This window comes from Lemur catta, chromosome 7, assembly GCF_020740605.2.
Source record: "Lemur catta isolate mLemCat1 chromosome 7, mLemCat1.pri, whole genome shotgun sequence".
Lineage (NCBI taxonomy): Eukaryota > Metazoa > Chordata > Mammalia > Primates > Lemuridae > Lemur > Lemur catta.
The window spans coordinates 35,372,712-35,426,308 of NC_059134.1; the positions used below are offsets into that span (position 1 = coordinate 35,372,712).

A 53,597-nucleotide genomic window follows, 5' to 3' on the forward strand; every position below is an offset into this window, starting at 1 on the left:
AGCTCTTGTATTAGCTGTGGGACTGCTGCAGTTTTAATCTATTATATGATAAAAAGCTTACAATTACTTTCAGAACATTATTTTTTTATTGAGAATTTTAAGTAGAATAAACGAAGCAAAAGGATTGTTAGGCTTTCCCCAGCTCTAGAGATATAAACCCTTATACAGTGAAGAAATGTTATTAAATGAAACAGGTCAAATAAACTAACAATTCATATTAATGACCAGTGGTAGAGATGTTTAGTTTTCTGCTACAATTTCAATCCAGAATTCATTAGCTTCTAAAATAAAATACGTGGAAAATTGAGGACTTACTTAAATTTTAACACAACAAATATGAACTAGATTTTTAGTTCATTGTAACTTTCTTTAAAAATTCCACAACTTTTTTGGTATAGATTTTATTAGAGATGAAATTTGATTCCTGGTTAGTATTCCAGACAAATTGAAAGAAAGGCATCTTGGTATTTGCTTTCTTCTGCTCTAAGTAGGCTCTTCACATTTTTTTTAAATTAATTTGCAAAGTAAATATTTATATATAAATTAGTATTACAATAGAAAAATGATAAATAAAAAATAGTAAATACAGTAGATAATCTAAAAGAGCATTAAGACATTTCCCCCACGCCGTAACAGTGGTATAAAACATGAATGTGACGCCTGATGGGATCCACAATAAAATAAGAAAATGTTTGTTCATGATTCTTTGTTGAAGGGTAGCACATACCAGCAGAATCCTGAAAAAGATAAACCTAAGTTATTTAGTATACAACTACTATTTTATTTTTTATTTTTTTAGAGATGGGGTCTCACTCTGTCACCCAAGCTGGAGTGCAGCAGTCTGATCAGAGCTCACTAAATCCTCAAACTCCTGGGCTCAAGTGATCTTCCTGCCTCCCAATGTGCTAGGATTACAGGTAGGCTTGAGCCACTGTACCTGGCCTTACAATTACATTTAAGTGATAAGCAACATATTGTACTATTATATACTTTCTGTCAAAATATCATAAAACATACATAAAATCTTTGACAAAAATTGGCAGTTAGCTAATAATTTAAAATATTTATTGACAGTACAGTCTACTATGATAGGAACACATATGTTCTGTATATATACATGCATAATTTTTGTCCTTAAGGAACTTTATAGGCCGGGTATAGTGGCTCACGCCTATAATCCTAGCACTCTGGGAGGCTGAGGTGGGTGGATTGTTGGAGCTCAGGAGTTCGAGACCAGCCTGAGCAAGAGCGAGACCCCGTCTCTACTAAAAATAGAAAGAAATTATATGAACAGCTAAAAATATATATAGAAAAATTAGCCGGGCATGGTGGCGCATGCTTGTAGTCCCAGCTACTCGGGAGGCTGAGGCAGAAGGACTGCTTGAGCCCAGAAGTTTGAGGTTGCTGTGAGCTAGGCTGATGCCACGGCACTCTAACCCAGGAAACAGAGTGAGACTCTCCCTCAAAAAAAAAAAAAAAAAAGGAACTTTATAGTCCAAAGGGAAATCCTATCATTTTAAAAAAGTGCTTTTAAAATGCTAATATTATAAAATTTCTATTTAGCAATTTTCTTCTATCTTGTTTTCTTTTAGAACACGGTCCCTATGTACCATGAGGGCAGGGATTGTTTCTTTTGTTTATCACTGTGACCTAGCTGATACACAGTAGATATTTAATAAACATTTGTTAAGTGATTGAATGAAGATACTTCAAAACTGCTTCCTAAGTAATAATGTCTTTTGTATGATACTAAAATTCAAGTATCAGATTCTGTGATATAAAGACATTTATGGCATTCTTACTTATTTTCCCTATAAACTATGATTTGACAGACTAGAGAACTGTGTTCTACTCCATTGGAGTCACAGATTTAGCTCTAAAATAAGTCGGAATATTATTAGATACAGATGACAGAAAGGAAGCCAAAGAAAAAAGTTCAAACTGTTCTCCAAACAAAAGCATACTCTATCAACTTTTAATTTTAACAAAACTCTACATACCAAAGTCTTTTCTCCTAGGCATAACATTGTCCTAATTGTTAATTCCAATTGTAACGTCTTTACTAACAAGCAATTAAATTATTTGGTTGCAAATTTTCCCTCACACTTACATAGGCTGTAACTTTAAAGACAAAAGAGGTAATTTCTATCTTCTTGGTTTGAGGATGCTTTCGAACACTAAAAAAAAAATGGAAAAAAGGTACATTTAACATATAATAAGCATTGATATAATACATTTTAAGTAATGATCCCTTTTAGTATTTAAGTGTTCTTATTCATATAAAACATGGAAATACACAATATCCAATTAAAGTGTTTTGAAACAATGGCATCTGATGCTTCATCCGAGGATGGGCAAGGTCAACTGAACTGAAATAGCAGAAAATTGAATTTTATCAGTCTGAGACTCAGATGATGAAATGACCCTCCCAGGCCACAGAGACAATTATTGAATAAGTACGGATTTATAAAAGTCAGACTGAAGTGTAGACAGCTGTAATGCATAGATAAAAGCATACTAAACTGAAGAATTTAAAAACCTAAATACAAATGTCAGTTCTGTCACTGCTCTGTTTTCACCTGGGGCAAGATTAATCTCTCTGAACCTCAGTTTTCTTATATGTAAGCTGGGCATAATGTGGTTCCTTCTAGTTTTTGAAAATTAATTGAGATAATCTATATGAAAACTATTTGTTAAATTATATGTTGCTAAATTTATCATATTAAACATAATTGTCTCTCAGTAGCTTTCCTTCAGTTACTCTCCCCACAAAGATTACCTGTGCAATATATAGTGAGGAAGTAAACTGAGGATTGAAGAAATAAGCTACAGATATACATTTATATATTTGTTACCTATATATAAGTATTTTATATTTATAATGCTTTACAGTTGGTAAAATATCTCCATATACCTCATTTAAAGATCACACAACCAAGTGAGATAAGCATTATTTTGTCAATTTTACAGAAAATAGAACTAGAGCAGCTATGTGATATAATTAAGACAATAAAAATAAAAATGATATTTCTGGAATAGACTCCAGATGACTCAGAGTCCAGTCCTCTTTCCCCTACACATCAGCTGTTTATCCCATACCTGCACATTCTATAAATACAAATGGATCAAAGGTATCATACATGTGTGACATGTATAGGTAAAATTTAAGGGAAAATACACTCTTCTCCACTTTATTAGGTGAAAGTATTACTTCTCTACTACATATGTAAAAGTAAGGGGGAGAGAGAAAAGACAGAAATGAAGAAGATGGACTCTGTGGAAGGGGTGTGTGCGTGTGTGTGTGTGTGTGTGTGTGTATGTTTGAGCTCATGTACCTTTTAGGGGTGGGAGTTCAAGATTTTTACGTGTTTTTCAACTCTACTAGACATTTCATTCAGACTTAAATCCAGGTACCACATGACTAAATTGGTTTCCAAATACTTCTATGACATAGGTTAAGTTCATTTTCTTTTCTTTTTCTAATGCCTAAAATATACTGCTTAAAAGTTCAAGACTATATTTAAAATTTTGTGTTTATCCAAGGGATGACTATAACTACTACATATAAAACATTCGTATACACCTATATAACCAGCTAGATCAAAATAAAGAACATGTCTATAGTTATATCCAACTTTAAATCTTGGTCTGGGCCAGTTATATGGTGTAGACCTATGTAAAAATTCACTGAGTTGTATGTACATTTATGATTGGTCCGTTTTACTCTAGGTAAATTATCTCCCAGTTAAAAAAAACTAAGAAAAAAAAAAAGCTCCTGTAAAAGTTCGTGTTTATCAAATCAGCTTAGAGGAAAATTTAGTATTTGATGCTTGAATAATCACTTAACACATATTAACATGTACCATATGTATAATATTTAAAAAAGAAACTACCATTCGTACATTATTACAAGTTGGTTACTAATAGAAATAAATCATATTATTCCATTCTATTACCTCTAATCCTATATTAGTATTATTTAAAATATCTCTAAAATAATTTGTCTAATTTTTTATAGGCCAAACAAAGTACTGTATCACCTGTCCTATATTTCTTAAGAATAAAAAGGAAATGTAAGGTGATATTCATTACTGCCCTATGGTAGTCAACTAATAATTGCTTTTATCAGATCTTTGGCCATCATTAACACCATCCTCAGATAACTAGTTTTAAAGTTTGCTAGAATATAATTTCCATATAATACTTTTAAAAAGTATAATTATATTAATGATTTGGAAATAAAAGAATAAAATTGTGTTTTATCAATATCATTTGTGGTAATTGCTGAGTATCAGTCCCACATTGACTCTAATCTTCAGGGTACAGACCATTCTAAGTAACTCTGCTCGTTTTAAAAAACAAGGGCCCCATTGCTTAACTAGAATCTGAAGGCCATAATCTAAGCTTCTCAGCTCAAATAATAAAATTTCACATCTGGGATGGGTATGTAGCTTGAGGGAACTTTCCAGAAACTTTGACAAGAGTATGTGTTGGATATCTAAAGCACAAAAGACACAGGCACCATTAGTAACTATGGAATTGTTTCTGCCTATACATTTTTGAAATGTAAGAAAACAATTGATCATTTACTCTTAACAAAATGGTTCTAAAGTATTACCTACTTGACTTAAGGAAACTTAATCTTTGTAAAGAAAACATTTTTCAAAACATTTAAAAGGTATATTTCATAGGACCTATAATAATGGATGAGGAAGAATATATTTTAATAACATTTTTACCCTTTTGTTTGAGCCAGGCTTCTAAAATTACACTCTGTAGTGTGCCCCCAACATCTATCAACATAAAAGATGAAATTTACTAGAATGGATTAGTGATGATGTTTATTTGCAAGCACAGGTTAGACACTGTAAATTACCTAAAATATGTACAATTTAAAAGGTAGCAGATGTTTTTGTAAAGCATATAAAAACACCTAATATTCAAGTAAAGAAATAGGAAATAATACCCTTCTTGGTTAAATTGGCTTATACAAATGACTTAATTGAACATGTGGCTCAAGATTCTGAAAAATTACTAAATATATTCAAGTTCTACCTATGCTTCCACTACTTAAATATTCCTTGACAACTGCTATATTGATCCAGTCTATATCTTTACCACTAAATGCCACGGCTTTAATCAGATAACACAGCATCTGACCCAAATCAGCGTTACCAATATTAGAAAAGCCACAACTAGTACATATGATAAGCAAGCCAACATAGCTCTTAAGGAACTCCAAAATCATTTAATCCATTCAATTTCTTTGTGTTGGCACATAAGCCATCTTCAATAAGTAAATATTTATTTTGATCATAATTTTCTACTGAAGTTGCTTTGGGAAGATAATTTCATATCCCCTCCTCCTTCAGCAAAGAAATTCATAAGCATACTTAAACTTAGATCATCAGAGAAATATTTAATGATTCTCAAAGAGATGTACTGCTGTGATTGGGCTGGTCTCCTTCCCAGCCTCCCCAGAATGACAGACTGGTGATGCATCTCCTTTAAAGTGGGAACAAACTACTCTCCTCCTTGTTGGTCTTCATGGGCTCTATTCCATCAAGACTTCCCTGACTGCTCACACCTACATTGACAACTTCCTCTTTTGAACTCCTGGGATATTAATTACAGTATAAAGAGCTGCAAACATAACTGAACATTTGATTATATAAAAAATTTTACTTTAAAAAATGTTATATATAAAAAATTAGTTACTTTACATCTATTTATTTATTCATTCATTTATTTATTTAGAGAAAGGGTCTGTCTTGCTCTGTTTCCCAGACTGGAGTGCACAACCTTAAATGTCTGAGCTCAGTCGATCCTCCTGCCTCAGCCTCCTGAGTAACTGGAACTACAGGTGCACTACAGCCACCATGCCTGGCTAATTATTTTTTTTATATTTTGTAAAAATGGGGTCTCGATATGTTGCTCAGGCTGGTTTCGAACTCTTGGCCTCAAGTAATCCTCCCACCTCGGCCTCCCAAAGTGTTGGAATTACATGTGTGAGCCACTGTGCCTAGCTGATTATTTAATATGTTAGCTTGTTGTAATTTCCTTGAGGCCAAGGACTGTCTGATACTCCTCTTGTAGCCTCTTTAGAGTTCTGTGCACAGTATTAACACTTGCTTGTTGCCTGATTAAATGATTCCATGGACAATTCCTTTTCTTCTTGTAAGATGTCATGTATTTTGGCTATTCATTTTATAAGTGTCCATTACTCTTCGAGTCATACTTTTTCTTAGCACCCAAAAAATGTAGAAGAGAATCACAAATGAGAATCTGGGGAAGGGAATATTGGGAAAAACAGTTTCTGCAATGTTTAGGTTCTGAAGTTGTTTCTCTTTCAAACATCTCCAGTAGAATCTCCTCCTCCGCAGCACATGGTAATGAGGAATTCCACAGGCTCATGTGGCTGATGGGGCACAACACACTGCAGTGGTAGTATGTGTGTGTGTATGTCTAGGGAGTGCTAGAAGTGGTCTAGCAAGTTCACATGAGCTGCAAATGATTATGACAGGATATATCTGTTATAGGTATGTGTATGCTTTTTCTGAAATTCTGTTTCTAACATATCTCTTCCAATAATCTTTAAGTATTCACAGAATAACTTTTTCATTAAAATCAGAGACAGATTATAAAAATATTTTGTTTTTAAAATCATATCAGAAATAAATTGAACAAAATAACTAAATTATGCAGTTTGTTTTATAGCTACATGACACATGGAATGGATATGAGAACTAAAGTGCTCAGTATAAGTAAAGTAACAATTACTGATGAGAAGCTAATACTATTGTTTTCTCATTAAAGTAAAATTATGTAACTGAGCTCCAGGACCTTTCCTTTCTCTTCTTTCTATCCTATTTTCCTATAAAGATAATCTAATATCTTCATAATTTAAGAATCCAACCAAAGAATATTTACTTCAGTTAAAATAAAAGTATAAATAAGAAATTTTTGCCAGGCTCAATGGCTCATACCTGTAATCCTACCACTTTGGCAGGCCGAGGAGGGAGGATTGCTTAAGGCTGGGAGTTCAAGACTAGCCTGAGCAAGAATGAGACCCTGTCTCCACAAAAAATAGAAAAATTAGCAGGGCAGGGTGGCATGTGCCTGTATTCCCAGCTATGTGGGAGGCTGAAGCAAGAGGATTGCTTGAGCCCAGGAGTCTGAGGTTACAGTGAGCTATGATTGTGCCACAGCACTCCAGCCAGGGTGACAGAGTGAGACCCTGTCTCAAAAAAAAACCAAAACTTTTTGTTAAGGTTTTAATCCTCATTTGATCTTCAAAAACAAAAAAGAAAAAAAAAAAAACTCTACTAGAATACCTGAAACAAACTATATAGCTTTGGGATTAATTTGAAAGGTAAAGATTACACCTAGATGAAAATTCTTCCACCTCTTTGGAACAAAGGTAATAATTTTTACTATTAGTTGAGCAAACTCAAACATCCTGAGGAATCTCTTGTGTTCCTTTGAGATTTAAAAGGAGTCCTGGTAAGAAAAATAAAGGAGGCTGGGAAAGATGGCAATTGCTAATAAGAGATAAAGTGGGTGACAGGTGTGAATGAAGAAACAAAGAGAGAAGAGGTAGATGAACAATGAGAAGACTGAGAACTAAAATAGAGGCAGGGAAATCTATAAATCTTTCTAGCCTGAAACAGGGCGAGGAGGTTATAAGAGGGGTCAGGGTAGTGCTATTTTTTTTACAATTGGTTTTTTTTTTTTCTTTTTTTCAGACAGAGTCTTGCTTTGTGGCCCAGGCTAGAGTGAGTGCTGCGGCATCAGCCCAGCTCACAGCAACTTCAAACTCCTGGGCTTAAGCGATCCTACTGCTTCAGCTTCCCGAGTAGCTGGGATCACAGGCATGTGCCACCATGCCCAGCTAATTTTTTTCTATATATATTTTTTTTAGTTGGCCAGATAATTTCTTTCTATTTTTTAGTAGAGACGGGGTCTCGCTCTTGCTCAGGCTGGTCTCAAACTCCTGACCTTGAGCGATCCACCTGCCTCGGCCTCCCAGAGTGCTAGGATTACAGGAGTGAGCCACTGCGCCCGGCCCAAACTTTGGTTTTTAATATGACCACAAAGAGATGCTGCATAATCTTATCAAACAAATAACTTATTCTCTTAATTAGAGATTTACATATTGTGATCTAGAACTTTACCTCACTAGATCCTTATAGATACGCTTTGCTGTTTCCAGATAGGGGTTAACCACATCTTCATATTGACAAAGGGCTCCACCAAGGCAAAGATGTTTGAAAAGACAAAACAGGAACTCTTCTCTATCTGGTTGGCTGAATACTTCATATTTTTCTGAATCTTCCATTAGCAAAACCTAAGATAATAAAATTCATCTAAATGTAACATAACTCAAGGTTCCAATTTTTATGTTTTCAAAAGTATCAATTTATACATTAAAAAATAATCTTACACCTATTTTAAGAACCAATCCTGAAGCAACAGGAAAGAGTAATCAGTAATCTGTACTTATTTGTTTCCATTTTATCATTAGGTACTGACGTGCATGGAAAGGAACAAATGAAATTTTAAAATAAAGCAACTAAGTCTCCCCATCTTCCACTTTATTTTTTTATTCTAGCTCATATGTTTAGTAATTGTTTTAGTGCAAGTGCATTTTTAGTGTTAAGTCACCTCAAATCTTATTTGAAAATAAATGAGAGCATAAATAAATATCCAAACTTCTCTATCCCATAGGTTTCTCATCTTTGCTTCTATCCAGAGGCTAACCACAAATGGTCATTTTCTAAGCCCTCTCACTTAACAGAGTTTGGGTCACTACTCTCCTTACCCGACAAGTACTCTATTTTGAACCATTTGGGTGCTGAAGCCTCATATCCACCTCTCCTTTTCCTGATCTCCTCTAATAAGATCACTTCACACATCACCTACCTACATTGAATCTTGTTCTCCTGAGATCTTGCTACCTCCTTCAGAAAGCAGAAAACTAGATCTGATGTGGGAGATTTTCTTATACCTTTCATAAATTGAGATATAAAATCTTTCTCAAACAAGCAAAAACTGAAGTAATTCATCACTACTAGACTAGCTGTATAAGAAATGCTTAAGGGAGTCCTACATCTGGAAGTGAAAGAATGATATCTACCCTTATGAAAACATATAAAAGTATAAATCTCACTGGTAGAGCAAACATACAAATGAGGTAGAGAAAGGACTGAAATGCTATCACTATAGAAAACCACCAAATTGCAAAGATAAACAGTAAAAGAGAAAAAAAGGTAAAAAGAATATACAAAACAACCAGAAAATAATTAATAAAAAGACAAGAAAAGTCTTCACATATCAGTAAAAACCCTGAACGTAAACAGATTAAATTTTCCACTTAAAAGATACAGACTGGCTGAATGGATTAAAAAACATGACCCAACTAACAATATGCTGCCTAAAGAAACTCACTTCACCTATAAAGACACATATAGACTGAAAGTAAAAAGATGGAAAAAGATATTCCACGCACTCAGAAACCAAAAGTGAGCGGGTATAGCTATACTTACATCAGGTAAAACAGACTTTAAGTCAAAGACAGTAAAAAGAGACAAAGAAGGTCATTATATAATGATGAAGGGATCAATTCAGCAAGAGGATATAATAATTGTAAATACATATGCATCCAATGCTAGGGCACTGAGATATATAAAGCAAATATTTTTAGATCTAAGGGAAGAGATAGACTCAAGGACAGTAATAGAGACAATACCCCACTCTCTGCATTAGACAGATCATCTAGACTGTCAAAGAAACACTGGATTTAAACTGCACTTTAGACCAAATGGACCTAACAGACTTGTAAAGAACATTTTATCCAACAGCTACAGAATACATATTCTTCTCATCAGCACATGGAATATTCGCCAGGATAGACCATATGTTGGGCCACAAAACAAGTCTCAACAAATTTTAAAAAACTGAAATCCTACCAAGTATCTTCTTAGACCACAATGGAATAAAACTAAAAATCAGTAACAAGAACAACTTTGGAAACTGTACAAATACATGGTAATTAAACAGCATGCTCCTGAATGACCAATGGGTCAATGAAGAAATTAAGGAAATAAAAAAATTTCTTGAAAGAAATGAAAATTGAAACACAACATATCAAAACCTATGGGATACAGCAAAAAACATATTAAGAGGGCAGTTTATAGCAATAAACATCTACATCAAAAAAAGTAGAAAGATTTCAAATAAATAATCTAATGTTACACCTCAAGAAAACAGAAAAGAATAAACCAAAACAAAAATTAGTAGAAGGAAATAAATAATAAAGATCAGAGCAGAACTATGTGAAATACAGATTAAAAAATAATACAAAGGATCAGTAGAATGAAAAGCTAGTTTTTTCAAAATGTAAACAAAATAAAAAAACCACTAGCTAGATAACCAAGAAAATAAGAAAGTAGATCCAAATAAAATCAGAAACAAAAAAGGAGACATTATAACTGATACCACAGAAATACAAAAGATCATCAGAGACTGTTATGAACAAATATATATTAACAAACTGGAAAACCCAGAGGAAATGGATAAATTCCTGGACACATATCACCTACCAAGACTGAATGAGAAAGAAACAGAAAACCTGAACAGACCAATAATGACTAAAGAGATTGAATCAGTAATAGTCTCCCAACAAAGAAAAGCCCAGGATCAGACGGCTTCACTGACAAATTCTACCAAGTCTATAAACAAGGACAAACACTAATTTTCCCCAAACTATCCCAAAAAATTAAAGAGCAGGGAATTCTCCCTAACTCATTCTGTGAGGTCAGTATTACCCTGATAACAAAGCCAAAAGAAGACACAACAAAAAATACAACTACAGTAAATATCCCTGATGAACATAAATGCAAAAAAACTTCAACAAAATACTAACAAACCGAATCCAACGGCACCTCAAAAAGGTAATACACCATGATCAAGTGGGATTTATCTTAGGGATGAAAGGATGGTTCAACATATGCAAATCAATAAACATCATACATCACATTAATAGAATGAAGGACAAAAACAATATGATTATCTCAAGAAACTCAGAAAGAGCATTTTATAAAATTCAACATCCTATCATGACAAAAACTCAACAAACTAGGCATAGAAGGAGCATACCTCAACACAATAAAGGCCATATATAACAAATCCACAGCTAACATCATACTGAATGAGGAAAAGCTAAAAGCCTTTCCTCTAAGAACTGGAATAAGACAAGGCTGCCCACTTTCACTACTCCTATTCAACAGGGTACTACCAGTCCCAGCCAGAGCAATCAGGCGAGAGAAAGAAACAAAAGTCATCCAAATTGAAAAAGAAGTCAAATTGACCCTGTTTGCAGATGACATGATCTTATATTTAGAAAAACCTAAAGATACCACCAAAAAACTCTTAGATCTGATAAATTCAATAAGGTTGCATGATAAAAAGGTAACATGCAAAAATCAGTAGCATTTCTAAAGAGTGAAAAAAGAAATCAAGAAGGCAATCTCATTTATAATAGCTACAAAAAAGTAATAAAAATGCCTGGCAATAAAAAAGTAACCAAGCAGGTAAAAGACCACTACAAGAAAAACCACAAAACCCTGTTGAAAGAAATTGAAGAGGACACAAACAAATGGGAAGACATCCCATGCTCATGGATCAGGAGAATATTATTAAAATGACCACATGACCCAATATAATCTATAGATTTAATGTAATCCCTATCAAAATACCAATGTCACTTTTCATAGAAATATTAAAAAACAATCCTAAAATTTATATGGAACCAAGGAAGTGCCTGAATAGCCAAAGCAATTTTGAGCAAAAAGAACAAAGCTGGAAGCATCATACTATTAGGTTATTAAGTATGAAATGTCTGATTTCCTTAAGTACTAAGTTTGACAGTTAATATCTCTGACATTTCACTTTGACACTGCTTGTTTTATTTTTATTGTGAAGGTACATCCTTACTTTTTCAAATACATGGTTTGGTTTGTGATTATCTTTCAAATTTTTTTAGGGAAATTTTTGTGAAAACATGGATAAGTAAAAAATTCAAGTTATTTTCAAACATGAGTTCCATCTTGGAAACAATGCAGTGCAGACAGTTCAAAATATCAATGAAGTGTGTGGGAAGGATGTGACTGATAAACACATAGTATGTCGATGGTTTGAAAAGTTCCATTTTGGTGACTTTAATCCTGAAAATGAACCATGTGGGTGATCTAAGACCAAAGTGGATAATGATGAGCTGAAAGCTGTAGTGGAAGTGAATCCATCTCAACCTAAGTGTGAATTAGCAGCAAGGTTTGACATTACTATTCCAATAATAGTTTGAAACAAATGGGCAAGGTAAAGAAGCTGGATAGATGGGTACTGCATGAATTAAACGAGTGTCAGCGGGGAAATCTTCTTGAAGCTTGACTTTCTTTGCTGTCATGATATAAAGGTGAACGATTTCTACACGGTATTGTTATGTGTGCTGAAAAATGTATTCCCAAGCATTCAGCACAATGATTGGATAAACATGAAGTGCCGAAACACATTCTAAAACCGAATAATCATCAAAAAAAGCTAATGGCATCTGTTTGGTGGTCCAATCTGCTGGTATTATCCACTACAGCCTCATGAAACCTGGTCTGTCGATTACAGATGTCTACTGCAACCAACTGGACAAAATGATGAAGATGTTTGCAATTAAGCAGCCAAGACTGGTCAACAGAGACAGGCCAATCCTCTTGCAAGACAATGCTCGACCACGTCACACAAATGACGCTGCTCAAAGTACAGCAGCTGGACATGGAAACTCTCTGTCATCCACCATATTCACCAGACCTTGCACCAACTGACTTCCCCTTCTGCCAAGTCCTCGACCACTGCTTGCAAGGAAAAATATCCAATTCTCAACAAGCTATGGAAAACGCCTTGCACGATTTCATTGCCACTTGCTCTCCAGGCTTCTCTGCTGCTGGCATAAACAAGCTACCATTAAGATGGCAAAACTGTGTTGATAGTTTAGGCACATACTTTGATTAATTGTACTGCTTCTTGTTTGATACACAATAAACTGAACTTTTAATTTGAAATTGGACATTTCATATTTAATGACCTAAATACCTGACTTTACATTATAGTACAAGGCTATAGTAACGGAAACAGCATAATATTGGTATAAAAATAGACACATAGACCAATGGAACTGAATAAAGAACTCAGAAATAGGTCCACATATTTATAGCCAACTGATTTTTGACAAAAGCACCAAGAACATATATTGGGGAAAGGACATCTTCTTGAGTAAATGATGCTAGGAAAATGGAATATCCAAATGCAGAAGAATGAAACAAGATCCCTCTCACCATATATAAAAATCAATTCAAAATGGATCAGATCTAACCATAATTCCTGAAACTGTAAAACTACTACAAGAAAACATAGGGAAAACACTTCAGGATATTGGTCTAGGCAATGACTATATGGCTAAGACCTCAAAAGCACATGCAACACACACACACAAATAGACAAATGTGTCTATATTAAACTAAAAAGGAAACAATCAACAGAGTGAATAGACATCCTGCTGAATGAGAGAAAATATTTATAAACTATTAATCTGACAAGGGACTAATATCCAGACTATAAAGGGAACTCAACTCAACAGCAAAAAACTGATTAATCCCATTAAAAAGTGGGTAAAACTTTACAGAGTATTCTGTTGGGAAACAAACACTCTTTTTAAAAATAAATTGAAGAGGCTCTCTCTGTAGAAGGGATGGTGAATTATCTGAAATTAAAGGTAAAGGTCTTCAGACCCTTATGCCAGAGCAGAACAGTGAGAGAGAGAGAGAAGAGCTGACATTACCAATACCCAAAAGGAGGGAAACCTAGACCAAACATTTCCTGAGTGGTAATTTCTTATTCTTGGTAAGGAGGAGTAGAAATTAGTATCAGATCCCCACTGTATAGCATGTATATTATCTCATGTTAGATACAAATATACCTCCTTTAATTCAAGAGCAAACTATATGTAGTCTCATTCAATTGTGTGTGTCTGGTTATTCTCAGTAAGTTAATCTTACTTTCTTCTTAAACTAATTTAAAGCATACTTTTAGATATTGCCCTACTGTAGATCAATGGATAAACTGGCTGGATATCTCCCTTTCTCCTACAGACAGGATTCCTGTGCCCAGAATGGTAGATCAGCAGCTTTCCTAGTTCATTCCTATCTAGATTTGCAATATATTAGACTTGTACTTCTCTCTTCTCTTCTAATGGAGGAGAATAATAGTAACAGTAGTTAGTAGTAGTTGTTAATACTATGGAAAGCTTACTAAGTGCAAGGCACTGTGCTAAGCACTTTAAATGCATTATTTCATGTAATTCTCACATTATGGTTATTTTATAGATGAAGAAACGGATGCTTAGAGAGCTTAAGTATCATAGTTGTTAAGTGAGAAAGCCTGGATTTGAACCTATGTTTATTTGATGCCAAAGCACAAATTTTTAACCACTTTTAATACTCTCAATAACTATAATAATCACATTAATAATACATTCCAACAACATTTCATATTTTCTAAAAAGTGCACTTAAGCGTTTCAACTCATTTTCTCAATGATTTTCGGAAAAAGGTAGAATGGGCATTTTCATCTCCATGTTGTACAGATAACATCCTGAGGCTCAAGAGACTGAATGATTTGCCCAAGGTTATTATCTTGTAAATCATAAATTAGGAATAAGGTAATAATATCCACACTTTCTGATTCTAAGTTCAGCATACTTTTCATTAAAACAAAATTTAATTTAGCTAATCAAATGGCTTTGTTGATTTCAGCAATGATATAAAAGGATTATTTAACTCCAAGGATGTTTACAATATTCATTTGAATATGTAAATAACCCACTTTCCATCCACCATGGTGGGCAAAAGCAATAGTATTAATCTAGTGCCACATTTTCCAAGATCATGTGAGTGAGATTAACTCTGGTTTGAGTTTGCTTTTTTGGGGGACATTTCTGGTACTCAACCTTGTCATTCAGGCACATACTTGAAACACATTAAAAATAAATTAATACATATAAAAATATTCATTTTATATGTTAAGAGCCCCATACTGAAGAAAAATAGCCATTAATTACATAAGCTAGGATTTCTCTACCTCTGCACTGTAGACATTCGGGCCAGATAACTTTGTTGTGAGGGACTGCCCTCTGAGTTTAGCAGCATCTCTACCCATCAGATGTTAGTAGCACCTGGTTGAGAACTTACTGGCCTCTACCCATCAGATGTTAGCAGCACCCATTTGAGAACTAGAGAACTACTGAAATACACAAATAATTGATAGTAAAAGTGCTAAGACGCAATCTACCAATGTAATGATTAATACTGATCATTATTTATTAACAAGAGATATTTTACAGGCTTTAGGCAGACAAAAGTTTTTGATATTCTGCATTTTCTGAAATAAAATTCCACTGTGAAATTTTAAAATTCTGTACTTACTTTTCGTAACTCATCAGAAATGAGAAATGGATCACAAAAAGAATCTAAACACTTAACAATATGTCCACTGTCTCGTACAATATCTTCATCATATAACCGGTTAAAAAATGACATTGAAAGCTGTGTACAAGGAACATTTATAGCTTCAATTTTTTTCACTTCAGTTCCTGAAAAAGGATATTTTATAAAGAACAGAGATTGAAAATTAACTTAGTATTCTCAATCATTTCCAAAATAAATCACTATGCAGAGATTCTAAGAAGCGGCCAATTATTACATATTTTTATATATTTAAAAGATATACTAGCTTATGGATTTTATTTATTTTAATCATTAAAAGTTTATAACAAAATCTCACCATTTCAGGACTAGATGAATGAAAATTAGGAATACTTAAAAGTGAAATACATTTTTCTGCATAGCAGAGGGTTCTCAGACTACCTTTAATGCATAGCACAGGATTGCATTATATGAATTTGGATTAGTATTAACGCTTACTGCCCTATAATTCATATTATAAAAATTTGAATTCATGGGTGTTTGTAAAATCCTTGAGGGTATCTTGAAAATATTTTCTCTCCATTTAAACATTTCTCCCTTACAGCTGACTATGCTAATAAAATAGGAAAAACTAAAAAAAATAAATAAAAAGAAAAGTAAACATTTCTCATTTACAGTGCTTACTATAAAAAACAGTTTTCCAAGTCAAGGTACATTTCAAACCAGGCCCTAATCAAGTTATCACAAGTTCAGAATTACAGAAATTTGAAATAATGGCATTTTGTCTATTTTTTTCTTGTAGCTTTAGTTCTTTCCCCCACCCACCTTCCCCATCCCCACACTTATTTCCTGAATATATCTTTCAGGAATGAATTTTCTGCTACTAATGGTTCTATTAAATTATAGAAAGCCACAAAAATTAAAGTGATTATTTTTATTATTACCTCAATCAATCACTGAATCTGTCTCTTATGTACACACATATACATATGTACTCACTCAGATATAAGGGGAGTGGTGTTCTTTTGCTCAAACTTCTAAGGAAATTGTAAATCTAGGTGTGGTGGCCGTTGGTGTATCCCCTCCAGGGATACATTTGCTGGACCTTTGACCTAAAAGCAGCTTGTGTTTAGAGGAGTAATGCTGGCAATTGTTTGCATTTCTGTTTTGGCTGTCTACCTAGAGTCATGCTGGGACCTGTTGTTCTACGTTCTGACCCAGAACTGGACTAGTGTGGAGGCAAGAGAGATGCCAAAGCCAGGAAATGTGTATGCCTCAGTAATTTCAAAAGCTATGCTGCTAAGAGAAGCTCCTTTTGTTTCAGAGGAAAAATTCTCCCCAGGGGATTAGATAAAGTGAAAAGAAGACCATAGAAAATGATAGAGTAGTTCTGAGTAATGTAGAAAGACCAAAGAACAAGAGCAGTGTAGAGCCTGACAGTTTCTGAAAATCGGTTGGTGGACACAGGATGAGGGACTGACATTGGGCACAATATTTTAGTTAATCTGCCCTAGCTCTGATTTGGGGAATGGCAAGAGGGTTTGGCAAGAGTAATTAAATTCAAACCACTTAATTTGACACACAAAGATAGCATTTGCTATAGACTGAACTGTTTGCCCTCAGAATTCACATACTGAAACTCTAACTACCAATGTGATGGTATTTGGAGATGGGGCCTTTGGAAAGTAATTAGGGTTTGATGGGGGAGGGGATCGTCATGGGGCTTCAAAATATGAATTTTGGGGGCATAGTTCAGTCCATAGCATTTTACCCCAGACCCCCAAATTCATGTTCTTCTCACATGCAAAATATATTCATTCCATTCCAACAGCCCCAAAAGCTTTAACTCATTCTAACATCAACTCTAAAGTCTCATCTAAATATATAAATCAGATATGGATGAGACTTGAGGTATGATTCATCCTGAGGCAAAACTCCTCTCCAGCTGTAAATCTAAGAAATCAGAGAAGTTATGTGCTTCCAAAATGCATTGGTGGGACAGGCATAGGATAGTCATTTCCATTATAAAAGGGAGAAATAGGAAATAAGGAAAGACGGGTGTCAAGAAAGCCCATAACTCAGCAAGGTAAATTCCCTTAGATCTTAAATCTCAAGAATAATCTTGTTTGATTTGATATTTTGCCTTCTGGACCCACTGGGATGGTGGTCTTTCCTCAACCCAGGTAGAGGTCTTTCCTCAACCCAGTAGAACCCTATAGGATCTGGGTGGCCCAACTCCCAAGTTTCCACATCGGACTTGGCCCCCAGGTTCTGCAGGGTTGCCCTGCCTCCAAGGCTTTGGCTGGAGGCTATCTGGCCTGTTGAAATGGAGGTAGTGGCCCTCATGGCCCTGATGATCTTTGAACTGCCTTAAATAGCTCTATGGTCTGGTCCTGTAGGATCTAAGAAGTCAGACAGCCTGCCTTCATCTCATCTTGTTTTTTCTGGCCCCTTTAGTTCAAAGTGACAGTGTCTTTGCTGGTAGAATTCCCTCTGTATTCCTGGCTTCTCTTGAAATGGGTAATTTTGTCTATGACTTGCACTCATGATCTCTTTACCAAATGGCTGTTTATCCATACCCTTGGTGTTTTCTTCAGAACAAGTACTCTCATTTTTACAATATGGATAGGTTTAGAACTTTCTACATCTTCAAGTTCTGGTTCTTTTTTGCTTAACGATTCTTTCTTCAGTTCACCTCCCTTTTACATTTTACTATAAGCAAGCCACTATACTTCAATACTTCACTTAGAAATCTCCTCAGCTAAATCTCCAACTTCATTGCTTGCAAGTTCTACATTCCACAAAACACTGGAACATGGTTTGTCCAAGTTCTTTGCCACTTTATGACAAAGTTCATCTTTCCTCCAGTTTCCAATAACATGTTCCTTATTTCTTTGGGAGCTCTCACCAGAATTGCCCTAACATCCATATTTCTAGCATGCACCTCAAGCCTCTACTCTTTATTCAGTTCCAAAGCCAATTCCACATTTTCAAGTATTTGTTATGGCAGCACCTCACTTCTCTGTACCGAAATCTGTATTAGTCTGCTTAGGCTGCTATAACAAAATACCATAATCTGGGTAGCTTAAACAACAGACATTTATTTCTCAAAGTTCTGGAGGCTGGGAAGTCCAAGATCAAGATGCCAGATGATTTGGTTCCTGGTGAAAGCCTTCTTTTTGGCTTGCAGAAAGCTGCCTTCTCTCTGTGTTCTTAGATGGCAGAGTGAGCTCTGGTGTTTCTTCCTCTTATTATAAGGGCATTAATCCCATCATGAAGGACACAGCGTTGGGTCCTCATCTAAACCTAATTATCTCCCAAAGGCTCCATTTTCAAATATCATCACATTGAGGGGTTAGGGCTTAAAACATATGAATTTGGGGTGGAGGCACAATTCATTCCATAGCATATGTTAACTTGTTACTTAGGAATTTCATTAAATTATGTCTCCAGTATTTGTAAGATATGTGATGAATCACCATGACCCCATACAGAAAGTTAAGAATTACATTGTTTTTTTCCCCCTTAATACTAGCATTATAAAACAGTAGGTATCTCCTTTTTATTTGATGTCTTAAGTTAGTACTTTTCTAGCAACCTCATCAACGTGGAAATGGCAGAGGCAGAACAGTGAAAATGATCAATGTCTTCAATTCTGGAGCCTGGATATGAATCTTAAACCCGACTTGGACAGCTGCACAAAGCTGCACAACTTAGTTAATGTCTCTGACCCCTCATTTGTAAAACTGGGATATATAATAATACCTCTCTTCGAGTTATTTTGGGAATTAAAGGAAGTAATGTATATGATGTCCTTAGCTGAGCACATAGAAAACATCTATTACATGCTATCAAAAAAAGACAAAGTATGTCACAACAAAGGGGGCAATGGCAGCCGGGTGAGAGAATGAAACAGCATCAACAACTGCCAATCCAGGCAGTGCAGCTAATAATGAAGGAGGCTCCATCATCACTTTCTTTAGAACTGATACACTTGCCAAAGGAATGTCTTTCCTCCTATTTTAAAAAGCTGTTTCTTTTGCTTATAGAGGCCCCCAGAGGAAAAGTAGAGGGAAGAAGACTGATATACTAGAAAAAGAAAGTAAGTAACAGATAACAATGAGCTAATGGAAGAGTACTAGCAATCTACTAAAACTTCTACTTCTGAAATGGAGTGCTACCCTTCTGCTCTACTTTTCAAAGTACTTGGAATTCATCCTATCAGGCACATGTGGAATTTAGAACCTCTCTTTTTGCAATGCTTTCTTCAAATATTAGAAAAAAGTCAGTGCCATTTTGTGTATGTACCAATATGGGGGAAGGTTGAAAACTTACTTGAGTGAACCTTATTTTTTCAAATGAATTAACTGAGGATACTGTAAACATGTTTTATAAACACTGTGATACATGGCTCTGATTATTTCCTTTCAAAAATTTTCAGATGAATAAATATATTTGCTCAGATATTCAGTTTAACGTTGCAAGCAGCCTGAAGATCATGCTGTACCAACTTTTTGTTCTTAAATTTTGCAATAGTCTTTAGCCAAAAGCAATAAAATCTGACCTACTAAGTCTAACTGTTATGAACTGTCTGTAATCTTGTTCTCAACTAATAATATAAGAAAAGTTACTTTCTTTTCTTGGGCATGGTGGCTCGTGAACTTTGGGAGGCCAAGGTGGAAAGATCACTTGAGCCCAGGAATTCAAGACCAGACTGGGCAACACAGTGAGAACTCATCTTTATAAAAAATTTAAAAATTAGCTGGGCATGGTGGTACATGCCTATAGTCCTAGCTACTGGGGAGGCTGAGGTAGGAGGATAGCTTGACCCCAAGAGTTTGAGGTTGCAGTGAGCTATGATCACGCCACTGCACTCCAGCCTGGATGACAAAGCAAGACCCTGTCTCTGAACATAAAAAATAAAATAAAATAAATTTGCATTTTTTTTGAGACAGGTCTTGATCTGTCTCCTGGGCCAGAGTGCAGTGGCATGATCACCGCTCACTGCAACCTCAAACTCCTGGGCTCCAGTGGTCCTCCCGCCTCAGCCTCCTAAGTAGCTGAGACTATAGGCATGCACCACTACACCCAGCTAATTTTTGTATTTTTTGTAGAGACAGGGTCTCATTCTTGCTCAGGCTGGTATCAAACTCCTGGCCTTAAGCAATCCTTCTGCCTTGGCCTCCCAAAGTGCTAGGATTACAGGCGTGAGCCGCCATGCTCGGCCAATTTGCATTTTTTTGAGTACAAATCCATATTACCAACCAGAGTCTCCTTCTAAATGGAATGTTGCTTTTATTTATTCTATTGTTAAGAGACCTCAACCTAAAATTTAAAATATAGTGCTCATGTTTTTGTTTTCAAAATAGTCTTTTATTAACTCTCTGATTTTTTTCCTTGATCTGAGACTTATTTAAGAGATTTAAGTGAGTGTTGTGTTTGGGTAATTTTCTTTAAAAATTTCTAGCTGTTTCAATGTATTATAAAAATATTACTATTAAAAAGTTTGCCTTTGAGAACTTAAGACTCTCTCCTCCATGACTTAATATATCATTATTATAAAAAAAGTTCCATGGTTGGCTTATTCATCTGTCACAAATCCATGTCACCATTCCAATTGAGATTTTGCTCAAGCATCCTCATATCAGTTGAATCTTTCCTGCTCCTTTCCCTCTGAGTAGAACTGATCACTCCCCTTCTTTTGTTCCCGATTCTATGATAGCACTTTTTATACATTATTACACACACATACATATATTTTAACATCTCAACAAGTTCCTTGAGTATAGGTTTTCTCTTATTTGCTTTAATGTTGCCCACATCTCGCAGAGTACATGGAAGATACAAAATAAATACCTTCCAAATGAAAAAAAGAGAGAAAAATTGCTCTTATGTGCTAAGCCAGGACAGTAGCAGCAGACTCCCAGCAGAGAGATGCAGGGCAGGCCTGGCACAGTTTGTCATACTTGATCTTGTTTCTATCAAACAGATGAGTCATTATTCACAATTTGTATTTTAATAATAAAAATTTGGAGGCAAAATTTGTGGTAATAGTAAAATAGTTACCTGAAAAGATGAAAATAAATTTTATTTACCTAATGTAATCCACTGTCCAGAAGAATCTGAAAGTAACTTCAAATTGGGAATAACATTTGGGTGTTTGAAAAAAGCCTAAAATACAGAGTTGAAGGAAACAGTTAGACTCTTTATTATAAACAATGGTAAATTAACTATAATAAAATCTCATTTAATTCAAATAGGGAGAAAACACAATTTTGAATTGGTAAATGTCTAAGTAATAAATGTTTTATAAAGAAGTTTTATTACATTTAAATTGGGACAATATGAATGACATTGTGTGTCCAAGTACAGATGTCTTTGGGATTTAATTTAATAAACAGAAAATAATGATTTTCAGTAAATATTAGGTTATATAATGTTTGAAAACTTTGTTTTCCTTGAATCTTGTTTTCTGAATTGTCTTAGTAACCACTCACATACTAGAGCTAACTCTAAAAGTAACTATCAATTTAATTCTTTTCCAGGGGCATGTAATAGAAAAGTGATAAATTTGACTTCGTAAAATGAAAATTTTCTACATGGCAAAAGATAATAAAGTAGACAAGAGTTTTAGTTCCAAACATCAGCAACTGACTCAGGCTGAAAAGGCACAAGCAAATTTTATTAAAAGCATCTGTGGCAGTCCAGAAAATTTTCAGGAGGTGGAGTGCATCAGGCTCAAAGTTAGACCCAGGAATGATCCAGAATCAGTGCAGCACTTCCCTGATGAGGAAACTGCCACTCTTGCTGCATCCCCATCAAGTACTAGAGGAAGCCACCACCACTTTCTCCCATCAAGTACTAACACGGTCCAACCCTGCTTAGCTTCCAGTATCAGGTATGTTCAGAGCGGTCACAGAACAAGGCCACTCCTATTTTACAGCTGCCTGAAAACTGGATGCCTTTGCCTCCACCTTTGCCAATGAATGGATTATATGTGCCCCCTTCCTTAAGTTGCTCACTTCAAAATCCCAGTGGTGATGAGCCTGATTGGTAAACCTAAGTCCCAGGCTCATGCTGTGAATGCAAGGGAGTTCCTTGCATTTTGGGGGGTTCCACTTGGACTTTCCAAAAATTAAGAGTGGAAGTTAACTCCAAATCACATGGGTGTTCAAAAGGTACTGGGCAGCCAGAAAACATAATGTCCATGATGAGCAATAAATAAAAGAAAAACAACAGACAGAGAGAAAATACTTGTGACAAATATGATAAAAAGAAAGGGAAAGTTAATATATCCAGTGGTTAAAACAAAAGCACAATATTTGTAAGAAAAACTAACAGCTTTGTTTCAAAGCTGATCAAAGTATACAAACAGGCATGTGAAACACAAAAATAACCAATAAACTTATGAAAAGATGCTCAATTTTGAGTACAGTTAAAGAAATGAACATAAAACCCAGAAGATACCACTTTTACCCATTACATTGCCAAAATTTAAAAAGACTGGTAACTTCTGGTGACAGTACCAGAAAACAGACGCTCTCACAAGCTGCTGGCAGAAGTGTGAATCTTTATAACATTTTGGGAAAGTAATTGCTATTATCTTGAACAATAAATACATGCATATCTTATGACCCAATAAACTCTACTTTTGGGTTCTGAAACCACCAGCAGATTAGATTTACATATAAGGGTTTTTTAAAAAATATTATTTTTTGTAAGGTCAAAACCTGGAAACAACTTCAATGTCCATTAATAAAATACAGTGCATCTATAGCAGACAGTATGTAGCTACTGGAAAAAAAGTATAAGAATAGAATGTAAGCTCCATAAGAGCAGGGGTCCTGTTTTTCTTATTTACTGCTATATCCCCAGGGCTTACAACACGGCCTGGCGTATAGCAGTTACTAAACATCCCTGAATGGATTATGTATTGACCTTAAGGGAAAACCATAAATATTTTCAGTCAAAAGAGGATAGTTTAATAGTAATGTATATAATAAAACAAAATAAAACCTCTATACATTTATATGAGCATAAAGAAAACTAAGGGAGAATATGTATCAAATGATTAACCTCAGAAGTGGTGGTTACAGACTTGTGGTAAGAGTTGAGTTGAGGGGATAGAGGGTTGGGATTAGATTAGGTTAAGATTTTTGACTTTTCCTATGAGTTGTTACTTGTTGTTTAAATTGTTATAATAAATATTTTCCTTTTTTCAACATTCCCTTCAGTGATCACCTCCTCTTTTCCTAAATAGCTTCCTAAGAGAGGAATCTAAGCTGTCTCACTTCTTTTATCTACCACTCATTCCTTTGTATCTGGCTCCTGCTCCCATCACATAACTAATAGTACCCTTGACTTTCTAATTCTAAAATCAAGTAGACACAGTGCCTGACCTTATGGAGTTTATAGACTAAAAGGGAAGAGAGTAACACGCTATGAGTGTTCCAAAAAGTACAGGTGCAAGAAAAGTACATAATAGGCAGAATTCAGTGTTGAGAAGAATGGTTAATGTAGAAAGAACATTAAGGTTTAGATCTGAAAGGTGAGTAGGAATTAGCCGGGCAAAGAGGTTTAATGGTAAATGTTTAACAACTGACATCCCTCCCTCCCCCAAAATCCCTGATTTGTAGCATTTGCTGATTTTCATGGTGGATTTCAAGTTGCCAACCTTAGCAACCAGCAAAGACTCCTAAAAATTTAGCAATCAGGCCCTCCTAAACTGGTTTCAGTATGCGACTGGAAAGACCATTTTTTTAAAGTAGAGGATACGGCAAGTTTGAAGGCTGTAAGGTTAAGAAAGGATGGGATCTTCCATTCAAGGAAAAGTGAAGAGGTTCAGTGTGACCCAGAAGGGCAAAAAGTCAGATGAGGGTGGGGAGTTAAACTGGACCTTATAGTCAAGTGAAGAATTTTAATCTTGATTTAAAATTGATCTAGATCTGGATCAGTATTTTGATCTAAGGGCAGGGGGAAGACACTGAAGGGTTTTAAGCAGAAGAGAGAGTAATTAGAATCATATTTTTTAAAGTTCATTTTGGCTGCCGTGTGGAGAATGAATTGAAGGGCTATAAAGAGTGGTTAGAAGGGAGGTCACTGCTGTAATCCTGGAGGAGCTGATATTCTCATCAATCAAGGTGGTAGCAAGTGGGGCGGTAGAGAAGTAGATGGATTCAATGATATTTAGGAGAAACAAAGGGAATAGGAAAAATCAAAGATGACTCCTGGGATTTTTTTTTTTCATGAAAAACTAGGCAGAATAAATGCCATTTAATGAGAAAGGGAATGGTGAAGAGGATCAGGTATGTGAAGTGAGGATTGATTATTTATAAATGTCTACATTATGCCAAGCAGGACAAAGTCTCAGTTCTCAGAGATTTTACATTTTAGTGGTGAGGAATAAAGGTAAACATATATTTTTTAAGAAGGTATCAATTATAAAAAATATTATGAAAATCATAAAAAAAAAATTTCCCCCCAAAGTACTCTTCAGAAAAGGAAGCTGCCTTATAACTTTTCAAAGTCTTTCACATTAAAAGGTATTCATGCAAGTATTTTAATTTATATAATAGAACATTTTGAAAAAGACACATAAGCTGGAATTAACCTCAAGTCATACTGGTTCTGAATTTTTTTTGACCTCTGAAAGAATCATTTAAAAAGAGGGAAATTTAATTCAGATTTAGTAAATTTTCCTGTGGGTTATAAACTTAACAATTATATATTTTTTATGTCATTATAAATGGACATAGACCAACTGCCCTACAGTGAATTGACCTAGAACCAGAGGCAGTAAGTCTTTATAAAGGTTCCCTAAATGAAATAATGCAAGGTATAGTATTGAAAGTACAATTATTATATATGTAATAAATGAATTTTTTAAAAAACTGTCCTAATACATACAAATGGCATTTTTGGTTTGTTATAGAATTTCCAGTGAGGCATTAGAAGGGACTCTCTGTATCTTGACTTTAGGAAAGCTGATGTGCTTTGGAAAAATATTAGATCACTTATAAACTAGTTACAGTAATAACAAATATAATGATGTCAAAATGCATATGAAGATTTTAAATAAACTTGTTTCATAAAATGTGAAAGTGGAAAAAACAGTACTTCTATTTTTATTTATTTATTTTATATCCAGCACATACAATGGAAAGAGAGTATTTCTAAATTAATATAAGAGGCTATTTGATACACCATCTATCTGGCAGATTGCTAGTTTCTGATCTGATATCAATTCTCTCTTCCTTAAGGAATTTCGACTTTATTTGGAAAAACAATGTGTTCAGCTCCCTGCATTTCTCAGCCTCCCTGGGATGTGGTCACATGCCTAAGTTCTGGTCATAAGATGTAAGCAGAAGTGTTGTGTAGGCCTCCAGGAAAGCTCTGTAAATTAAGGGGCTTCCCTGCAGTTGTTTATGTGGAAAATTCTCATCAGCCCTGGTCTGATGATAATGATGTCAACACTGTATATTGAGCACAGAGCTATCTCTTGAGACCAAAAGTTAGATATTATAGTCAACTATCTAGAATATCGCTACTTGGATGCACCTCAAATTCAGCATGCCTAAAACTGAACTCATTTTCCTTATTCTTCTGCATTTTCTACACATTGAATGGCATAATTAGCCACTCCAGTCCACCAAGCCAGAAACTTGGGAGTCATCCTACACGTCCCCCTCTCCTTTACTATCAGTATCTTATCAGTCCTTAAGACCTCCTCTCTCTGGGCAATATTGGTACTACTGTCTTAATTCAAGACATCGCCCTGCCTATACTGTCTAGCAGGCAACAGTCTCCAATTTGGTTTCACTGCTTCCTGACTCAGTCCTAACAGCCCATCCTCCACACTTTTGCCAAAGTGATCCCAATAGTTTAAATTTTAAAGTCTTGCTTAAAACCTTCCAGTGACTCTCATTAGCTAGATAAAGCCCAGACTCCTTTGCATGGCACAAGAGGTCTTCTAAAGTATCATCCCACCTCTCTCTCCAACATTATTCTACCACTTTGTTTACCTGACAAACTCCTGCTCATCCTTCAGGCCCTACCTCAAGTCTTATCTTTTATAAACCCTCCTCTGACCACCTCAGTCAAAAATGAACACTTTCTCTTTTGTGCCACCAAAGTACCTTGTGGCTATAGTATGTATTATATCACTTTTCACTCTGCAAAGCAATTTTTGATCTGTTTCCCTGTCTTTAATTGTGTCTATTTATCTGTATAGACCTAGGAACCAAAAAAAATGTCTGCTGGAGAAATGTTTCCTTCCTTCCATCCATTTATCACTTCACAAATGAGCTTTTGGAACATAATTTGTTTTTAAATTGAAAGGGAAAATTCAAATTCTGGAATTCTAGTTTAAACAATACCCTTTGTTCAGTTATGAGTCTTGGTAGTAGAAACAGCACGGAATGTAGAGTTAAAATACCTGGGTTCTGCCCTTTGCTGGCCATTCTTGCATAAATTACTTAACCTTCCTGAATTTTAGTTTCCTTAGTTGTAAAATAGGGGTCAAAATACCAAACCTACATAAGATTAGTGATAAATGTCTAAAAAGTGCTGAAAGCTAAATCTGAGTACACAGAAGTCACTACTGCTGTAGAAAAATACTTGGTAAAGCAATGTACAAATGTTACTAACAATAATAGTACTTATGAGGCATTTTGTTAAATATTTTGTATATATTATTTCATTTAATCATCATAAAATGTCATGTATTTGGTATTATTTTCATATTCAAATACTTATGAAACACTTATTATGTGTCTAGCACTGTGACCATTTTGTAAAAAGGTAAAAGGAGGCTGGGGAAGGTTAAGTAACTTGCTATAAGTCACATACCTTGTAACCGGCAGAGTTGGAATTTGAACCCAGACCATTAACTAGAGGCCAAATTGGGGGAGGATCCAGGTTTTGTAAAAGGGCCTCAAGCTTATACAAGTTTAGGGGCTCTAAGAATACAAAAATATCTTACTTTTGAAAATTTTCAAAAACATGACCATGTGCACATATTGCTACAGTCTCTCAGGGTTCCTTGGAAGGCGATTCTGTAAGTAAGGAACTTGAGCCAATGAGGGGCCCCAAAGATTCATTAGCTTCAAGGTAAATCCCCTTCTGGGCCATACTCTTAAGCACAATGCTTTATTTCCTTCCAAGTTAGTTACATGAGTAAAAATAATGACTGTATGAGCATATTCCTTTGAATTATGGGAATAACACTGTCAACCTCATGGGAAAAAACGATAAACACAACATCAAGACCTTGAAAATTAGAAAAAAACTGCCTGGTACTACGGAAATTTGTGGAGTTTTAAGGATGAATCTTGAATTTGTTGAAGAGTTCCATATCTATTGAACAACCAGAATTAATTCTACACCCTCCTCCATGAAATTTTCTCTGACACCAAAGCCCCTTCATTGGGTGATTCCCCCCCCCATTCCTATATCCTCTATTATAGGAATTATTTTAGTGTGTCATAAAAAATTTTCTTTACATTTCTAGCTTCGCAAATTGTACATGCCTTATAAGCTGAGATCAGGTCAGATCCTTTCATCTTTTTAACACCCTCTAGAAGGGACATAGTAAGTATTCAACAAATATTTATTGAATAAGTAAATTATATAAAAATTTTTACAGTACTCTAAAATTTAGTTATTTAAAATCCTGAACTTCTTTAAAAAATATATTAAATTGAGGCCAGGCGTGGTGGCTCATGCCTGTAATCCTAGCACTCTGGGAGGCCGAGGTGGGTGGATCGTTGGAGCTCAGGAGTTCGAGACCAGACTGAGCAACAGTGAGACCCCGTCTCTACTAAAAATAGAAAGAAATTATATGGACAACTAAAAATATATATAGAAAAAATTAGCTGGGCATGGTGGCGCATGCCTGTAGTTCCAGCTACTCTGGAGGCTGAGGCAGAAGGATTGCTTGAGCCCAGAAGTTTGAGGTTGCTGTGAGCTAGGCTGATGCCACAGCACTCTAGCCTGGGCAACAGAGTGAGAGTCTGTCTCAAAAAAAAAAAAAATATATATATATACATATATATATTAAATTGAGAGCCAGTACTGGTATAAATGAAAAATATAAAAAATGATAAAAATCTAACCATGAATATTTGAAATATATCATTAATGTCATTATCAGTAACATTATAATCACATTATAACACTATCTTAGGTAGAGGGAAATAGACATTTAATCAATTTACCCTCTGTTATAGGTTGAATAGTGTTCCCCCAAAATTAACGTCCTTCCTGAAACCTCAGAAAGTGACCTTAAGGCGAAGCACAGTGGTGTGAACCTGTAGTCCAAGCTACTTGGGAGGCTAAGGTGGGAGGACTGCTTGAGGCCAGACGTTAGAGACTGCAGTGAGCTATAATCGTGCCTGTGAATAGTCCAGCCTGGGCAACATAGTGAGACTTCATCTTTTTTTTTTACAAAAAGAAAGTGACCTTAGTTGGAATTAGGGTTGTTGCAGATGCAATTAGTTAAGGTTATACTAGAATAGGGCCAGCCCTTGATCTGACTGGTGTCCTGATAAAAAGAGAAAAGATACAGACTGGTGAGGGGAGAAAGCCATGTGGCCGACAGAGGCAGAGATCAAAGTGCAGCAGCTGCAAGCCAAAGAATGCCAAGGATGGTTGGCAACCACTAGAAGCTACAAATAGGCAAAGTAGGATTCTCCCCTACAGGTTTCAGAGGGATCATGGCCCTGCCAACACCTTGATTTAAGACTGCTAGCCTACAGAGCTATAAGACAATCCTACCTAATGTTCTCCCTTCTCCATTTCCTCTTATTTTCTTTGCTACCCTTATCACTATATGAAGTGATCTGACTTTTTTCTCATTTATTGGCAGTCTTGCCACAGGCTGTAAGACCCTTGAAAGTTGGGCTCGTCTTGTTCCTCCTTGTATCCTCAGCACTTGACAGAATTGCTAGAACAGGACAGGCCCTCAGGAAGTGTTTGTGAATGAGTAAATAAACTATGCTTACTATAAACTAAAGGCAATGCATGATGGAAATCAATGGCAAAGAATGAAGATAATTTCACAAACCATAACAATTATTTTCTATTTGATTAAGGAGAAAGAAAACAGGATTGAAAATAACAGGATTAAACTTTAAAAAACACACAGAAACTTAACACTTCCAAGTGAATTTTATCTCTTTCAAAATAGTCACCTCAAGCAGCCAGAGACTTATTCTAACCATCATGCCATTGCTTAAAACTTTTTTTGGAATTTCTCATTTGGAACTACCCAGTTGTAAGGGTGGATTTGATTTTGAAAAAAAACCAAAAGGAATTTGGAGCTAAGCCTAGTAAATAAAGCCAGTGATAAACCTGGGTAATAATATTTTAAAATGAGGTCTGCCTACTAAAGAAGAGGGAAACTCATTTTCTAGAGATAAAGGGATTTTCCAAATTGGAAAGATACTCAGGCAAGATACTGAAGGTAGTAAAATAATAAGCTAGATGAAAAACAAATTTATGGTGATGGGAAATGTAAAAGTTCCTTTAAAAAGTATCCTTTGCTGCCAGGCGCTGCCATGGCTCACGCCTGTAATCCTAGCACTCTGGGAGGCCGAGGCGGGTGGATCGCTTGAGCTCAGGAGTTCAAGACCAGCCTGAGCAAGAGCGAGACCCCCGTCTCTACTAAAAATAGAAAGAAATTATATGGATAGCTAAAATATATATATAGAAAAATTAGCCAGGCATGGTGGTGCATGCCTGTAGTCCCAGCTACTCGGGAGGCTGAGGCAGGAGGATCGCTTGACCCCAGGAGTTTGAGGTTGCTGTGAGCTAGGCTGACGCCACGGCACTCACTCTAGCCCGGGCAACAGAGCGAGACTCTGTCTCAAAGAAAAAAAAAAAAAAGTATCATTTGCACCTTATATTATTCCCAAACTCCAAGAAACCGACGTCGCTAAGCAATGGCGTGTTCACAAGAGTCTACGCCGACGTGGGGGAAGGTTAAAAATCAGAAGAGAACCAAGGAACTCTCCACCCCCCATACCAACCATAAGGAAATCATCCTTCCGATAGGCCTGAAAGGTCTGGTCAAACCCGAACGCCTGCGCCTCCATTCTGCCCAGCATGGACCTGGGGCAGAGGAGGAAAACAAGTCAGCTTGGGGCGGGCGCCCTCTCGGCGTGCACGCTCGGCCCATCCCACCCTCGGAACCCGTCCCGCCCGGGCGTCGCAGCGACTTCAGGGTTCTCTCAGGACCAGGCCCACCCGGCTCGGGCGCCCTGGACGGACGCCCGGCCCGCGCCCCCACAGCCGCGAAGGCCGAGGGGCTCTTCTCGCCCTGCCTCTCGGCCCCTCACCACTGGCGGAGCCGGCTGGTGGTCTCCGGAGCGCTCAGAAACTGAAAAGTTTTCTGAGGCAGGAACCTGAAGTAGTAGCGGCCCAAGTTTCCGGGCTCCCCCGCCGCCATGGTGCCCCTAGCTTCGTGGAGCGGAGGCCGTTTCCATAGAGACGCGGCGGCCGTCGGGTCTGCCCGGCGCGGCGGGGGCGGAGCCTCGCACCACCCCGGGCCGCGGGGACGCCGCCTCGCCGCAGGGCGGGGCCCGGAGGGGGAGAGTCGCTCGTGCCACCGCCTTGCCCGGTGCCCGCGGCGCCAGTCCCCAAGCCCCGGCTTGGCGGTCATGGAAACTAGGGCTCGAGGATGGAGGAAGATTGCCAATCGATGCTTGTTGATGTTAACTCAATAATGATTACTCAGCATGGGTCCTAGTCTCAGGGTTGCCATGTCAGATTGATAGTTATCTAAGTCTGATGACTCAAACGTTTCTGAAGAAAAGATTATTCTGAATTAATTAGTTTTATCTATTTTGGAAGACAAATGTCTATGTGACTATTCTGTTTTATCATCTGGCTTTTTTTTTTTTTTTCCTGTAAAAGTCACGTCTGAAGGCTAAAAAAATTTTCCATACACACTACACTACATAACATGCTGTTTAATGAAAAACACATATTTCTTATTGTCTATTGCAAATTGCCTTTTTTTGTCTAATAGCAGTGCGCCTGGCCTTCAGAATAGGGGGATAGTTCTTTTCCACCTCTTTGCTAACTTCCTTTCCTTTTCCCCTAGTTCTTAAGAACTGATCCTGATTATTTCTCAGCTGCAGCAGGAGAGAGAAAGAGGAGGAAGAAAAAAGAAACACACACAGATGTGAGAGAGAGAGAGAGAGAGGAGAGGGAGACAGATTGATTCTTTTTAATTGTTGTTTTGTATTCCATTACTATGCGACAGTTTATCCTTTTGGGTTGTTTCCAGTTTGAGACAGTTAGGAAAGCAGTTATGAATACTCCTGTGTATATCCTTTGACCATTGGTACTTATGCACCAATTCTGTTGGAAACATATCCAAGATTGGAATCGTTCAGTTATATGATATGTATAGTTTTACTAGATACTGCCAAAAAAATTTCCAAAATAGATTAATTTACACCCCAATCAGCAATACATGAGATTTCCAGTTATTCAACCTTCTTGTCAACACATAATATTGTCAGTCTTTTAAAATTTTAGCCATTCTGGTGAGGTTGTATTAACTTCCCCTTGTAATTTTTAATTTGCATTTCTTTGGTAGTTAATGTTGAGCAACTTTTAAACATACTTATGGACATTTGGATATATTCTTTAGTGAAGTGCCTACTCAAGTGTTTTGTCCATTAGGAGGAAGGGTTGTTGGTCTTTTTCTTATTAATTTTTAGGAAGTTTTTAAATATTCTGGATAGGAGTCCATTGCCAGATATATTTATTGCAAACATTTTCTTTGTAGCTTGCTTATAGCTTGATGCTCAGTAATTCTTAATTTTAATTAAGTCCAATTTATTAATTTCCTCCGACTCAGTTTGATTTCTGCATAAACAAAGTTATGAAGATAGCCTCATATTTATGTCCATAATCCATCTCAAAATAACTTTTTTAAGCTCAAGGTTGATTTTTTTTCCCTATGGTTTTCCAGTTGACCCAGCCCTATATATTGATAAAACCATCTACTCCAGTGAATTGCAATGGCACTTTTTTTTTTTTTTTAAATAAATCAAGTGATTGTTTCTGGGCTCTCTGTTCTGTTCTATTTGTCTATTGGACTCTCCTTGCACCAATGCCACATTGTCTTGATTAGTGTAGCTTTATATAAAGATCTAATATCTGATGGTATGAGTTGTCCAGCCTTATTATTCTTTTTCTTTAAAATTACATAGGCTATTGCCTTTGCATTTCCATATAAATTTTAAATTGAGTTTGTCATTTTCTTTTTTTTTTTTTTTTGAGACAGAGTCTTGCTCTGTTGCCTCAGACTAGAGTGCCATGGCATCAGCCGAGCTCACAGCAACCTCCAACTCCTGGGGTCAAGCAATCCTCCTGCCTCAGCCTCCTGAGTAGCTGGGACTACAGGTGCCCACCACCATGCCTGGCTAATTTTTCTATTTTTGTAGTGATGGGATCTCTACAAAAGTGAACTCCTGATCTCAAGCAATCCTCCCACGTCAGCCTCCCAGAGTGCTCTCTTCTTCATCTTTGTCTTTAGTAACAGATATATTAGAACTTTTGACAGTGTCCCATATGTCTCTTAGGCACTGTTATACCTTTTTCAATCTTTTGTTTCTCCTTGTACTTCAGTTTTTCCACTCTCTTTTGACCAGAGTTTGAATTCACTAATCCTGTTTTCTGCTCAAATCTCAATTTCAGATATATTATTTTTAAGTTCTAGAAATGCTCATCTTAATCTTGTATAATATTTTCTATTTAAGTTTTCAATTTTTTCACCCATTTAGTGTATGGTTTTCTTTCTTTAACACAGTAATCAGAGTTATTTTTAAATCTTTGAGTGCTTTAAAGTCGGGATTATTCTGGGGTTTGCTTCTTTTGACTATTTTATCTCTTGTTTATAAATCATGTTTCTCTTCCTTCTCATGTTTAACAACTTTTTAATGTAAGATATTGCATACTTAAAAAGCATAAAAGATTCAAGAGATACTATTTTCTACCAGAAAGTATTCAACATGATCTGTTAAGTAGATAGAGTACATAGCTAATAACTTTAATCAGGGATTCAGCAGAGTCAGGGCTGGGCTGTAGTTTTAGTATGACTGAAGTGCAGTTTGTCTCTTTTGTTTCTATAACTTGGGCAACACCCTCGACCCCCAGCTTTTGATTGAGAACCTAACAGATGTCTGTCTTCTCAGCCCCAAAAGATGAAAAGATTCAGTTCTGCCTTGCAGAGCTGTTGAGCTTATTCTTTAGCTTCCCATGCTCTTCAGCACTGAAATCTAGCAAATGTCTTCAGGGGAAGACTGCATATGTGTTTGAGGCAGGCCTCATCCTTCTATTAGTACTTTGTCTTCTAAGCAGCATGAAATTATGGAAGATTTCACTCTGCATTTTAGGAGCCTTTGGCTGGGCAATTCAGCATACTACACATAGCCCCCCAAATCAGCAAATGTCCTTTGAAAACATGACAACATTTGGGGCTCCACAAATTTCCTTGCATGACCACTGGAAGTCATTCAATCTTCAGTTGGCACATCATTCAGTAAATGAGCCTATGGAAAGAAAAGTCTTGTAAACATCAGCTAATTTTGGAAGGATTTCCTGAGGGAGCTATTAATGTAGATTCCTTGATTCTACCATCAGACACTGAGATTAAGTAGGTCTTGGATGGTGCCTAGGAATTTATGTTTTTAACATGTTTTTTGCATGAGTTTGAAGCAAGTTTTCTAGATTATTCAATGAGGAAAACAGTTCCACACTTTCTTTAAAATTTGTTAAAACTCATCTCATGAAGGAATTTATTCTAATGCTTCTATCTAAATTCATTTAGATCTTAGATGATCAAATATTTGATAATATTTATTTTGGACCTTTATCTTTCTGATGTTTTGTGACGATCTTTCCAACTAGATTATATGCTATTCAACAGGTAGGAATTTGCTTAGTACCTCATAAAAGCATTTTCCATAGCACATAGTATTCTAGTTAATTTTTTTCTTGATTTTTCCAGTTTTACTGAAGTATGATTGACATACGATAATTGCACATATTTAAAGTAGACACTGTGATGAGGTTTGACATGTGTGATTTTTATATTTTAAAAAATCCAAAAATAAAAATGTAGATATAATTATTTTCATTTTGGGTTTAAGATACTAATTCAAGTTTAGAAAATTTTTTGCTTATTTTTTGCATTACTCAAAAATAAATAATTTGTATTGTGTTGATAAAATTATCATTTTTCAACCTTATAATCAGTGATTATACTTTAAGTATATTGTCTTGAGTTCAATATTTACTGGGAATTGATGATTTTCTAGTTGTTGGTTCTCACTCAAATATGCATGACTGTTATACGTTCTACATAACCCTCATTAATTCAATCATATGGTGTTTTTTCTTTTCTAGTACCTCCCAGTTATCTTTACATTTTTTTAAAGTACTGCATAAGCAACACGTATTTAATACAGAAAATAAGCAAAAGAATAAAAATTACCTACCATCCCAGAGATATAACTTTAGAAAGTGTAACATTTTATTACGTATGTATCCTTTCAGACTTTTTTTGTTGCTGCTTAGCCAGCACTCATTCTCTTATTTTTCCACCTTATTAGAACCTCTGTTTTGTTCAAGTATATACTCTCTCATACAACCATGTACCTTTGGCACATAAGGTAAAAATTCACTTCATCTGTGGCCAAATGAGCAAAATAAAAGTGATGTACTCTTTCTGATAAAATTAAATCTATTCTGATTAAAGAAACTTCTTTATTTTTAAATTATATTCTTTTTTGTAATTAAAATATTATCCTCAAACTTTTATGAAATTGTGATAATTAAAAATTATTCTTATTTGGCAAAAAGTTTGCAATCTTATGAGCATAGGATATCTATACTAGGGCGTTGCTACTCAAAATGTGGTCTATGGACTAGTAGCATTGATTGACATCATTTGGGACCTTGTAAAAATGCAGAATCTCTGGCCTGATCCCAGACCCCATGAATCAAAATCTGTACTTTAACAAGACTCTTTAGGTGATTCACATACACATTAAATGAGAAGTGCTGTTTTAGATAACATGCATCCACTGGGCACATGAGCTCCTTTTACTCTTATTTCAAGCTATTCTATACGTCCATCTACCCAGTTGCTCAATTCAGAAAATTGAGACTTAATCTTTGACCCCACTTTGTCTCACCCCTCCCTTATCTTTCCCCATATCAAATTCATCACTAAATCTTATAATCTCCTAACTGTGTATACAATCTGTCCACTTCTTTCCATAGTCTACTGTTATCACTTTAGTCTAAGCCACCACCATCTTTTTGTTTGAACAATTTTAAGTAAAACTTCCTAATTGGTCTCCCTCTACCATTCTTGTTCACCTGACATTTATTATGAACTCAGCAGCTAGACTGAGTTTTAAAAAATGATAAATTCGATTATAAAACTACACTGTTCAGAATCCTTCAATGGGGTTCCATGTGCATGTAAGGTACAATGCAAAATCCTTATGGCCTACTTAGTTTTCCTCATTTCCTATCTTTTTCCCTGGCTCGCTACTCAAGGATCACTGGTTGCAAAAGAGCCAAGCTTTTTTCTTGCTGAGGGCCTTGGCAAAAGCCTCAGGGCTCAAGGTCCCTTGCCTGGAATGCCTCCTTCCCTCTCCCTCTTAGCCTAACTACTTCCTATGCATCCTTCAAGTTTCAAGTTACAAGTCAATTTGCTAGAGGGACTTTTCTGATCACCAATCAATATTAGTTTTTCTGGTTATTCTCTCATAACAATGTACTTGTCTCTCACAAAAGCTTATAACTGTTTGCAGTTATTTAAATATTTGTGTGCTTCCATTAATAGATTTAATTTTTTTCTCCCTCATTAGCCAATAATATAAGAGGTCAGAGACTTAAGTATTCTCTTCAACATTGTATTCTTAGTGGTTGGCACACAGAAGAGGATTCCAAGAAATTTACTGTGTAAATGAATCAATGATTCCAGTTTTATCGATCTATATTACATCATATGTGTGAAAATACAAATGATTTCACTAAGAAGGCAGTTATATTTTTGTTGTAAGTGTTCAGGTTAGCCATAGGCACAATTGCTGCCTGAATATATTTAATTTAAAACAACTTGAGCTTTAGGGATCATCTTTGAATAAATACCATTTTATAAATTTAATTTGGAGGTAATTTATTTATGAATAAATTTGTAATTATATTAACTTTAATTTTAGTAAATTAAATTTACAGGTAATTTATTATGTATAAATTTAATGTATAGGCTTTAACTGTAGTTAAAACACAGATGTTAGGGTCAAGCAGTTCTGCTTTTCACTCTGCTACTTACTGTGTGAAGTTAACTTGACCAGTTACCTTCTCTGTCTCAGTTTCCTCATCTGAGTTGTTGCAGGGATCAATTGAAAAACCTATGTATGTGCTTATCACAGTGCCTGGTATGTGCTGACTAAATAAGCATCATTATTATTTGCTTATTAACTTTGGCTTTGTTTAGCACAGCAGTGGTTTCATGATGTAATTAATATTTTCTGCTGGCAGTTAAAAGGCCCTGTGGTAAAGGAAAGGGTTAAACTGGACTGCCTTTTTGTTTCTGCCTTTCCTTTAGTGTGGGTGGGGCAGGGGGGGGATGGGGTGGGAGTGGCCTTATGGCCTCAGGAAGATATAAACAAGTAGGAGCTGGAACGTGTTTCTCTGTTCCGTGACAGGACTCCTGTCTTTGACATTAATTTAAAGCTTTTTAGGGCTGTCAAGAAAAGCAGGTCCTTTACCTTCCTAATGGCTGGGTACAACTCTTGTTACTCTTTGTTTGGTTTCTATAAAAATACTTTTTATAGCAAAAATCCTGTTTTTGGTTTACACTTGTTTAAACAAAGTTTATGAAATGTTACAAAGCAAGGTATCCCAGCTTCCTACTCATATGAATCTGCCCCGCCTCCAGCACTATGGAGTGGGGGCGGGGGTTAGGGGATGGCTAAGGCCCAGCGAGGAGCTGTAACTATTGTCTGAGATGGGGGAAAACGCTAAAAAGACAAAGTAGGGGATTTAGTTGGAGAACCCCTACATTGGTGTGCAGAAATGAGGCGCTAATGGGGGAGGCGGATGGCTCTTAATCATTAGTTACATATTTTTTTTTTGTTTTTTCTTTTATCAGGGGTAAACCTACAGATAAACCTATACTTAATCTAAGAACTGTTTGGGAGTGCTTGAAGAAAAGGATCATTAAGCTGTTTTACACTCATGTATTAGAGTGGAATTCTGGTCAAAGTTCCTCCATGCTAACAGGGATGAGCACTTCATGTCCTCTCACCTTTATCTGCCTTTCCCCATCTTCTAAGTTGCCATGGCTCCTTGTGTTGTTTCTCATTTGGAACTATAAACATACTTGAGAGGCTCAGTCGTGACTATTCCTGAGTGTCTGTTCTAAGTGTAATATTTATCTAGCTTCTCATTCTGGGAATTACAGCTGCTTTTAGGCCACAGGTGAGTCTTTTTCATTGGTGTGTTGCAATGTCAGGGACCTGGGGGGTGAGGGTGTCTCCCAGTACAATCAGACAGGTCTCTTTGCAGATCCCAGATAATGAATTCTCAAGATTTTTTTATTTATATATTTTTTCAGTATTTTTTTCAGAGAGGGACGTGCTGTTGCTGATGCCTTAAGAGATTGTTATGGTTTGTAATAAACAGTTCCTCAGAAAGCACAGTGATTTTGGTAAATCAGCTTATCATGTTCTTTAGACACACACTTGAATAATTATCAATACAGAAGATAGGGTGAGGGTTCTAGAGATATGCAAATGTGTACAAAGTCTTTTTTTGGCTATAGGATCACACAGTTTTCCTGTCCATGTATGTCTTAGCTTTCTAGCTCACTGTGAATGTTTTAAAATAATTTTGTTTGAGTAAGATGCAGAGGCATATGGAGCTGTGTATTGGCACTTTGATTTTTTTTTTTCTCATCCACTGCTCATCCCTCTCCTCTTACTGTACACATAGAATTAATATCTGTAGACTCTCAGATGTGTCCAGGTTCCCATGCCGCAAATAAACATACTTACTCTCATTTGGCCAGCCAGCTGAGATGGTGCGTTGTGAGGATGAATGAGTTGATACATGGGATGTGTTTAGACCAGTCTCCAGGACATAGAAAACTTTCAAATGTTAGCCTTTGTTATTATTTATTGGGTGCCTATTATTTGCAAAGGGGCCTTATGAGCTGGAAGGTAAATTAGTTCCAGAGCAGTCTTCTAAAAGCTTGCAATACAGAAGGGGAGACAGGACATGTACACTACAGCCAGAGTGATTGTTTGAAAAACAATCTGATCATGTCCTGTGGTATTAAAATCTTCAAATCCTCATCAGGCTGTTAGTGGTTTGCCTCTACCTACCTCTTCAGCCGTGTCTTGCACCACTCTCTCCTTTGTTCTCTAAACTCTAGTTATAGTAAGTTCTTTTATTTTCTAGAATGGAAGCTCCATGGAGGAAGAACTTTTCTTCTTGTTTTTGTTTAGTGATGGAGCCTCAGCACCTAAGATGATGTCTGGCACAGGGGGAGGGGTCCACACATGTCACCTGTAGCATTTACTGCCCTCTCTTACTTGAATACACCCCACTCCTTATCCCCATCAGACCTCTTCACTGAGATACTCCCCACTTATCTTTTTGGTCTGAGTTTAATATCACTTCTTTAGAGAGTCATTCCCTGACACCCTCACTGGAATTAAATTTTCATCCTACATATCTTCTAGTGCTGTGAATTCTTTAACTTTCCATTATTTATTTAAAGCATGGAGAGTATTATATCTGTTTTGGTCCCTTTATATCCTCAGGTCCTAGTTTATTGCTGGGGTTATAGCTAGAAAGTTATCACAATTTATTAAAGTGAAAAATAGCTCTTATGGAAGGTAAAACAAGATAAATGCCACAGTGCCATAAGAGGAATATAAAGTGATTGATATTTAGAGGAGAAAGATATTATGTACAGTGGCAAGAATCAGGGAATGTTTAATGGAGGTATAGTATTTGAACTGGGCTTAATGGATGGGTAGGATTTGGAGGTGGTAAGAAATGTCCTTGATAAAATAAATAGGCTGAGCAAATGCAAAGAAGTGGTGTAGATGCTGCATTGTGCCACCACGAACCCCCTTCAGAACTGATGCACTCATGGGATTGTGGTCTGTGGATGGCTTATGGCTAAGTCCCGCTCCAGGAACTGCCTACAGCTGTGGTCCCCAACCCGTAGCCGTGACCTGGCCAGGTAGGTCCATGGCCTTTTAGGAACCGGGCAGGCGTGCATCACTGCCTGAGCTCCACCCCACCTCCTCCCCACCCCCACCCCTACCCCTGCTGCTGGTCCATGGAAAATTGTCTTCCATGAAACTCCACTCATCCTAAAGCAAGCAAGCTGCCTCATCCAATTTCACATTACCTTCCCAAGGCAGCCAGAATACATTGACTGGACAATGCTGCCCCCTTGCCTCAATTTGGGACATCAAGGATTTTTTTTTTTTTTAATTTTAGCTCCAATTTATTATTTTTATTTTTTTAATTGATATATATATATGTATTTTTTTTTGAGACAGACTTGTTCTGTTGCCCGGGCTAGAGTGCCGTGGCGATAGCCTAGTTCACAGCAACCTCAAACCCCTGGGTTCAAGCGATCCTCCTGCCTCAGCCTCCTGAGTAGCTGGGACTACAGGTACGCACCACCAGGCCTGGCTAACTTTTTCTATTTTTAGTAGAGACAGGGGTCTCACTCTTGCTCAGGCTGGTCTTGAATTCCTGAGCTCAAGCGATCCTCCGGCCTCGGCCTCCCAGAATGCTAGGATTACAGGCATGAGACACCAAGCCCAGCCCTGGAACATCTAGGATTGATGAATTCTCTGTTGTAACTTCTTCATAATTCCAATATCTCCTCTCCTTCTACTTCCTTCCTTCATTTCCTTTACAGGAGATTATGCCTTGATAAACCTCTTGTGCACAGATCTCTGTCTCAAAGTCCATTTCTGGTGGAACCCAGTCTACGACAAACAGGCCCACCATTCCTGGCTAATTTTTTTAACATTTTGTGGAGAAGGGGTCTTGCTATGTTGCCCAAGCTGGTCTTGAACTTCTGGCCCCAAATGATCCTTCTGCCTCAGCCTCCCAAAGTACTGGGATTACAGGTATGAGCCACCATATCAGAAGTTTTTTTTTTTTTTTTTTTTTTTTAAGCAACTGAATCTCTTCAATAAAATTCTTGTTTGGAGGCATCAACATATAAATTGGGTGAAAGGAGAGTTATAGTGTTGGAAGTCAGGGCGAGTGATAGGATCCTTGTTTGCTCCCTTATCTCATGCCAAGATGGCTCTGAGAGGGCTTTATATACTCCCTAGGGCTCATCAGAGTATGATTTGAAAACCATAAAGTGAATGAAATAGAGAAGGAAAGAAAATAGGACCAGTCCATTGAGTGCTTTGAATACCCAGACAGGAAATGTGCACATTATTCTGGAGGTGAGGGGTAGGAGGGGAGAGGGAAGTACTGATAGTATTGAATTAAGAGAATTACAGATCAGAACTGTGCTGAGGGAACTGGCTGCCTGTGTGGGTAAAATCAAATCTCTACCACACAGTGTATTACAATTTCCAGTGGATGAAAGACATACATCTAAATAATGAAACCATAAAATTACTAGAAGAATATAAATACCATCTACATGCCAATCTTTTCAATCCCTGGCTTTGACCTCTGTCTGTATCTCCAGACTTGTATCTCCAAATGCCTCCTTAACACCTTGCATGGGGGTCTAACCAGCACCGGCTGTAACATGGCCAAAACAGACCACGTCCCACTCTTGCTTTTTCCACCACTTTCTAGTTTTTTCTATCCTAGTCAACAGCCTCCCCCATCTTCTTTACAGTTTGATCCCAAAATATAAGAATGGCCCTAGATTCCCATCATTCTCAATCCTCTACAGCTAATCTATCAGCAGCTTCTATCAACTCTACTCCTAGAACATATTCCAAATCTATCTCTTTACATCTCTCCTGCTCCCATTTCAGTACAAGCCCCCATTGTCTCTCACTTGGACTACAGATAATCTCCTAATTGATCTGTCTGATTCCACTTTTGCTTCGTTATTATCTATTCTCCTTATAAGCTGCAGAATCTTGTTAAAAGATCTTGTCACTCTTCTGCTTAAAACCCTCCAATGAATTACAGAAGTCAGTGTAAAAAAAATAGACACATGATTTGAATAGACACTTGTAAAATGGATGGAAAGTAAGCGTGTTAAAGAGCTCAACATCATTAGACATTTAGGAAATGCCAATTAAAACAACAAAACCACAATGGGATCTTGCCACTCCTTTGCTTAAAATTGTCCAGTGGGTATTAGATCTAAATGTAAAAAAAAGGGGGTAGGGTTTGAAGAGACACTTCACCAGAGATCATACATGGATGGCAAAGAAGCACATGCAAAATGTGCTGCATCATTAGTCATTAGAGAAATGCCAATTAAAACTACACGGAGATCTCATCATTCCTTGGCTTAACACCAATCCAAGTTTCCAACCTGTCTCACCAGAACTATAGTCTTCTAACTGATCTCTCTTCTTCCTCTTTGCTTCATTATGATCCATTCTCCGGCTAGTAGCTGCATGGTCTTGTTAAAGGATCTTGTCACTCCTCTGGTTAAAGGCCTTTAATGGATCATAGACCTCAGTGTAAGTGCGTAGGCAATTCACCACAGGAAGAATGGCCTTTCTCAACAAATGGAGCTGGAACAATTGGACACACATATGCAAAATAAGTAATTAAATAAATGACTTTGAATCATTCTTTGTACCATATACCAAACTGACTCAGAATGGAGCATAGACCTTCATGTAAATCCTAAAATTATGAAACTTCTGAAAGAAAACATGGAAGAAAATCTTTGTTACCTTGGGTTGGGCAAAGATTTCTTGGATAAGACACAAAAAGTATGAGCCATAAAAGAAACAGATAAATTAGACTTAATCAAAATTAAAAATTTCTCTTCAAAAGACATCAAATATTTGTATTTGTGGTGTAGTGGTTGTCACATTTGCTTAACAAAGATTTGTATTAATATTTGAGTGTTATTAGCGTTTTAATTGCAACAGCTGCAAACTGAAAACAAGGTAAATGTTCATCCATTGGTAAGGAGATAAATTGTACATTCATGCAGTGGAATACTATTCAGCAATAAAAGGGACAAAGTACAGATACATGCAATAACATGGCTTCATGAGCATGTGGCTGACGCCGTCACGCAAGGTCCCATATTCAGAAAGCCTCTGTGCTCAGTTTAATATTCTGCTTTTGCTTCCTTGAAATTCTTAGTAATTTTTGAACAAGGGACCCCACATTTTTATTTTGCAAATTATGTAGCCATCTTGACTGCATAATTCCATTGATATGACATTTTAAAAAAGTTAAAATTCTAATGGCAGCAAATCAGTGGTTGTTAGGGGAGAGAGGATTGATTGCAAAGAGGAAGGAAGAAACTTTTTGCAGTGATGAAAATGTTTTACATCATGTGAACGTCCAGATAGTTGATCACTTGGAGAATCCTGGAGGGTGGCCCACCCAGGGAGGGCATGGAAACTCCATGTCGTTTCTCTCCATACCTTGTCCTATACATCCCATTATGTGTATCCTTTGTAGTATCTTTTATAATAAACTGGCAAGCCCAATTGTCCTGCATTCGGAGGCTTGATAGAGCAGTTCTTTTTTTTTTTTATTTTTTTTGCTCTGTCTCCTAGCTAGAGGGCACATAGCTCACTGCAACCTCAATCTCCTGGGCTCAAATGACCCTCTGGCCTCACCCTCCCTAGCAGCTGGGACTACTGGACCACGTCAGGCTAATTTTTCTATTTTTTAGAGAGAAGGGGATCTTGATCTTGCTCAGGCTGGTCTCGAACTCCTGGCCTTCCGTGATCCTCCCACCTCAGCCTCCCAAAATGCTAGGATTACAAGCTTGAGCCACTGCACCCAGCCAGGAGCAGTTCTTTTATATACTTTTTTTCCTCACTTAATCTGTCTAGATCCATATCAGATGTTTTTCAAATAAATTTCAACTAATATTTATTCAAGATCAAAGCTCTACTCAGGCCGGGTGTGGTGGCTCACGCCTGTAATCCTAGCACTCTGGGAGGCCGAGGCAGGTGGATCGCTCGAGGTCAGGAGTTCGAGACCAGCCTGAGCGAGACCCCATCTCTACTAAAAATAGAAAGAAATTATCTGGACAACTAAAAGTATATATAGAAAAAATTAGCCGGGCATGGTGGCACATGCCTGTAGTCCCAGCTACTGGGGAGGCTGAGGCAATAGGATCACTTAAGCCCAGGAGTTTGAGGTTGCTGTGAGCTAGGCTGATGCCATGGCACTCACTCTAGCCCGGGCAACAAAGTGAGACTCTGTCTCAAAACAAAAAAAACAAAAAAAAACATTCTTAGGTGCACACTCCCAAGCTGTCACTTACCTGGAAGATGAAGTTACAGCAGACTTTTGCTGTTTAAGCTCTGCAACAGCTTTTGGCCAAAAGCAATAAAACCAGACTTTATTTGAAAACAAAAAAAGAAAAAGGAAAAAAAAATTTTACATTATGATTCTGTTGTTAATTACATTATGGTACACATTTATTAAATTAATCAAATTTTAGACTTACAGACTTGGGGAATTTTATTGTACTGTATTATTGAGGTATAAATTATACATGTTTTTCTCTAGCTCTTAATCTCCCTTTCCTGGAAATCTGTGCCCTATACTTCTTTTACCTCTGAATTCTGCCAATAGCATTATGATCCCCACAAACTATCATACAACCTCCTTCTCCAACCTAGCTTCCCTTCCCATGTGGGCTTTGAATCCTGAACAAAAATTACTTAACAGGATATCTTCAGATTCTGCCTGAGGGATGAAACAGATGCCCTAAATTTGGGTCATTGTAAAACAGAACTGGTGGCCAGGGTCTGAGCTATGTCAAAGTCTGAAATCAAGCTTCTCCATACTTACATAGCTGCAGGCTTGTAGAGATTGCTTCAGACTCTACCTCTCTAGCGTTCTTTTTGTGTCGTCATTACTGACACACCAGTTTAATGAGCATCCTAGATCATTTTCTGCTTTTTCTTATTCTGATCTCCAACCTAGCCGAACTCCTGAGAGCCTAGGCCTACAGGAAGCATCGCTACTCATTTGGTCCAGAGAGGACAATTAACAGAAGACATACTCTAAACAGTTTGAACTCAGTTTTTAAGATATCATTCATATACTCTCTTGACTTAGCCTTGTCCTTATCCTGAATCTGGGTGGAAACACTCCCATCTCATGGTACCATCATTTCTCTGTACCACCACTCCACAGCTGCCCTGGAGCTGACCTGGAAGATTTGTAGGCTGCTCAAGAGGACTAATAGGTTCCAAGATGATAATGCCAGGATGATGATGATGATGATAGTATAATAATAAAATACTGGCTAATATTTTTGAGCATGTACTGTTTTACCAGGCATTATTCTAAACATTTTCCATGGATTTTCATTTAATTCAATCAAAAACACTGTTATGTGAATATTACTGATAGTACAAAGCATAAACCTACTGTTACTGGGAAATAAGGGAGGCACCATTTATTTTTCCTTCTAACATATATGCATGGCCTTCCCAGAAAAACAACAACAAAAGATAGCAACAGCTGGATGTCGTTGAGTTTTTCATCTTTGTGGAATTCACTAACCCTATGATGTTCTGGCTTAGTCTGTTTTGTGTTGCTATAATAGATATACCACAGACTGGATAATGTACAAAGACAAGAACTTTATTTCTTACAGTTCTAGAGGCTGGGATATGGCAAGAGCCTTCTTGCTGCATTATGCCATGGTGGGAGGCAGGAAAGGCAAAAGAGTGCATGTGAGGGGCGGGGAAGAGGACCAAACACAACCTTTTTTTCAGGAACCCATTCCTGAGATCAGCATTAATCCATTCTCCAGGGCAGAGCCATCATGATCTAATCACCTCTTAAAGGGCCCGCCTCTCAACACTGCTGCATTGGCAATTCAGTTTTCAGCACATGAACTTTAGGGGACACATTCAAACCACAGCATGTTCCCGCTATAATTACTCTCTTCTACGGTTATCTTCCCATCTTCCACCACTTCCTTGCTTCACCTGGCCAACTAAAACCATGCCCTCTACCTGGCACACCTATCTGGCTCTGTTAGTCTGAGATGGGGAAGAGAATGGAAAAGCATTAGATTGATTTGGATATCAACAGCAGTTCAAGCACTTAATGTATTTGAAAGAGAGCTTAGGTGTTGAAAGAGAAGTCATGTGACTATGCATTCACTTCAAGAACAGCTTGGAACAAATTACAACTTCCCATTGTGTTAACCAGGAAAATACTGATTCCATTCTACCTTGGAAAGAATTGTTTCTATTTCAACTCTGGACCTTTAAACTTGGCTGATCAAGCAAAGTTTACATAAGCAAAACAAAAGAACAAGATAAGACCACTCCTTGTGATCCATGGATCAGTTATCACCTCTCTCCCAGGTTTTTGCTTTCATCGTGGCTCCTTACACTGGTGTTAATATCTGTTTCCAGACCATTTAATTTGGAGTTCACTTTGGCTTCTTGAAGTTTAGTTTTCTGTTCTTTTGGTTTTGGCATTCCTTGTGGTCTCGTGAGCAATCCATTACTGCAGTCTGGTGGGGGTGGGCAAGTGGGGGATTGAAACCTGCAAAGTTAACTGTGCAGGGATGGAGATGAGTTAACCTTTGGATTCATTAAGTTTAAGATGAAGTCTGGAATGCTTTGTCTCCTTCAAGGGTCTACTCCTACATACTAGGTCTCACCAAAAAGAATTGCTGTGAAAAATATTCAGCATTTAAAAATGTATATTCCTGAAATGCTTGCAGTTCACACTTTTCTTGATTATGTTTGATGATAATATTAAACTGTTTTCCATAGGCCATACCTTCTAGGAAGGACGTCATCCAAGTTATTGATGAGAAATGTTGATGGGGTTGGACAGATACAAAGTCCTCTGGCATGACACCAAAAGCCTTCCATTAGATGAACAGATCTATTGCTATATGTAACTGTACTATCTTCTAACCCGTATTTATCTATTTTGTCTACAAGAACATCATAAGATACTTAGTCCCGTGATTGTTGCAAAACAAGATCTGTTGGGTCTACAGCAATCCTTCTGCCTACTTCAGGGATTTTCAGGCTGTCTTCTTGAAATCCAGAGTTTTTTGGAAGTATCTCAGGCTCTATTTTGCAGAATGGAGGAAGGAGAGAGTCTGACTTTTCCTTTCCCACTTCAATCAGAGCTCTACTCCTACTCTTTTCTGGTTTTTTTTTTTTTGCACCTTCTATGGCAGAGAATCTCATCTCTTTTAGAAGTTGAAGTGTTGGGTTAGATTTCACTTGCTAAAAGGATTCTTTGGCTTTACAATGGTTGAAACCTTTTTTCAAGATAATGGCCATTGTTAAAAATAGAGATAAAACACTCCTTATGCTACTAATTCCTCCTGTGTCTGAATCAGCTCATTAGTTGTTAGAGTTCAGTTGTGTATGTATACTCTGTTGTCTATAAGCTTTTAGGTACCATCTTGTAAAACTAATTACAGTTACAGTATGGTTCCAAAAGAAAATTCATTCTGAGTTTCAAGAAGTAGTATTAAGAGTGTGTGTTCTGGGGTCAGATTACCTGGTTTAGAATTCCAGCTTGCCACATTTTCTAACTGTGTGGCTTTCAGCAAGTTTCTTAATCTCTCTTTGCTTTACAGCTCTCATCTGCTAAAAGGGAAAAAATATTCTACCTACATTCTAAGGCTTTGGGAACATTAAATGGGATTTTCATGTACTGTGCCTAGCAGAGTGATGGGCACATGATAAGTACTCAGTTGTACTTATTATTGTTATTACTGTAACTTGTTCAAAAGCTGCCAGGACACCACTGTTTACGTCTGGAAAATTATCTAGAGTAGCTTAATTTATGAGGGCTTGACATAAAGTGGGTCCTCACTAGAAGCTGACTGATGAAATAGCTGGAGCTTTTTTTACCTTTCCCCTTATGGGAAAATCTATTTAAATCTATTGTTGGATCCTATGTGTTAAATCACTTGTCACTTAAATTATTTTTATTTGATTGTTTTAATGTAAAAAAAGGTATATCAAAATAATTCATTAATAGGAAGTTTGAATTTTACCTTAAAATTAAATGTATTCTGGAAATTGTGGGACATAAAAATGATCACTTTTTGAAAGTGAGACATTCTTAAAATAGTGTAACTGAATAGAAACATTTAAAATTATTTTTAAGATTATCTTAACAATCTTAAGATTATTTTAAGATTATCCAACAAAAGTGTGGATATAATTTGTAGATTTTAATATTGCTATAAGGGTTCTGACTCATTGCAAATAAAAAATCGACTTAGGAGACAGATATATTAGGGTTCGAAGGCTTACATGCACTCCTGCCTCCCGAGTATCTGAAATACAGTGCTCGAATATCCTATTCCTTAGAACAATCCCTTTTTGTTTTTGTTTCTATTTTCTTTGAAAAAATTTGATGTGTTTTATTTGATGTTTCTTTAGGTGTACATGCTGAAAGATGAAGTTATGTGAATTATTTAAAAGTTACACGAACTATTTAAAAATTGCTTTGATTGAGAGCGAATATATGTCAATGAAAGCACTATGTAGGATAAATACCCTAGCAGATGTTTCTGGGAAGAGATTACCTTTTGTTTATACCTGATTTATAAAATTGACTGGAAAATGATTAAAAAGACGAATGTTGTTAATGAAATCTCATGTAATTTTTAGCTGGTTTGTCATGGAAATAAACTGGAAGGCGATGAGTTGGCTTTGTGAAAGAGGCTGATTTCATTCTCTCCCATTTAAAACGATACTTTTGGCTCATGATTTGTTTGGATTAAAGGTCCTCTTGGCTTCCTAGCCAAGCACACCTTCCAGGTTTTTTCTTGTAATGCTCTTATAGCTTCTCTGGGTCTTTGATGCTATTTTTGCCTTCCCAATCTGTTTGGCAAAAAGTCATTTGAAAACCTTACTCATTTCAAATAGTACAAACATTTGGAAAGCAATCTAAATAAATAACAAACATAATATTTTACATTAGGATAGATCAGCTAGATTCTCTTAGAAATACTGTATCTGCTTGCTAAGTGCATGGCTTTAATAGTTTTTTTTTCTCCTAAAATCCCATTTTGTTCTTTGTTTTTTCTCAAGCCAAGGAGAACACAGTCCTACTTCTCTGTGTTGATGAAATAGATTTTGTGATAGGTTTTTATTCTAATCTCTAGCCATTAAAAAATGTTATATACCTCTACATACCATTATCTTGAGCTATTTAAACATTTTTTTGGTGATAATTTGTGTGTAAAGTACAATATTTTGTATACAGAAATGACACAACAAAAGAAATATGACCCTTATACTGACTGTGTTCGAATTTGAGACATGAATTTCAGTGTGTGACCACCAGCCATGAGCAAAAAAATCTCTATAATTTTGTCATTCATTTATTTAACCATGACATACATTTGCTTGAATTGTGGGGTTTTTTTTTTTTTGCTTTTCTTTTGTTTTTTTACCTTGTAATCTTACTCTTTTCTTCCACCTTACATTTCTCATTGCTATTTTTTAATATTTTTAATGTCTTTTGTGGTTTTTTTTATGACAGCTGTATTGAGATATAATTCACAAACCATAACATCAGCCTGATAAAGTATACAGAATTTAGTGGAGTTGTGCAACCATCACCACTTACTAATTTTAGAATATTTTCATAACCTCAAGTAGAAACTCCATACCCATTAGCAGTCATTCCCTATTTTCTCTTTCCAGTCCTTGGCAACCACTAATCTATTTTCTGCTTCTGTGGATTTGCCTATTTTGGACATTTCATATAAATGGAATCATATGATATGTGACATTTCATGACTGGCTTCTTTCACTTAGCTTAATGTTTCCAAGATTCATCCATGTGGTAGCATGTATCAGAACTTTCTTTTTTATTGCTGAATCATATTCCATTGTATGGATATGCCACGTTTTATTTATCTATTTATCAGTTGATGAACATTTGGGTTATTTCTTCTTTTTAGGTTTAATAAATAATGCTGCTATGAACATTTATGTACAAGTTTATGTGTGGACATATGTTTTCTCTTGAGTATATGTAGATCTAGAAGTGGTCTCATTGTTTTGTTTTTTTGAGACGGTCTCACTCTGTCACCCCAGGTAGAGTGCAGTGGTGTCATCGTAGCTCACTGCAACCTCAAACTCCTGGGCTCCAGAGATCCTCCCACCTCAGCCTCCAAGAGTGTTAGGATTACAGGCTTGAGCCACCACACCTGGCCTCATGGTTCATTTTTAAACTTTCATTTCTTTAATTCTGAGATGAAATGTTTTTACATTGTTATTCACATTTTAGTTCTTTTATGAACCAACTGTTTATTTAATTGTGGTGTATTTCTTTTATTGATTTCTAAGAACTCTTTTTTTTACATATTTTAAAATTTTTAGTATTATTATTTTTAGCACTGATTATGCAGGGCAAAGAACTCATTATATAATCACATATGATTGTGAAATTGTCACAATTTCATTGCTTTTAAAAACATTTTTATTGCTTTTTTAATAATTATTTTGAATTTAAACTTTACCAAGTTTATATATAGCTTAAAAATAAAATAGTTCTTTAAGTCTTACTATGAAATAATTAGCCGTATTCCTCCATTCCTCTCCCCAGATAATTTTTAATTCTTTTAGTTTTTTCTTTTGGTTTTCACCTCCACATTTCTAAACATTCTTGCTATTTGTTTCACATATGACCTATTATACTGTTACTGTATTTCCTTATGCCATTCTCCACCCTTCTCCACCATACCTCCCTTTCTCCCAGCCTACTAAAATACTTACCAATACATTATAATTGTTAGATTAATATTGAACATTTGCATTATTATAATTAAATATGATTTTTGCTGTTGTCATGTATCCTATGAATATATATTATTTCTTATTCAAATTTTTGTTTTGGCTATCATTAAAAATTATGATTTTTTTCTGTTTAATTTTCTATGTAATTTATCACTAATTTTTCTCTTCCGGAGTGCAAATATCCTCCTAATAACATTTAAACATAGTAGATTTTTTATCAGTTTTATCTTCTTGTGGCCATTCCTTCTGCACTTGTCTTGACTGGTCACTTTCTAGGCTTGCTGCACAGCTGAAGTTTTCCTTTACCATCATCTTGGGGATTTTTGTTTGGTTTTTTTTTCCTTTTCCTGTGTTGGCTCTGGGTCCTCCAAGAACCTGTTCTCTGGGCTGGGATGGATCTCAGATCACATCAGCTAGGTCCTTGGACATTATGCTCCCATAGCTGGAGGGCTGCAAAACACATTCTCATGGCCGCCACAGCTCTCTTGTTTCTTAGATTTCTTATTTTTGTTTTCTTGGTTTACTGCCTTGTTTTGGTGGATCACATCCTGGAGTAGCTAAAGAACAGTGTGGACCAAGATTCTATGTCCAATAATCCTTAAATATTCTCCTTTCCTTAGTGTACACTCGCTGAAACGGCCAGGGGGCCTTTAGACAAGGCCTGAAGGAATCTTTGCAGTATATATTTGTTGGGGGTATTGCAGGTCTTTCTTCTGGGGGACCAGGCCCTCTCTTTATTTAATGGGTTCCAGATTTAAAAATTAGCTCAGTTCTGGAAACTGAGTAAGGCATTGTGACTCTTTATTGGGACCACTTTGCTCAGCTACCTCCCCCTCCATTCTTACCTTCTTTTGGTTGTAGATGATGAGCAGCACCTCCACAAGTGGACTCTGGCTCTCACATTCAGCCTTTAACTGTTAACTGCTCTGTTTCTCCTTAGCACTCTGAATGGCTTCAATTCAACTGAGTAATAACCAGCCACTGTCTTTGTATGTATTGTCCCCACTTGAATCTTTTAAATGCCTGAATTCTTGCATTGGCAAGCCTGTTTTTCTCCACTGGGATGTTTTCAAAGAATCACCACCTATGAAGTAGCAGTTGGTCACCACCTTGTGCCAGGAACAGTCTGTGGCCAACATTTCACTCAGTATGAGGTTCTCCTTGCCAGCCAGAGAGTGATCCAATCACCAATCTCCACCTAACAGTTTGCTTTCTTGGACCATTCCTGGTACCAACTATGTCAGTGCAGTTCCTCTGAGAAGCAGATACCAAGATGGTATTAGAGGTGCATGAGATTTATTGTTAGGAAACACCTGGGAAGGATAAAGTGGAGTAGGAGAAGTTAGCTAGGAAAGCCTTGATATCAAGATGTGGGTCTGACACCTGTGAAAAGAGAGAGGGAAGGAAGAAGTGGCTCTGAGAGTCTTCCCCAGGCCAGTGAGTCACCTCTGCACAATGACTATCCACTAGAGAAGCCCCCCCAGTGGGCAAGAATGGTCCGTTTCTAGTACACTCACAATCTTCAGTCACTGGGAGCAGCCCAGGGGAAGCATGGCATTGGTGTGAGCACTGTGGTGGATGCGGAAGGTACAGCTGGTAGAGGTTGTCAGCCAACATCCTCTTTGACGCAGGTCATCTCTCAAAAGGAAATGGGTGGTTGCCCATCCATTGTTTCCCCATTGATTTGCAATGCCTGCTTTGTCATGTCTGGTTTTTTTATTTGCATGAGTTTATTTTGGATTCTCTATACTATTTTATTGATTTTTATATGTACCCCTGTGCCAATACATTATCTTACAAAAGCTTTCTGCTAAGTCTCATTATCTGATAAGGCAAGTACCTCCATGCTGTTTTCCTTACACAGGTGTATCTGGGCTATTCTCATTCTTTTCCTCTTTCACATAACTTTTCAGATCAGCTTGTCAAGTTCCACAAACAGCCCTTTAGTGTTTTGGTTGCAATTGCATTGAATGTGTAAGATCAATGGGAAGAATCGACATCTTTATGATATTCAGTCTTCAAATCCAAAGACGTGGCATATACTTCCCTTTAAGTCTTTTAAAATGTCTTTCAACATTTTGTTTTTCCAGAAAAGGCTTGCATAGCTTTTTAAAAATTCATCGTTGGTATTTAAAATTTTTTTTTGTCACAGTAAGTAGTATCTTTTAAAAAGTTACATTTTTTGTTTCTTGCTGGTGTACAGTCATGCCTTTCAAAATTTTCCTACCTCGAGGCAAAGGGGCCAGGACTTCATATCCCGCATTAACCAGGCATTGGATAAGGGCTGCCCTTGGGCACTGAGCATGACCCTGTGTGAGGTGTCTTTCGGCTACAGGGAAATGCCTGGAGAGTGATTCAGCTGAGAGCTGTCAGCTGCCAACATTCGCATCAGCTGGGCAGACTCCTCAGTCCTGAAGGGGAAATTTCAACAGTGTGCACCTCGGCAACCGGCAACCGATAAAATGCCCTTTAACAGGTTAAAGAAGCTCTCTTTTATTTTCAGTTTTAAAGTTAAATGTTCCTGCTTTGATTAAAGAAGGGGAGTGGTCCAGCTGTATGGTGTGGGGTTGGGATCTGAGGCCTGTTTTTTAAAACATACTTTCAACTAATCCTGTTTCAATCTTACCTTTATCCCCCAGTTTTCAGAACTACCTGCTATCTTTCAAACGTGAGCCTTTCTGGGCTTCTGCAGGACAGACTGGCTTGCTTTAGGCTTCCCCTGCTGCCAGCATAGATAGGTTTTAGCTTTCTTTGATTAGCTGAATCAAAGAATGAGCTGAATCAGTTGCTACTTGACCACCTACTTGCTAACCTTCAAAGTCATGGTGCTATCTTCCCTCTGTTTCTCTTTGTTCTTGTACTTTCTCCTTTTTAATTCTTAATTGTCATTTAAATGGAGTTTCTGGGAAGAGCAGAGGTAAAAGTGTGTTTTCAATTGCTTTCTTTGCCTGAAAGCTCTCTTAGTACTCTTTGAATTGTAGATTTATGAAGTAAGAAGGGTAAAGTGGACTGAATTTGACACATGCTTTTTCTAATGCCTGAAATTACTTTCACTTCC

General features: G+C 36.8%; 1 protein-coding gene across 1 annotated transcript; it reads right to left on the reverse strand.

Annotated features, from left to right (window-relative positions):
* Nucleotides 1-225: 225 nt before the first annotated feature.
* On the reverse strand, nucleotides 226-31,034 carry CFAP300 (cilia and flagella associated protein 300). Its single transcript, XM_045556854.1, has 7 exons — nucleotides 30,863-31,034; nucleotides 30,554-30,635; nucleotides 21,623-21,698; nucleotides 15,528-15,694; nucleotides 8,175-8,347; nucleotides 2,111-2,177; nucleotides 226-737 (listed from the first exon to the last, which is right to left on the reverse strand). The coding sequence occupies exons 1-7, from the start codon at nucleotides 30,970-30,972 to the stop codon at nucleotides 609-611; spliced, it is 804 nt and encodes a 267-aa protein (XP_045412810.1). The 5' UTR covers nucleotides 30,973-31,034; the 3' UTR covers nucleotides 226-608.
* Between the last annotated feature and the right edge of the window lie 22,563 nt (nucleotides 31,035-53,597).

Coding starts and splice junctions, on each gene's coding strand:
- CFAP300 (XM_045556854.1), bottom strand. CDS start 30,972: ATGGCGGCGGGGGAGCCCGGAAACTTGGGCCGCTACTACTTCAGGTTC. Junction 15,695..21,622: donor TGGACAGTGGATTACATTAG/GTAAATAAAATT, acceptor ATCCTTTTTCAG/GAACTGAAGTGAAAAAAATT. Junction 8,348..15,527: donor TTTCTGATGAGTTACGAAAA/GTAAGTACAGAA, acceptor TTATTATCTTAG/GTTTTGCTAATGGAAGATTC.